This window comes from Tachypleus tridentatus, chromosome 1 (assembly GCF_004210375.1).
Source record: "Tachypleus tridentatus isolate NWPU-2018 chromosome 1, ASM421037v1, whole genome shotgun sequence".
Classification (NCBI taxonomy): domain Eukaryota; kingdom Metazoa; phylum Arthropoda; class Merostomata; order Xiphosura; family Limulidae; genus Tachypleus; species Tachypleus tridentatus.
The window spans coordinates 17,730,748-17,802,836 of NC_134825.1; the positions used below are offsets into that span (position 1 = coordinate 17,730,748).

The following is a 72,089-nucleotide window of genomic DNA, read 5'->3' on the forward strand; positions in this document are numbered from 1 at the left end:
CATCCTTTAGTCGTGGACTGGAAGAACTCAGAAACATCCTTTAGTCGTGGACTGGAAGAACGTAGAAACATCCTTTAGTCGTGGACTGGAAGAACTTAGAAACATCCTTTAGTCATGGACTGGAAGAACGTAGAAACATCCTTTAGTCGTGGACTGGAAGAACTTAGAAACATCCTTTAGTCATGGACTGGAAGAACGTAGAAACATCCTTTAGTCATGGACTGGAAGAACGTAGAAACATCCTTTAGTCGTGGACTGGAAGAACGTAGAAACAACCTTTAGTCATGGACTGGAAGAACGTAGAAACATCCTTTAGTCATAGACTGGAAGAACTTAGAAACATCCTTTAGTCATGGACTGGAAGAACTCAGAAACATCCTTTAGTCATGGACTGGAAGAACGTAGAAACATCCTTTAGTCATGGACTGGAAGAACGTAGAAACATCCTTTAGTCGTGGACTGGAAGAACGTAAAAACATCCTTTAGTCATGGACTGGAAGAACGTAGAAACATCCTTTAGTCATAGACTGGAAGAACTTAGAAACATCCTTTAGTCATGGACTGGAAGAACTCAGAAACATCCTTTAGTCAAGGACTGGAAGAACTTAGAAACATCCTTTAGTCGTGGACCGGAAGAACTTAGAAACATCCTTTAGTCATGGACTGGAAGAACTTAGAAACATCCTTTAGTCATGGACTGGAAGAACTTAGAAACATCCTTTAGTCATGGACTGGAAGAACTCAGAAACATCCTTTAGTCATGGACTGATAGAACGTAGAAACATCCTTTATTCGTGGACTGGAAGAACGTAGAAACATCCTTTAGTCGTGGACTAGAAGAACGTAGAAACATCCTTTAGTCATGGACTGGAAGAACTCAGAAACATCCTTTAGTCGTGGACTGGAAGAACATAGAAACATCCTTTAGTCATGGACTGGAAGAACGTAGAAACATCCTTTAGTCATAGACTGGAAGAACTTAGAAACATCCTTTAGTTATGGACTGGAAGAACTCAGAAACATCCTTTAGTCATGGACTGGAAGAACGTAGAAACATCCTTTAGTCATGGACTGGAAGAACGTAGAAACATCCTTTAGTCGTGGACTGGAAGAACGTAGAAACATCCTTTAGTCGTGGACTGGAAGAACTTACAAAAAATCCTTTAGTCGTGGACTGAATGAACGTAGAAACATCCTTTAGACATAGACTGGAAGAACGTAGAAACATCCTTTAGTCGTGGACTGGAAGAACTTAGAAACATCCTTTAGTCATGGACTGGAAGAACGTAGAAACATCCTTTAGTCGTGGACTGGAAGAACTTAGAAACATCCTTTAGTCATGGACTGGAAGAACTTAGAAACATCCTTTAGTCATGGACTGGAAGAACTCAGAAACATCCTTTAGTCATGGACTGGAAGAACTCAGAAACATCCTTTAGTCATGGACTGGAAGAACGTAGAAACATCCTTTAGACATAGACTGGAATAACGTAGAAACATCCTTTAGTCATGGACTGGAAGAACTCAGAAACATCCTTTAGTCGTGGACTGGAAGAACGTAGAAACATCCTTTAGACATAGACTGGAAGAACGTAGAAACATCCTTTAGTCGTGGACTGGAAGAACTTAGAAACATCCTTTAGTCATGGACTGGAAGAACGTAGAAACATCCTTTAGACATAGACTGGAAGAACTCAGAAACATCCTTTAGTCGTGGACTGGAAGAACGTAGAAACATCCTTTAGACATAGACTGGAAGAACGTAGAAACGTCCTTTAGTCGTGGACTGGAAGAACTTAGAAACATCCTTTAGTCATGGACTGGAAGAACGTAGAAACATCCTTTAGTCGTGGACTGGAAGAACTTAGAAACATCCTTTAGTCATGGATTGGACAAAGTAACAAACGACACTTTGTCCTAGTCTGAAACAAATACGAAACTAGTTGTGCATCACAAGAAGTACGATACCACATTTTGTGAATGTCTAAACTCTAATGATAAACATAACGCCATCTTACTACTGTCTGTGAGAAAGGTAAAACGTCATTCTATTACATCATGAAAAAAGAACAATGTGTTATTTATCGCTGACTGAAAGAAATTAAAACGTAATTAGACATTGATAGAAAGTCATAACACCATCTCATGACAGCCGAAAGAAAGGCAAAACATTTTGAATATAATTCAGGTTTGAAATGTCAGAAACTGTTGCTATCTCAAAAAAATTTTTTACCAAGGTAGTAACAGAAACAAAAATCTACAGACAGCTTTCCATGAGTAAATCTCGTGTATTGGAACATATTTAACGACTAATTTGTTTTCAAATAAGTTAAAAATGAAATAAATGCTACCTGACATTTTTTACGCTAATCATTCTTTCAACATCTGAGGTGGTAAATAATAGGACTGGTTTACATTCCATGTGCACAATATATCAATTGAACAACATGTACGATGTGCAGCCTTATCTCTTTTAATAAAGTACCACATTGCTACCTTACTAAAAGAGTTAACTTACTTTAGTATAAGTTTTAGTAACTGTTATATGTTTAACGGTATGGTGTAATTCAGGTTGTATATATTAGTAACTGTTAACACAAAAAACGGACACTCTTTGAAAATATAAACAGTTACATTAAGAAATTATATATATTTTATTATAATTTCATTCTCTGTGTGTGTCGCTTGTGAGGTCACGTACATACAAGGCTAAAATTCAGGGTTTGAGTTCTAGCGGTGGACACAGCAGATAACCCAATATAAACTTTCTCTAGAAATCAGAAATGAACAACAATAAAAAAAACCTAATTTTTCACTTGTATTTTAAAATTTCCCGGTAGGACAGCGTTTACTTTATGGACTTACAACTCTGAGATCTTTGGTTTGATTTTCTTTGGATACAATAGATAGCTCAATGTGGCTTTTCGCTCAAACAAACAAACGGATAGTTTCATATTGAACAAAGATAAACGTCAATTTAAAGTGTTTGTACAGACAAGTTACTCGAGTCAAGAATGTTTCATGGGCTATCACAACATTACTTCTGATAGTTTTATGTATTTATTTAGTTTTTTGAACGTTATGAAAAAATATTAGTCTTTGTGTTTTAAATAATAACATATTCCATTTTTCATGAAGTTAATTTTATCAATAATATTAGACTAAAATAATGTTGAATATTACTAATTATTGCTTGCTAATATAAGACAACTTTTACACTAAAAATGGCTAGCTTACAATGTAACTTTAGTATACGGATTTAATTAGGTTTGTGAGATATTACTGGGATTAGCGCCTATCCTGTGAAAGTGGGTTTTCTCGGGGCGCTTCCGTTTCCCCCCACATCCAAATCTCAGGCATTGGATCTTTAGATCCCAGCCAAGGCAACATTATTACCCTGTTCTGAAACGGGTCGTATCGAGTTCATATTTGCTTTGACATCTGTTTTCCGACTCTGGCCTAGCTGGCCTCTCCGGTGCCGCCTTTGTCTTGCTCACCAGTATTATGACCAACCCACTTCTTCACCTTAAAAAATCAAAATAAAATAAAGGCAAACCCCATGGAAATTTCAATAATTTTTCACGTGAGGGGACGAAGAGGAACCACAACGTTCCTGACCATCCTAGTTGGAGAGAGAATTCTTCAGACTTCTCTCTCTCTAAACTAAACCCCTGCCACGTTCATTTGCATTTTATTGGGAAAAAAGCTGAAAATGTTGCTAGAAACAAGAATATTTAACTCATACGTTAATGCATTAGAATCATATTAGGGTTTTGTTTTTATCACATTGAATTTCCTGTTAGTTCATGGGAATTTGGCATCGATAATTTATAAGTTATTTTTTTATTACCTCTCTATGGTTAAATTGTATTTCATCACAAATTATTAATAATACTTCAGAGAGAAACATTTAAAGACATGAAATATATATTATACAACATGTCGGAATATTGTTTTGTTAATTTTGATACGTATCTTTTAAAAAACTGCGCCAACCATAGTATTAATACTCTACGTCTTTTAGAACAATGACTAATAGTTTCTACATGGATATTTTTATAACATTGGGTCCAGCAGTTTCTATTGCACATTTATTATAAAATAAGCTTTGAGCTTCCAGTATTTTCTAAATGGATTTTTTGAGCATTGCTTCTTCCACTATCCAGATTTATTAATTAAAACATTGCCTCTAACTAATATAAGCTAACAATAATGAATGATCGTCACTAATTTCAACAGGATTCATGCACTAACAATAATGAATGATAGTTACTAATTTCAACAGGATTCATGCACTAACAATAATGAATGATAGTTACTAATTTCAACAGGATTCATGCACTAACAATAATGAATGATAGTTACTAATTTCAACAGGATTCAAGTACTAATTAATCTACGTTAACAATAATGAACAATGGTAATATTTTCAACAGGGTTCAGCACTAACTAATCTAATTTAACAATATGAATAATTGGAATAGGTTTCAAATGTTAAGTATTCTGAGTTAACAGTATAATATATCGGCTAGATTCCTACCCAACAGGGTGACAGTACAGGTACTCTAAGTGTCTATAAACAAATGAAATTCTCACACAAAACCATACAAATAAACATTCCTATCATTGGTCTCTGAGGAATAACAGATCCATTTGTTCAACGTATTTATCGTTACAACGAACAGTGCTATCTTACGTATCTTACGTATGTGGTTTCGTTGGTCGTCCTTTCCCACTCCAGAGTTTAATGAGACTTAAAAGCCTCCCACACTGCATTACAGCGAACAATATGGTAAAATAAACATCTCTATTGTAAGACAAGATATAACTTAAATGAAAATCTTTACAATTCCATATATAGCGTGTTGAAAATATCAAACTTATGTAAACAATCAGTATCAGAGGTAATGTCATACAATATGCAACCAGAACGTATCAAATACAGTGCTGTAAAAGATACACCTAGACAATGGCATAGACATTGTCCGAATAAACGTATCTAAGTAGCAGCATAGACATTGTCCTAATATATTAAACTAGACAGTTAGAGAAGCAATGTTCTAATAAACCAGTCTAAAACAGTACGGGAAGCAGTATACTAATATAGTCATTCAGACGGTGCCACAACCAGTGCTCTAACATATTCTGTTGGGCAGTGCCACAAGCAGTGTTCTGATATATTCTTAAAAACAGTGTCAGAAGTAATGTTTTAATAAACCAGAGAAGATAGTGCCAGAAGAGATTTCCTATAAACTCATCCAGACAATGCCAGAAGCTATCCTCTGATAACTCCACGTACAGAATGTCACAGTGTATGAAAACAGGAGACAATGTTTTAATGAATACATCTGGACAGTGGAAGAAGCAATGCTCAAAAAATCCACTTAGAAAATACTGGAAGCTCAAAGCTTATTTTATAATAAATGTGCAATAGAAACTGCTGGACCCAATGTTATAAAAATATCCATGTAGAAACTATTAGTCATTGTTCTAAAAGACAGAATATTAAGACTATGGTTGGCGCAGTTTTTTAAAAGATACGTATCGAAATTAACAAAGCAATATTCCACCATGTTGTATAATATATGTTTCATGTCTTAAAATGTTTCTGTCTCCAGTATTATTAACAATTTCTGACAAAATTTAACCTAACCATAGAGTGAAAATAGAAAAGTAACTTATATGTTGTCGACGCCAAATTCCCATGAACTGAGAGGAAGTTCAATGTCATAAATTGACACACGAAAAAACAAATTTCTACTGTGATTTTAATGCATTAATATATCAGTTGAATATTCTTGTTTCTAGCAATATTAAATTGATGTTTATCTTTGTTCGATATGAAACTCAGTTTGTTTAAATGAAAAGCCACATTGAGCTATCTGCCGTGTCCAACGAAAATCAAACCAAGGATCATAGAGCTGTAAGTCCCTAAAGTAACCGCTATTCTACCGAGAAATTTTAAAATACAAGTGAAAAACACTATTCAAAATTTGTTCTTTTTTGTTGTTGTTTATTTTTGTTTTACAGAGAGAGTTTATATTGGGTTATCTGCTGTGTCCACCGCTAGAACTCAAACCTTGGATTTTAGCCTTGCAAGTACGTGACCTCACAACCGACACACAGAAAGATCGAAATTTTAATAAAATATATATAATTTCTTAATGTAAGTGTTTATATTTTCAAAGAGTGTCCGTTTTCTGTGTTAACAGTTACTAATATATACAACCTGAATTACACCATACCGTTAAACATATAACAGTTACTAAAACTTATACTAAAGTAAGTTAACTCTTTTAGTAAGGTAGCAATGTGGTACTTTATTAAAAGAGATAAGGCTGCACATCGTACATGTTGTTCAATTGATATATTGTGCACATGGAATGTAAACCAGTCCTATTATTTACCACCTCAGATGTTGAAAGAATGATCAGCGTAAAAAAATGTCAGGTAGCATTTATTTCATTTTTAACTTATTTGAAAACAAATTAGTCGTTAAATATGTTCCAATATACGAGATTTACTCATGGAAAGCTGTCTGTAGATTTTTGTTTCTGTTACTACCTTGGTAAAAATTTTTTTTGAGATAGCAACAGTTTCTGATATTTCAAACCTGAATTATATTCAAAATGTTTTGCCTTTCTTTCGGCTGTCATGAGATGGTGTTATGACTTTCTATCAATGTCTAATTACGTTTTAATTTTTTTCAGTCAGCGATAAATAACACTTTGTTCTTTTTTCATGATGTAATAGAATGACGTTTTACCTTTCTCACAGACAGTAGTTAGATGGCGTTATGTGTATCATTAGAGTTTAGACATTCACAAAATGTGGTATCGTACTTCTTGTGATGCACAACTAGTTTCGTATTTGTTTCAGACTAGGACAAAGTGTCGTTTGTTACTTTGTCTAATCCATGACTAAAGGATGTTTCTAAGTTCTTCCAGTCCATGTCTAAAGGATGTTTCTAAGTTCTTCCAATCCATGACTAAAGGATGTTTCTAAGTTCTTCCAATCCATGACTAAAGGATATTTTTTACTTATTTCAGTCTGTGGCAAAGCGTTTTTTTCGTTTTTCTTTCACACTATGATATTATTGTAAAACATACAACTAAAAGTATGTCATGGATGGACGTATAGTATTAAATTGTTATATAAGTTCTTCCTTCTATTATGTATTATAGTAAAACATACAACTAAAAGTATTTCATGGATGGACGTATAGTATTAAACTGTTATACAAGTTCTTCCTTCTATCACTGCAGATGAACCAAGCTGATGGTAACCTTAGAAGTACACATCGTTACTAGCCTCAACTTCTAGAAAACTCATCAAGAGACATATGTCCAGCTGCCTCTATTGTTCGTTGACAGAATCTCAGAACAGTATCTTAGACCATTTATATTGCAGTAGACACAGGGGGTATTACATTAAATGGTGTTCACAAAACTCAGCACACAACAGACGCTTCAGATCATGTAAAAACTACATTATTTTAGGTTACGTATTTCAAACTCGACGATCTAAAAGGCTTAGCCGAATCCTCTTTTAGCAAGGTGACAGCCGATATTCATATAACAATGGTTAACATATTTTAGTGTTTGCTTTACTTCGGAAAAAAAAAACATGAACTTTATTGTCTCTACCAACCTGGGCCTAAAAATCTAATCGATAGTTTTTTTTTATCTCGTCTAGATTCCCAGATATGAAGTATTTAGTTGAGCTCTTGTGATTTTATTGAAATAAAATTACAAACAAAGAACTATTTTCACAAACATTTTATTGTAATAGTAAACAAAGCAAATTGATGACTGCATTTGGTAAGAGCGAGTTCAGTAAATATAACGAATTAAAAACTAGAACATTTGAGTACTCTATATATACATATAAGACGATTCGCTGTTTCACAAATGTTACCAGTTTGTTATTATACGTGAATTACTCATTCATTTTTCTTCAGCTTCTCAAAAACCAAAACAATGGTGTCGACCAATTTCACTGATTTCAAACAGAATATCCGCTTTTATAAGTATTATTAATAACTAGTAGTAAATAATAAAAACCATAAAAATAAATACATTTTCTTCAAAGTCTTCCTATAATTTAAACAGTTTCACTTTTACTTCTTAACCAGTTTAATAATAAAACTAATAAGGCTCTAAATGAATGTGATATTGTATAGATTAATGACTGAAATTACCTTAAGCAGCTTTATTAGGGCTAGTAACACGAATCAAAGTAATTCAGTGAACATTATTGAATAAATATACCCCTATTATTGTCATTTAATTATTGTAATTTTTAATCAGACAACAAGGTTGTTGTTTTTTTTCTGCAATTAATATTAAGATAAACAACACTTAAAGTAAATTATTTTGAGAAAGATCAAAATGGAACAAGAAAAAAAAACAAATAATGATAAGATAAGTCCACTTGGTTTGATGAATGTTTCCACTTATGGAACAACGGTACGTTTACTGACTTACATCTCTACAATCCGATGTTCGATTCTCAGCAGTGGACACAGTAGATAGCTCAATGTGGCTTTGTTGTAAAAAACAAACAACTTTACTCTTTCCCTAACTCTATTTTCAGTTTTCAATTGACCACTCACAGTAGAGATATTTAACTTCTTTTTTAATGATGTAACTTGGAATGACTGTTGTGGTTGAAAACTGTGTTGGTCCTGCATGGCCAGGTGGTTAAGGCACTCGACTCCTAATCTGAGGGTCGCGGGTTCGAATCCTAGTCACACCAAACATGCTCGCTTTTTCAGCCGTGAGGGTGTCATAATGTCACGGTCAATCCCACTATTCGTTGTAAAAGAGTAGCTCAAGAGTTGGCGGTGGGTGGCAATGACTGGCTGCCTTCCCTCTAGTCTTACACTGCTAAATTAGGGATAGCTAGCGCAGACAGCCCTCGTGTAGCTTTGCGCGAAATTCAAAAAACAAACAAACTGAAAAGCGTTGTCACTTCTTGAGTTTTATATCTAAATATTTAATAATTAAGTAGAAGCTTCACTAGTTTTCTACTTTATTCTATTTTCATTTTTCACATGAGTGTTGTATTTTGTTATTTGTTAATCTGCTTGAAAGAAGAAAATTATCATAAAATCTAGAAAGAACTGTAGGGTTAACTGAAACTGCTGTGGAAACATTCATCAACAGTTGCAATATACTCCGCAAGGTGGCTATGGTAGTGTATAAATAGGAGTGGTTAAGAAACGTCGAGAGAGTACTGATAAACGTGTCTCGCGTTTCGTTGTCGTTCAGTGGAGGCAGTGCAACACAACCGTATGATTGATAACATTTTGAGTTTCCATACTAAACTTGCATAATTCAGAGTTTAAAGTATAAAATTGATATAAAGGCTACGCGAGCTGAGAGTTTATGGCTCGTACGTTTAAGTAACTAACTCTGCTAGAGCTGTATTAGGGCTATTCGTAAACTGTTGATGACGACTCAAATTGGAACAGACAGTGTGTCTACCCCACTAACTACCTTTGTGTGAAACAGCAGGTGTCCTATTTTGTCAGTTTCATCTTGAATAATCGAACGGCACGGGACTTTCCATAAATGCGGAAAGCAGAACAACACGTGACACCGTTCGTGACTAACTCCTCATGACCTTTAACTGGTGGTTTGAGAACTTTTAATTTAACAACTGGCCGAGCTAGAGAACGAGCGAGATTGGTCCAAAGCAAGACTGTTCGTGTTTCTTGATTGGAGAATTTATTGAAACTCGACTGATAACAGACCAATCGAACAGGTCTGTGGTGTTTTCTGACTTACTAGGCTTTCCTGATAATTTACCATATTCACTCTTAACAACAGATGTTACATCAAAACGTGAACCACACGTTCAAAATAGTTGATTTTAAAAACTGCCTCTAATACAAAGTGTAAAGACATTTTTGTAGTTGATTCTCACAAATACATACAGTTAAAAATGTTATAAGAAACTTGTCGTTTTTTCGTGTATTTATATTAACCGGACATTAGATTACGTTCCATTTATGAGTTTAAGCTAATATGTAAATACAAGTAATCAGCCTGTTTACTTACTGTATAAGATGACATATGCTTCGGTATACATAACAGTCTTATTTTAATCTGTTTACAGGAGCGAATTGATTTGAAAACCAAATAGAAACTGTCGTACTTCCTACGCTTGCTTGAGATTAGAGAATCCCTACGAATATTCATCCTATTAAACAGCGACAATACAGGTATGCATGTTTTTATGGTATTAGTAATGTGGTAGATGTAATTACTACTGATGTAAACTTGAGTATGAAAATACAAACTAATAAAATTATACAAGATATTATGTTGTGTTGTAAAACCGAAACTAACAAGGGTGATTGTTACTTACGTTCCCTCAAAGACAAATCCTTGCTGTATTTCCCAATTCTGTAGAACATTTGAGTGATGCTATACCAAAGTGTAAAATGTAATACACATGTTCACTTATTGTGTGAACATTTACTAATACATTTTTTACATTAAATGCACTCATATTAATTCAGTTTAGTTATAAATTATCTTGTTTTAAATACGATATGTTTTCAAGTGTCAATTAAATATTTTCGTTATAATGTGATATTTATTCTTGGAGAGAGAAGCTCCACAATAACAGGAGGAATGCGAATTTATTTGGCAGGTTAAGTACAGGTTGAAATGCAAGAAGACTGACGTCAGTATAGTCGGCAAAATTAGAATCAAGGACTCGTAGATAAAATCGCCAAAATTACATTTAAATAATGTACCTATAAGCATTAGCTGTCTGAGTTCTCCTCTTACGAGCAGACAAAATATATTATAAATTGAAACATAGGCTAAAAATCAAGTTAATAAAATTACAAGAAGATAGTAAGTTCATTCTCTTGGTTAATGACATGCTTCAAATTGTCAGTCATGAGACTCCTTGGATCCATGAGTTTTTCACTGTAATAAAATTGTGAGTTTCGTGTACATCACATTTCTGCATGTTTGAATAGTTCATGATGCATTTCCGAGTACCGTTCCTGTGCGTCCTTTCACTATAAGGGATAGTCAGCCACCTAGTGATGAAACATAGTACTTGTGGCCCAGTAGCTCAGCGTTAATTTTTCAGGCTTACTGCTCTAAAAGTCGGATTTCCATACCCATGATGAACAGAGCAAAAATTGTCGAATGTGTAGCTTTGTGCCTTCCAATAATCAAAGCAAACCTAATTATTATTATACCCTAATTAATTTTTTTACCTTTTGATAACACAAAAAAAGAATAAAGTAAACCATTAATATTTCTTTCATTCCTTTTTTTTCTTGAAACAGAAAATGGAAAATGAAGGATAAGTATTAAAATGTTCATCAGTAACGTTAGCACAAAATTTATTTAGGACCACAACCTTTTTAAAATGTTCATCAGTAACGTTAGCACAAAATTCATTTAGGACCACAACCTTCTTAAAATGTTCATCAGTAACGTTAGCACAAAATTCATTTAGGACCACAACCTTCTTAAAATGTTCATCAGTAACGTTAGCACAAAATTCATTTAGGACCACAACCTTCTTAAAATGTTCATCAGTAACGTTAGCACAAAATTCATTTAGGACCACAACCTTCTTAAAATGTTCATCATTAACGTTAGCACAAAATTCATTTAGGACCACAACCTTCTTAAAATGTTCATCAGTAACGTTAGCACAAAATTCATTTAGGACCACAACCTTCTTAAAATGTTCATCAGTAACGTTAGCACAAAATTCATTTAGGACCACAACCTTCTTAAAATGTTCATCATTAACGTTAGCACAAAATTCATTTAGGACCACAACCTTCTTAAAATGTTCATCAGTAACGTTAGCACAAAATTCATTTAGGACCACAACCTTCTTAAAATGTTCATCAGTAACGTTAGCACAAAATTCATTTAGGACCACAACCTTCTTAAAATGTTCATCAGTAACGTTAGCACAAAATTCAGTTAGGACCACAACCTTCTTACTCGTCGTAGTTTCAGCATGTAATAAAATATAAATGTGTATAAGCTTAAGGCTATCACCAAATTAGTCTTAAAAACAAAACTATTAAAATCCTCATTCAGTCCAATAAATCTTAGTTTATGATAAACACCCACCTCTATTAACGTCACCTACTCTACAACTGAGATTCCAGACTTTTCCAAACATGCCAATAGGAATCTAAAGACACTCGTCAGTTGGTTGTAACTACGAGGTATCCTAATTCCCAGGGCACTGGTTCAAAGTAACTCGCAGTGAATTTCATTGTTAGATTAATACTCAATCATGATAAGTAGTCCTAATTATTAATTAGTTATGAACACATACTTATATATCTACAGACTTACAAAACTAGAAACAGGGTTTCGATACAGAGCACAAATAGCCCATTATGTAGCTTTGTGCTTAATTACGAAAAAAGAATACCACGTTTCAGCAAGTAATCTCTTGTAATTTTTAAGAAAGTCCTAAAAAGAACTTATTATGCAAATAATTGTTAATTAGAGCTTACGTGATCAGATAAGTTAGTAGCTATAACAACATGATCGCCTCATACATTTAACAGTGAACTTCTGCAGACAACCAAAGTTGACAAAAACAAATGAGTTTTGGAATCTTATGGACAAAATTATAATGATTAGGTTTTGTTTTCAGAGTTCTAAATTTCAAGACCTTAAAGATGAATAAGTTTGATATTCATAGTGCCTAAATGGTAGTAACATATGATCAGAGTAAGCTAAGTATTTAAATTGAAATTAACGGTTATTTGACTTATTACGTATAGTTTTCTTGCGTTTATATTTGTGAAATTAGCACACATTGTTCCATCAGTTAGGTCTGTTTTTTGAATATCGCACAAAGCTACAGGAGGGTTATCTGCGCTAGCCGTTCCTAATTTGGGAGTGTACGACTAGAGCAGTGCTTCCCAACCAGGGATGCTCCCACCCCTTGGGGTTGCGAGATAACATTTGTTTTGGCCACCTTCACCTTTATTCTCAAATAAATAATTACTGTAAGGGGTGCGAGAACACATTAAATTTTTTTTAGGGGTGCGGGGCATAAAAGAGGTTGGGAACCACTGGACTAGAGGGAAGACAGCTAGTCATCACTATCCACTCTTGGGCTACTCTTTAATCAACCGTCACATTATAACACTCCACGACTGAAAGGGCAATCATATTTGGAGGGACGGGGCTTAAAGCCTGCAACCTGTAGATTACGAGTCGAGTGCCCTAACCACCTGACCATCAGTTAAGTACCCTCGCTCTTAACGATATTTTAGGCCGTAATCCCAACAATATTTCAAAAGCCTCGGCAAGTTTATGACAGCATAATCTTTAATGCAACTTCTAAGCTAACAAGTTTGTTTTTTTGTTTGTTTTTGGAATTTCGCACAAAGCTACTCGAGGGCTATCTGTGCTAGCCGTCCCTAATTTAGCAGTGTAAGACTAGAGGGAAGGCAGCTAGTCATCACCACCCACCGCCAACTCTTGGGCTACTCTTTTACCAACGAATAGTGGGATTGACCGTCACATTATAACGCCCCCACGGCTGGGAGGGCGAGCATGTTTAGCGCGACGCGGGCGCGAACCCGCGACCCTCGGATCAGGAGTCGGACGCCTTTCGCGCTCGGCCATGCCAGGCCTCTAAGCTAACAAAGTAAAACAATCTTCACAATAAAAAAGTGTAATACTGGATGACATGAAAATAAAAAAGTAATGACATTCGACATATTAACTGCCATAACCAATATTATTAATGAAAGCAGTTATAAATAAACAAAATAACGTATCTTATTTAGGTAACTCATAAACATTAGTTCCTGCATGAACCACAGTTGTATATGTATATTTCTTTAGAAACTAGCTTTCTTTAATCCTGCACGCTATAATGTGTTTATTTGTGATACTTTCCATATATGTTTTTAATGTTTTGTTACTCAAAGGTTTTAATGTATTCACAAATTACTTTAGTTATTTGAAAAAAACTATTATATAAGACTTTTTAGGTGCTTTACCAGCGTGAATGATGACCTATCTTCTATCTAAATAAAACAAATTATTAATAACATTTTTCTTACCCATGGCTCTTTCATTTTTGAAGATCGCGGGTTCGAATCCTCGTCACACCAAACATTCTTGCCCTTTCAGCTTTGGGGTCGTTATAATGTTACGATCAATCCCACTATTCGTTGGTAAAAGAGTAGCCCAAGAGTTGGCGGTAGGTGGTGATGACTAGCTGCCTTCCCTCTAGTCTTACACTGCTAAATTAGGGACGGCTAGCACAGATAGCCCTCGAGTAGCTTTGCGCGAAATTCTAAAAACAAAAAAAAACAACAAACTTTCATCATTGCTACGAATAAATATTGCATTTCATTAAGTGTGTTTATAGATTATATCTTTAACTACATTTATCATTTTTGTAGTTCGTCTTTTTAATACTTTATTTATGGAAAACTTTACTGAGTAATATGGTAATTACTTTTCTCTGCGCTTCTAATTAATGTTTGGACATTGCCGAAAGTTTGGATTTCTTCACATCAGTAGTCGTAAATCTTCTTTAGTCAAAATATCAAGGCTACCAGCGAGCATATAATCTATAACAGAAGAGTTGTAAGCAAGTGAGTTATAGTACTATTTATATGATAAAATGTAGTCTAACTCTTTAGCTGTTATATTATCCAATACTGTATTATAATCAAAGATGTCAATGATAATTCTACTTAGAAGAATAGGTAATAGCTGGATATTTGATTCTGAAAGTTTTAAGTAATAAAATTTGTATAGAAGTGCTTCTGATTGTCTGTTATAATGTAATAAGTGAAACAAGAAGTTAAGCCTTATGTTTACATTTGTTAGCCGTTGTTGTTTTAGGTTCAACTGATTGCAAGTAGCAACTAATAGCTTGTAGCGTTGGTTGTTTAGTGTTAATGCCCATGTTTGTATTTCATGGTCACGAAAGGGTATTTTATGAGACCTTGATAAACTTACAGTAAGGCAAAGGAAGCATTGGTTGAGGTGGAAAAGTGATATAGTAATGTGTGACATAGACGAGGAGAAACCCTATTTACAGTCTAGAGCGTTTATTTGTGTCCTTTTATCTTTTCTTTGGGAAAAGAGAAATTGAAATACACCTATTGGAGCCATCAGCTACTGTAGGAACTCAATTTGTGCCAGGTACCCTATAGGGTAACAAAGATGTATAATGGTGGATACCAATTCTAAATGGAGTGGTCTCTGTAGACAAGTAGCCATTCAGTGACTAGTTTAGACATTGTAAAACAATGAACAAAATAGCACATTATCAAGGAAAGAGAGAGAGGTGTGATATATAGAGTGAACGAAGTCCATCAGGAAGAGCTGTGACTACATCAGGTTGACTAGCATCCGTTATATTCCTCTGAATCCGTAGAGAAGTCAAAAGCTTACCAGAAGCTGGCAAGTCACATTATCAACAATCTGAAACCCCATTTGGTGGTGACATGATGCAATGATGAAATGTGTTTTATATAAGATAGAATTCTTCTGCTGAACGCACCAAAGAACACCATGTATCTCAAGATGCAGATAACTTTGGATAGAGAAAAGTAAGAATTGGTAGTGTCTCATCTGCCTAGAAATGAGGATGTTTACAATAGTTGTTAAGTGAAGTCGGTTACGTGAACAGTGTTTAGACCATTCTAGTCCAGTGAGCAGTGTTTAGACTAGCTTGATCCAGTGAAGTGAATCAAGTTAAATAAACATTGTTTAGAACAGTTTGGTCCAGTGAGTAGTTTTTAGACTTGTCTGATCCAGTGAAGTTAAGCAGGTTAAATAAACAGTGTTTATACCAGTCTGGTCCAGTGAAGTGAAGCAAGTTAAATAAACAGTGTTTAGATCAGTCTGGTCCAATGAGTAGTTTTTAAGACTAGTCTGATCCAATGAAGTGAAGAAGGTTAAATAAACAGTGCTTAAGTCGGTCTGGTCCAGTGAATTGAAGCAAGTTAAATAAACAGTGTTTAGACCAGTGTGGTCCAGTGAGCACTGTTTAAACCAGTATGGTTCAGTGAAGCAAAGCAAGTTAAATGAACAGTGTTTAGACTAGTCTGATCCAATGAGGATCTTTCTGTTGCCAAATGCACACTTTGATGTTAAATTTCATCGTTTCAGTAAAAACATAAGAACTCTAGCTTTATTTCCACATTTTGGATCACATATGGACGTATTATAATTAATATTTTGTTATTAGTAACCATTACTCGGTGTAATTAGTAAAGTAAAAATAAAATCTTCAGAAATTTTCCAAAAAAAACTATCAAACCCTGGAATATATCATGATGATTAATGGCTTGTTTTTCACGTCATTTTCTTAAAATGTTAATAGTTTACTGATAGATCCCTTTGTTGCCACCGTCACAGCATTTAGTCTCGTACCAATGAAACAGAGCTTTAAGAATAACAGAACCAATGGTTAAAAGATAGAATCATACTATAATGGAACTCTTGCTTGAATGATACCGGAAAATCTTTTTTATTATGCGACATGAGACCCCCCACTTCGCGCAGTATTTATCCTGTGTGCATGTAGAGTTGCAATAATGATTACGATTTTCCCGTTTCGTCCCCGTTTCCCGTCACTAAGAACTTTATTTTTCTCCATTCTCAAGGTGCATACATGACGTCATCAATACGTCACACGCGGATATGATGCACTGGCGCAAAGGTAATTAAAATATTCTTTCTACTTGCGAAATAGTAAAAGTGAATTCCAAAAAAAACTTTCAGACTAAATAGCTAAATCTAGAAACATCATCACAATTACTTGAAACTCGCGTGACATAGAATCAAACCAAAACAAACATTATTTGCTTTTATTACGTAAGGAGATACACGTGAACTTTCTCATATATTATATATATATATATAGTAGTACTCTCTGTTTTATGTCCATGTAACTAGTAAAGGACGTAGACTGATCTTCACCAACTTTGCCATTAAGGTTTTTTTGGATCCGTGTGGAGGTACAAACAGATTTTCGGTTTCACATTTTGTTCTTTGCACTTTCATGGGCGTTTTTTACTATCATATGTGAGGACAGCAATTGTTCATGCGCTTTCATTGGTCGTGAAGTTACATAACTTTCATGTAAAGGATGGTTACTACAGCCGATATATTATAATTTATCCACGTAAATTTAGAATAAATCAACTGTTTTATGCAACAGTTTGCGGTATTTAAAATCGGCTACCCAGAGCTCTTGTTTGGGTGAACAAAGGGTTCTAATAAGAAGCTTACAACAGTTAAGAACAAATCAAAGATTTGGGATTATTTTACAGCTTTTGTGGATATTATTATTTCTTACATAGTATTTATGTATTAAATTATATCTGTTTGAAAGCTGCGGCAACTTTTCCCTATAAGGAAATAAGCTTAGTCAGATTTAGCGAGAACAGCAGCTAAAAGTAAAATATTCCAGTTCTTCAAATTCCTGTTTATGACCGACTTATGACTTACTGAAAAAACAACTATTTATTAAACATAAATTGATCTCCAAAAGAGAAAATTTTTGAAGCACAAAGCAACACAAATTTCTATCTGTGATGTACCTACTACAGGTAACGAAACCAAATAGCCTTGATACCGCTGAGCCACTTGAGATTAAAGAGAAATTTTATAAAAGAAACCTTATTACAAAAAAAATCACAGTATTCAGCCCGACACACAGAACAATAAACTGTTTTGAGAAATGAGATTCTAAGTAACTGATCAATAACTGCCAGTTTTGTCACTTTTTATGATTTATAACCATAAATGTGTAGCACTTTAACACGTTAATATGTTAATGAACGTCATTTAACTTGAATATACGAGATATTTATAATGGAAATTTGTGATCAAGGACTTTTAGAAGACTCACGTCAGAACTGGAAGAGGATGAATCATTCAAAGTAAACCTGCTATTGTCTGGTTAGATATTTTCGGCGCAATTTTCTTTACATTAATTATTTTTTACTTCGAGAACAGCAGTTTTCAGTTTGCTCATTTCTGATGCCTGATATGTACTGTGTATGATGAGATATTTCAAGCAGTAGTTAGGCAGGAAGAAAAACGAACACAAAACAGAAATATTGTAGATATAAAGACCGATCATTAGCTAAAAGGATAACGTATCTGATTTTGATTTTAAGAGCGTTATTATTAATGTTCGTGGCTATATACTTATATTATACTAGTAATTTTATTTTCGGACTATTTGAAAGAAATATGACAATTGACGACTTTTAGCACTTATACGAATGTTATAAAAACAGATATAATGATATGTTTAGAATCACGAATTATGCTTATTGTGTGTGTAGGTGTTTAAAAATGCACAACAAATTTAAAGAAAACCAATTTTAAAAGACAAATTTAATCAAAATTTGAAAAATATGTCGTCTTACCGTATCATAGTTTTCTTTACCCTCCATGAGATACACGTTCGATTTATCGTTAGAGGAACGTGTACCTGTCACAGAAAGTGTTTTTCCTCCATTTTAAATGTACAAGATTTTATTTTGCTCTTTTAGAGCTAAACCACATTAGGCTATCTCATGTGCCTACCACGGGGATCGAGCCCCAGGTTTAACATTGTAATTCCGTACATTTCCCTCTATCCCACCGGAGAAACACGGGAACTTTGCAGTTATTGCATAGTTACTTACTCAACTAGCATAAGAAATAAGTTCTGAGTTTCCACTAACCTGTGAGTGACGTTTTCCAACTTTCCTGATGATGGATGAATTTCCTAAAAGAAGCGAAACTGAACAGCTTGTGAAAAACTCGAGTGTATGGGTTTTGTTTTTACAACTTTATCTGAGATTAGGAAACTAATCAGTAGATTTTGCGTGTTCTCCAACTTATTACTACAGAATTGTGATAATGTGTTACTTTCAGTTTGCATATAGAAAACATATTCACGCGTTTGAAAAGATTAGTTTTACTGATCAACCACAGTTAATAAAGATGGATATTTTAGAAAAAACAATAAGGTGCCAGAAATCAGGGATTAATTCCACCTTTTCAGTTAGAACACTGAAAAATTAGTCTGGTTGAAATTCCTTTTAAACAATATCTCTTATGAGCTGAGGCATCAAAGAATACGTGTGGTGTTAATGTAGCCTTCCTACCTCACGTAATCATAGGGGATTTGGGTGAAATATGTTTGTAAATCGATGCAGTAGTCCCCTTTGGCAGTAGAAACTTACTGATTAGTGTACTAGGTATTCTGGTTTTGTCGCCTGTAGGAACAAAGCTTTGCGCGTGATATTGTTGCCATGACAACAGTCGGTGTTTGACAGCGGCGCTTTCAGAAGAAAGTCGGAACTTGAGGATGTCATTAAATCCAAAATTTACAGGGAACGTATGGAATTAAAGACATTTGAAAGCTGTACTTTCAGACCGTCTGTCAAATTTAATTTGAAATGGTTTGTCATATCATTGCCTGAGATGAAACACCCTGCGATTGGAAGTAATAACAAAATTAAAATATTTCCACGAATACGTGTGTGCGTTAAATACTCTAAGTTCATAACGTCTAAGACTGGCTTTGATACGACACACTTGCACACTTACAAGCAAATATGTAGAATGTAAATAATCAGAGCAAATACTGAAAACCTCCCGTTTGAAGTCACAAAATAGCAGACCAAAGAAAACCACCTAAAAATAACATAATTTATCACTTTTATTGAAATAATAAAGCAACAGAATATTGAATGATAACTGAATAATTAGTTATCACCAGTATCTGAGCCAATTAGCTACGGGTCAGCGAACAAAAAATATATAAACGTTGGTCTTGAATTTGTAAACGTGTTTTAGCGTTGAACTACAACAAACCTTAATAATGAATAGTTTACACCTTGACTGTTTCGTTCAGTTTTAAAACGATGTTCGTGACGCGTGGTTTATCTAAGAGTGCTCATTCTGAAGTTGAGAGTTGACGGCGTAAAACGATTTATTCAAAGTGTATCGTTTGTGTTCTTTTATTGCATCGTTATGTTTTTAATGTGCAGAACCAAAGTTTACACTTTATGTTCTTTCATTGTGTATTTGTTTTTAATGTACTGAGCCATGGTTTATACTTTGTGTTGTTGTTTTGTTGTTTTGAATTAAGCACAAAGCTACACAATGGGCTATCTGTGCTCTGCCCACCACGGGTATCGAAACCCGGATTTTAGCGTGTAAGTCCGCAGACATACCGCTGAGCCACTGGGGTGCATATACTTTGTGTTCTTTCGTTTTATGGCCCGGCATGGCCAGGTGGTTAAGGCTCTCGACTCGTAACCTGAGGGTCGCGAATTCGAAACCCCCCTCACACCAAAAATGCTCGCCCTTTTAGCCGTGGGGGCATTATTATGTGAGGGTCAATCCCACTATTCGTTGGTAAAAGAGTAGCCCAAGAGTTGGCGGTGGCTGATGATGACTAGCTGCCTTCCGTCTAGTCTTATACTGCTAAATTAGGGACGGCTAGCGTAGATAGCCCTCTTGTAACTTTGCGCAAAATTCAAAACAAACCAATCAAAAACAAACAGTTTTTCGTTGTTTACAGTTGAGTTTTTTAATGTAAGGAATTGAGGTTTACATTTTAACTTTCTTCATTCTGTGGACAGTTTAAAACTATCTAAGTTCTCAGAGCTGTATAACTTCCACTCTCTTCGATGTTGAAATTTTTCACCAAAACGACTTTTTAATCATGATGTTTTAGGCTAAACGATTTTTGCAAACCCTGTAGAACCGTCGGTTAAACCTAAAATTCGCAGAACCTGACGCGTCGAAAATTTTACGATAATCCACTTTATTCAGTAGTTTGCCTTTTTTATCAAATAAACGGAAGACAACCAATTACTTGGTCTATAGTGCGGGTATTTTCTCTCTCTTAGGAACACAAACTATTGCTTCTTATCACAGCTCTGAAACCCAACGTAATAAAAGCCTTTATATGACAGAAAAACACGCTTAAATTAATCAAGACTTGTACGCTCCAAGTAACCCATCGAGTAAGTTTATCAGTAGGGGAAGATTTCTCAAGGCTTGAATGAAAATGTTCATGAATGACATGAAGCGTGTGCTTAGTTCTTCCCTTACTCAACCAGCCGCACAATTACACAGTAATGTGTTGTCTGTCTGTCAGTCAGTAGACACTACAATGACTTCACATAAGGGACGTTTAACGATGCAATATTGTACTGTTGTGACGTCAGTAAAACGTGCGCGTGCCATGATCACGAAATCAGTTATCCTTTCTGTAATTCACATGTTCAGCATGATCTTTTCTGTAATACAGTTCAGAACTTGAAAAGCAAGAATTAAAAATATTTGTTGTTCTTACTTTTAAATTTATTTACTTTTGAAACAGGATACTCTCGGTGACCCTGTGGAATTGCGTTTACTCTAATTTTATTCCTCATGAAACATTAGCTGAGGTGCTGATAATATAATTTATGGGACCACTATGTAATTATTTTCTATGTCTTAGTCCAGTGATTTTGATGTAATATCTGTTCTTTCTGATACCTTTTCATGTATATTTTATTGTAGAGCTATAATTTGAATAACTTAGAAGGTCCAAGAGTTTCAGTTTAAATCACAGAAATTCAGATCAGTAAACATTGTAAAAACGAAATGTTAATAAAACAAGTACTGCAAATAATTTTAAAATCTGGTGACTTCGTTTCAGTTGTTTACAAACGTGTTTACTGAGTAATTTATCTCTGTTACTTAGTTTGATGTTATGAATCATTACACATATGTCATATAAAAGAGTAAAATTAAAAATAGCTTGGTCATAATTTAATACAGCGACACCTGGTAGTATTATTTCAAATAATTTAGTTTCAATAATAAAATTATCTATATGACTATAATGACAGTAATAATAGTTTTCTTAATGTAATCAAAACTTAAATGGATTATCGTACTATGCATTTATGGCATAGCTATTGAGGCTAATGCTGCTGTCCCTAATTTTGAACTACCAACGTGGGGAAAAGCGGCTAGACAACAGTATGATATCAACCCCCCCTTACATTATAAATTATTTACTGTCACTCTTATAAAGCACTCACAACTTAAAATACCGGGAATATTTTATGGTATTTGTCGGTTTCGTATCTCTCTCTCTTGCTCCAAAATCCAGACCTCTCTTAGATGGCAAACCCGCGCCCTTAAAATGACTATAAAATCATATTACAAGTATTGTTAGTACAAAAGAACAACCTATAAACCGTTGTGAATTGTTTGTTTGTTTGTTTGTTTTTGAATTTCGCACAAAGCTACTCGAGAGCTATCTGTGCTAGCCGTCCCTAATTTAGCAGTATAAGACTAGAGGGAAGGCAGCTAATCATCACCACCCACCGCCAACTCTTGGGCTACTCTTTTACCAACGAAGAGTGGGATTGACCGTCACATTATAACACCCCCACGGCTGAAAGGGCAAGCATGTTTAGCGCGACGGGGCGCGAACCCGCGACCCTCGGATTACGAGTCGCACGCCTTACGCGCTTGGCCATGCCAGGCCGTTGTTCTTTGCAATCCAAACTCGTAATCCTAAAATTACCGACGAGCCCATCGCAATTTTTAAAACTTTTTTTTGTAAACTACTTTGCACTCTAAGTTGCCTATGGATTCACTTTTTATTTTACTAGATCCATAATAATATCAAAAGATGCAAACAAAAATATCACATTTTATCCTAGTAATTACTAGGATATCTTGCATATAAAATAAATGAGATTTTGTTCTCTTCATATCACTGACAGTTGTTACGGGGAGAAAAAACAGAAAAATTACTCAATATGGTGAAATATTTGCCCCTAGTGGTAGCTAACGGTATTAAAACACCTTACACCCTTGTGCAAATTGATTGAAACAAATGGTCATTTCACAATATTTTCAGCATGGCGGCCGGTGTAGGCTCCCTGGACCCGCTGATTTCCTTTAAGAAAGACTTCGGCGAAAAGACTGTCCTACGAAAGATAAGCTAATTGAGGCCATAATTGAGTTGTGGTACCGCGATCCAAAAAAATTAGTAAAGATTGCAGTCAACTCGTGGACTCGTGATGCCAAAGCGGATTAATGATCTTCTGAAAAATAAAGGCAGTCATATCATGTATTAATTTACGAGTAAATTTTGGATTCTCAGAAATAAAACGCAAAAAAAAAAAAAAAAAAATCGTAATTTTCCGTCTTGTTTCAATGAACTTGCACAAGGGTGCAGTAATATGAGAATTAATTGGTAAAGAATTTTTAACGTCAGCTCATCAGTATTCACAGATTATGTGATATGTATTTCCCTGTTACCTCCAAGTAAAGCGCGTTTGTAAAAAATACGTACATTTATATACATACATTGAAACCATAAAAATAAACTATTTTAACATCGGTTTTGTGTTTAATCAATAAAAAAAACACAACAAATTTTAATCGTTTTTCCAATAACTTTAGCTACTAAGTAAGTGTCAGTGTAACTCGGAAACCAAGAGCTTAATCTAATTGATATATAACGTAACGTTTCATTTCATTCACTTTCAGCCCATAAAAATGTTAATACAAAGAGAGAGTGTAAAACAGTAGAATCTCCTTTGGGAAGCTTAAAATTTGCTTTTCAAACAAGTTCAATAAATTATTTTAGAAGGAGTTACACCCGTAGATGTTGTGGAAGCATACACACAGGGGGACAAGAGTTATGAGTAATAACTGAAAAGGAAGTCCTGGAGATAACACATCCCAGCTACAACTCTAACTCGAGCTAAGCTGTAAATGGATTTGTCTGGTTTGATGGGCTGTTTCAATCTTCAACGTGCGATGTAGTTTTATGGTGTTATATTTCAAGTTTCATCTTTCCAGGTTCGTACGTGAGTTTCAGTAAAATAGTGAAACTGTACAGCCATTGGCTCTTTGATACAAAAAGGTAACTGAGTACATCGTCACTGAAAGTGGTGTTTGAAATTATCATGATAAAGATATTTATTAAAACAAAAACCGGTATGGTTGAATTACATTCAATTGTCCTTGTTTGTTTGTTTATTGTTGTTGTTTTAAAGTTTGTCACCGTTTCGCTTTCCACTTGGAAGTTTTCCATTTGTGGATTGTCTCACGAGCTCACGTTATTGTTTTTTTACATATTTTTTTTTCAGTTTAGATTTGTTTATGTTTCTTTACTTTAAATTTTTTTGTAATTATTATGTTTGTGATCTACTGGATTGTCCTCCGTTGACTTAAAGGTAAACTTGAGAACTTATGATGCTAAACTAAAATTCATGGTTTAACACCAGCGATGGCCATAGCAGAGACAGCACATTGTATAGCTCTGAGCTCAAAAGCAAACTAGAAAACTAAGAAACGGCTCAAGAATTTTACGAGTTGTATTAATATTGTTTTATTTAGTATAAAATTACACTTACTGTGACAGGAAATTTATATTTCAATGTGTTTTGTTTTTCACCAGAACAACTTAGTTCAACCTCATATTATTTCAATATTTTATTTAGTTAATGACAAACTAACTACAGCACACAGTGAGCTATTCTTTGAAAATGAAATGAAATGATTATGGACAGTAGATTTTATACGTGTAGAATTCATTCATTAAAATCGTCTATTAAATGGGAACTGTCACTCACAAAATTTATTAAAGTTCTATCAATGATTACACTCTTCACAAAACTTTAGTATTAGGCCTATTATATCATTAAATACATTCTTTGTCTAGTCTCTTACATATTTTCAATAATTAGAAAAGTATATACTAATAGTATTCCAACCGCACCATATTCGCCATCTGCAATGCTGACGACGCGTTTCGCTTAATACAGAGCTCTAGAGGCCAGCCGGGATAAAAGGATTTGTTTGTTTGTTGTTGAATTTCGCACAAAGCTACTCGAGGACTATCTGTGCTAGCCGACCCTAATTTAGCAGTGTAAGACTAGAGGGAAGGCAGCTAGTCATCACCACCCACCGCCAACTCTTGGGCTACTCTTTCACCAACGAATAGTGGGATTGACCGTACCGTTATAACGCCCCCACGGCTGAAAAGGCGAGCATGTTTGGCTCGACCGGGATGCGAACCCGTGACCCTCAGATTACGAGTCGCACGCCTTAACACGCTTAGCCATGCCGGGCCTATCCCAAAAGGACTGAGTAAAGAATGTAGTGTTGAAAAATATAATAACGATAATTAATTATTTGTTATATTAAAAATATAATAACGATAATTAATTATTTTTTATTAAAAATATAATAACGATAATTACTTATTTGCTATATTAAAAATATAATAACGATAATTAATTATTTGTTACATTAAAAATATAATAACGATAATTATTTATTTGTTACATTAAAAATATAATAACGATAATTAATTATTTGTTTTATTAAAAATATAATAACGATAATTAATTATTTGTTATATTAAAATATAATAACGATAATTAATTATTTGTTTTATTAAAAATATAATAATGATAATTAATTATTTGTTTTATTAAAAATATAATAACGATAATTAATTATTTGCTATATTAAAAATTAATAACAATAATTAATTATTTGTTATATTAAAATATAATAACGATAATTAATTATTTGTTATATTAAAAATATAATAACGATAATTAATTATTTGTTTTATTAAAAATATAATAACGATAATTAATTATTTGTTTTATTAAAAATATAATAGCGATAATTTATTGAATAAGATGTTAAAGATACGCATAACTATTCTATTATTTGTTTCTTTTGAATTTCGTGGAAAGCTACATGAAGGCTATTTACGCTAGCCGTCCCTAATTTAGCAGTGTAAGACTAGTGGGAAGGCAACTAGTCATCACTACCCACCGCCAACTCTCGGTCTACTCTTTTACCAACGAATAGTGGGATTGACTATCATTTTATAACACTGCCACGGCTGAAAGTGCGGGCATGTTTGATGTGACAGGGATTCGAACCTGCAACCATGGTATTATGAGTCGATTGTCTTAACCACATGGCCATGCCAGGCCAACTATTCTATATGATAAATATAAGAACTTACCTCTTTACATAAATATTGTATTTTTTATTATCGGTAATTCACATATTACAATCCTTCCTAACATTATTCGCATTTTTTTGTACATCGATAAATGTTTTATTAAAGTGTTTATCACTAAAGTTATGTTTTATACACATGTATATCGATAAATAGCTGATAAAGTTATTCTGTTAAGCTGTTTCTTAAAACACAGTGATTTAGCGGTAAGTTTCTGAACTTACGACGTTAAAAAAACGCATTTCGATACCAGTGATGGACATTGCACAAATTGTCCATTGTGTAGCTTTGTGTTTAACAGAAACAAAAGTGAACGTAACATTATAATGCCCCAATTGCTGAAAGGGCGAGCATGTCTGGTGCGACGTGGATTCGAACCCGCGACCCTCAGATTACGAGTCGAACGCCTTAACTCACCTGGCCATGCCGGGCCTAAACCAAATATTGTCTAAAGATTTGTGTCTTGCATTGTGCTACCACCAAAACAAATCGCTATCCACACTTAGAGATCGTGGGTGCATTGTAAAAGTGATAGTCAAATCCAACTTTTCAGTCTGGCAAGAAAAGCCCAACAATTTCTGGTGCACGGCATAGCTGCTTTCTTTCTAGACCAGTGGTTCTTAACCTGGGTTCAATCGAACCCCAGGAGTTCGATGAGTCAATCTCAGGAGTGCGACGGAGGTGTGTGTGTGTCCGTTCCGTTCACCTCACTCGTATGATTCGTGACGTCATGCTTCACTTGGCTATCATTGGCTGCGGCTGATCACGTCATATCACTTGGCCTTAATATCTGTGCTGCAGGGAACTTCGTGCGCTTAGCAGTCCCCTTGTGACATTCAATCCCTTTATACTAACTATGCCGTGCAAAAACAGAAAGTGGTCGGATGAATACGTACAATATGGATTCACGTGTATTATGGAACATGATGGGAGTCAGCGTCCTCAATGCATGATTTGCAATGCCTAGCACCGGCAAAACTGAAAGACCACTCCCTAAAGCTGCATAGAGATGGGAAATACAAGAGCACAACACTTGCTGAATTAAAGTGAAGAGAGCCAGGTTCGATGAAAAAGCTACTTCGTCTGTTCTCGGCTTTGTACCCATCGACAAACCGATCCTCACAGCATCATTCAAAGTTGCGTACTTGATCGCAAAGCAGGGCAAACTACACATCATTGGTGAAGCACTCGTAAAACCAGCTGCGTTGAAGATGGCGAATATCATGCTGGGAAAATCTGCTGAAAATAAGTTATCTTAAATTCCTCTTTCAAATGACACCATCAGCAGCAGAATAGATGACATGAGCGATGACATCTTGGCTCAAGTAGTTGCAGATCTGATTTCAAGCCCAGCAAATTTCAGCCTTCAACTCGACGAGACCACCGACGTTTCCAATCTAAGCCAGCTTGTTGTATTCGTGCGCTATGCGAAGAATGACGAGATAAAAGAAGATTTTTTTATTTTGTAAGCATCTTACAACAACAACTAAGGCAGCCAACGTGAAGAAACTTGTGGAAGACTTTTTCACAGATAACGATCTTTCGTGGGATATGGTTTCTGCAGTTTGTTCGGACGGAGCTCCAGTCATGCTGGTAGCCGATGCACCACACATCATTGTAACGCTCTGTGTTCTGCACAGGCATGCGTTGGCAACAAAAACCTTGCCTTCAAAACTGGCTGAAGTATTAAAAATTGTAGTGGAATGTGTGAACTTTGTGCGAAATAGTGCCCAGAAGCATCCCATCTTCAAGAGCTGTATAATGAAATGGGTTCTGAAATCAAGGTACTTCTGTACTATTCTAACGTTCGGTGGTTTCCCGGTGAAAGGTGCTGAATCATGTTTTTGCCATGCGTGTGGAATTAGCCCTGTTTTTGCGAGAGCACCAACATTGTCATGCAGATTGCTTCGAAAAATCTGAGTTTATTTTCATTTTGGCGTACATGACCGATATCTTCAATGCTCTCAATCAACAGATGCAGGGCAATGGAGTCAACATCATCGAAGCGGAAGAAAACCTGAAGGCTTTTCAAAAATAGCTACCATTATGGAAACGATGAACAGAGAATAATAACTTCGCAAACTTCCCCTGCTGGAAGACTATGTAAGTAAGATCGAAGATGTGTCTGAAATCGGACACATTTCTGTACCCGGGGAACTAAAGGAAGCAATTGCCATGCACTTAGATGAGCTCTCAAAGTCTCTCGACAGATACTACCCATCAGAGACTCATATCCAGCATGGGTGAGACAGCCATTCACGTTTAGTGTTGCGACAGCAGATGTCAATGATGAATACCTCGACGAAATCATTGAACTTCAGCAGAGCCAGGTTCAACAGCAACTTTTCAGAACAACAACGCTCTCAACGTTTTGGTGTCACCAAATCGTAACGTACCCTCTTATTGCTAAGAAAGCCCTTGAGATACTCATACCGTTTGTTACAACGTATCTTTGCGAGCAATCCTTTTCGAGGATGGTAGACATAAAAACGAAGAAAAGGAACAGACTTTGTTGCAAAAATGATATAAGAGTGGCACTTGCCAAGGTGAAGCCGTGCATTTCTGAACTTGTCTCTGAAAGGCAACACCAAAAGTCCCATTGATTTGCAGTAAATATTCATTGTGTTATGTTTTGGTTTTTGTGTAAAATTTATGTTTTGTTGGATTTGTTCTTTGAACACAGTGATATTGTGTGCAACTGATGCATGGTTCATTATGTGCACTTTTGAATTTGAAAAAAATCATTTAATTTTTGCAATAACGAAAGATGGCTACATGCACACAGCCCTTGTTACAAAATTCCGAGACGTAAAAACTTTAAAGATAGCTGTATCAGATAGCCTTTGTTTCAAGATTTTGAAACCAAAACAAATAAGTTGAAAATTAGGGATGGATAGTTGAAAACTGCCCTTTGTTTCGATTTGCTGAAACAAACCTTCGTAACTTGTAATTGGACAGGTTCTTGCAGCTGTAAGTTATATTTTCAACCACTCTGTATATGCAAATCTCATTTTGCTAACAATGTTCAAAAATTGCACACACAGATACAATATAAGAAATGATATAATTCGCTGCCTTTATCTAACATAATGATTTTACTAAAATATCAGTATTTCGTTTGAACGCTCACGAAATAAGCTAGAAACAAAACTTTACAAATTAACAACTGTTGTCTTACGCATGAGCGAGGAAATATATACATGTGCACTAAATGACCAGATAAGATCCCCTAAAGTTCAGGTATGACTTTTCCTAATTTTAAACTACTGGTAATATAAAAAGTAACAAGCAAATAACATCTACTATCATAAGGACTTTATCTCTCTTCTTAAACCAAATAAAAGGATCGAATGTCACTTTTACAAATGCCTTCTAACGGCACAGCTGTATGTCAGCAGACTTTCAACGCTATAAACCTGATTTCGATAACCGTGGTGGCCAGAGTACAGATAGCCCATTGTATGGCTTTGTGCTTAACTTCAAACAAACAAATCAGCAGTAGGTACGAAACGTGCAGTGACATCACTTATGGACAAGGTTTATCATTTTATTTTTCTTGTATAGTCTGATTTGGAGTCTGAATCGGCCTTAGGTAATCGAAATCACATACAAGTGAGTTCAGTAATAATACTAAAACACAAGACACGTGAGTCAATTCAATAATCATCAGTAACGTATAATTTAAGTTTTCTGAGTTTCAAATATATTGCAGTTTTCGAAAACAATTTTCCAAAATTTTAAGATATTTCTATCTGAATGACATTTGTAATTTTCTTAATGTCCTTAAGTCGCAGACTTCACTGTTACTTTCTTCACATGAAAGAATAAAGGCAGATAACTTTGTTGGGAATAAAAACATTATAATCATTATAATTTATAATTATAATAAAAACATTATAACGCCCCCACGGCTGGAAGGGCGAGCATGTTTGGCGCGACGGGGATGCCAACCCGCGACCCTCAGATTACGAGTCGCACGCCTTAAGATGCTTGGCCATGCCGGGCCATATCTTATTTAACTAGGATATTTAGGTTGAACTGTTAAGTTTTCAAGTACCCAATTTCTGATTTAACTAAAATGTTTGTGTTAAACTATTGAGTTTTCATCTATACTGATCCATCAGTCATTGACAATTCCGAATATTATTGATGCGTTTGATAATATGAAGATACTCTTATTACTAATAAAATATTTTACTGTATAGATACGATGGTTAAGTTAAGATTTATTTTTGTTAATTCACCCACAAAACAAGATTAAGGCATCTAATATACAGTATGTGCCCGGCATAGCCGAGCGCGTTAGGCGTGCGACTCGTAATCCGCGGGTTCGCATCCAAGTCGTGCTAAACATGCTCGCCCTTTCAGCCGTGGGGGCGTTATAACATGACGGTCAATCCCACTATTCGTTGGTAAAAGAGTAGCCCAAGAGTTGGCGGTGCATGGTGATGACTAACTGCCTTCCTTCTAGTCTTACACTGCAAAATTAGGGACGGCTGAGGTTTCTCCTCCTGGTTGGGGGTTGTGCGGTAGGCTAACAATCTGCTCACTTAAAAAACCAGCCTGTTAATAAATCCGCAAGCGATTGCGGCCCTATGTTCCTTCATGGAATCGAGAGGCATAATAATAATATACAGTATATTATTTCTTTAAATTTACTTTAATTAGCATTATTGTTTATAATATTTAACATGTCTAGTCTTATTATTTTAATTTCTTATAGTTATACTCTTGATATAAAAAGTGTTTTGTATTGTTAGCAGAGTAAATATATGTAAAATATAGTTATAGTCTTGATATAAACAGTACTTTGTATTGTTAGCACAGTAAATATATGTAAAATATAGTTATAGTCTTGATATAAACAGTGTTTTGTATTGTTAGCACAGTACATATATGTAAAATATAGTTATACTCTTGATATAAACAGTGTTTTGTATTGTTAGCACAGTACATATATGTAAAATATAGTTATACTCTTGATATAAACAGTGTTTTGTATTGTTAGCAGAGTAAATATATGTAAAATATAGTTATAGTCTTGATATAAACAGTTTTGTATTGTTAGCACAGTAAATATATGTAAAATATAGTTATACTCTTGATATAAAAAGTGTTTTGTATTGTTAGCACAGTAAATATATGTAAAATATAGTCATAGTCTTGATATAAACAGTGTTTTGTATTGTTAGCACAGTAAATATATGTAAAATATAGTTATAGTCTTGATATAAACAGTGTTTTGTATTGTTAGCACAGTAAATATATGTAAAATATAGTTATAGTCTTGATATAAAAAGTATTTTGTATTGTTAGCACAGTAAATATATGTAAAATATAGTTATAGTCTTGATATAAACAGTGTTTTGTATTGTTAGCTCAGTAAATATATGTAAAATATAGTTATAGTCTTGATATAAACAGTGTTTTGTATTGTTAGCACAGTAAATATATGTAAAATATAATTATACTCTTGATATAAACAGTGTTTTGTATTGTTAGCACAGTAAATATATGTAAAATATAGTTATAGTCTTGATATAAACAGTGTTTTGTATTGTTAGCACAGTAAATATATGTAAAATATAGTTATAGTCTTGATATAAACAGTGTTTTGTATTGTTAGCACAGTAAATATATGTAAAATATAGTTATAGTCTTGATATAAACAGTGTTTTGTATTGTTAGCACAGTAAATATATGTAAAATATAGTTATACTCTTGATATAAACAGTGTTTTGTATTGTTAGCAGTGTTTTGTATTGTTAGCACAGTAAATATATGTAAAATATAGTTATAGTTTTGATATAAACAGTGTTTTGTATTGTTAGCACAGTAAATATATGTAAAATATAGTCATAGTCTTGATATAAACAGTGTTTTGTATTGTTAGCACAGTAAATATATGTAAAATATAGTCATAGTCTTGATATAAACAGTGTTTTGTATTGTTAGCATAGTAAATATATGTAAACTTTATACTCTTGATATAAACAGTGTTTTGTATTGTTAGCACAGTAAATATATGTAAAATATAGTTATAGTCTTGATATAAACAGTGTTTTGTATTGTTAGCATAGTAAATATATGTAAACTACAGTTATACTCTTGATATAAACAGTGTTTTGTATTGTTAGCACAGTAAATATATGTAAAATATAGTCATAGTCTTGATATAAACAGTGTTTTGTATTGTTAGCTCAGTAAATATATGTAAAATATAGTTATAGTCTTGATATAAACAGTGTTTTGTATTGTTAGCACAGTAAATATATGTAAAATATAATTATACTCTTGATATAAACAGTGTTTTGTATTGTTAGCACAGTAAATATATGTAAAATATAGTTATAGTCTTGATATAAACAGTGTTTTGTATTGTTAGCACAGTAAATATATGTAAAATATAGTTATAGTCTTGATATAAACAGTGTTTTGTATTGTTAGCACAGTAAATATATGTAAAATATAGTTATAGTCTTGATATAAACAGTGTTTTGTATTGTTAGCACAGTAAATATATGTAAAATATAGTTATAGTCTTGATATAAACAGTGTTTTGTATTGTTAGCACAGTAAATATATGTAAAATATAGTTATACTCTTATAATTATATTCTTGATATAAACAGTGTTTTGTAATGTTAGCCCAGTAAATATATGTAAAATATAGTTATACTCTTGATATAAACAGTGTTTTGTATTGTTAGCACAGTAAATATATGTAAAATATAGTTATAGTCTTGATATAAACAGTGTTTTGTATTGTTAGCACAGTAAATATATGTAAAATATAGTCATAGTCTTGATATAAACAGTGTTTTGTATTGTTAGCATAGTAAATATATGTAAACTACAGTTATACTCTTGATATAAACAGTGTTTTGTATTGTTAGCACAGTAAATATATGTAAAATATAGTCATAGTCTTGATATAAACAGTGTTTTGTATTGTTAGCACAGTAAATATATGTAAAATATAGTCATAGTCTTGATATAAACAGTGTTTTGTATTGTTAGCATAGTAAATATATGTAAACTACAGTTATACTCTTGATATAAACAGTGTTTTGTATTGTTAGCACAGTAAATATATGTAAAATATAGTTATAGTCTTGATATAAACAGTGTTTTGTATTGTTAGCATAGTAAATATATGTAAACTACAGTTATACTCTTGATATAAACAGTGTTTTGTATTGTTAGCACAGTAAATATATGTAAAATATAGTTATAGTCTTGATATAAACAGTGTTTTGTATTGTTAGCATAGTAAATATATGTAAAATATAGTTATAGTCTTGATATAAACAGTGTTTTGTATTGTTAGCACAGTAAATATATGTAAAATATAGTTATAGTCTTGATATAAACAGTGTTTTGTGTTGTTAGCACAGTAAATATATGTAAAATATAGTTATAGTCTTGATATAAACAGTGTTTTGTATTGTTAGCACAGTAAATATATGTAAAATATAGTTATAGTCTTGATATAAACAGTGTTTTGTATTGTTAGCACAGTAAATATATGTAAAATATAATTATACACTTGATATAAACAGTGTTTTGTATTGTTAGTATAGTATATATATGTAAAATATAGTTATACTCTTGATATAAACAGTGTTTTGTATTGTTAGCACAGTACATATATGTAAAATATAGTTATAGTCTTGATATAAACAGTGTTTTGTATTGTTAGCACAGTAAATATATGTAAAATATAGTTATAGTCTTGATATAAACAGTGTTTTGTATTGTTAGCACAGTACATATATGTAAAATATAGTTATACTCTTGATATAAACAGTGTTTTGTATTGTTAGCACAGTACATATATGTAAAATATAGTTATAGTCTTGATATAAACAGTGTTTTGTATTGTTAGCACAGTAAATATATGTAAAATGATTTTCTGATCTCTTAAGCTCTCTGACCTTCGTGAGATGTTACTGGATTTACGACTGAAAATATTGTTCACATCAAGGATCCCCAACTGACGAAACAATGCATTACAATTTTTTAAGAACGTCAATACTGTACATTTAATTAGTTATACTCATCACGAAGTTCATCTTTAGTTCTGCTCCAAGTCAGCAGCTTGCTTGGATCGCACTTCCTTTTTGTTTATTTATTAAATTTTGCTCAAGAATACTCGAGAGGCAGCTGACATAACCGTCTCTAATTTGGAGCTAGAGACTAGTGAAAGCAACTAGTCAGCGCAACCCACGCTATTTGTGAGCAGGCAGATAGTAACTCCACTTTAGATAGATAGGTAGAATAACTGTGTTGAGTAAACTTTCCATTCCGTTTGGCACTTTAGTATATTAAAAACATAATAATTATATGAAGTTGAAGAATGTTGAGGGATAGCGAAACAAGTTCTGTTACATCACACAATTCATTCGTCTTTTAATGGTTTTACTACAATCTCAAATCTCCAAATTTCATATTGTGGTCCTTTACCTTTTGTTGTTGTTTTTAGACCAAAACGTTGTACAAAAATTTAAATCATGTTACAAAACTTGCACGAGTACCGGCAAAAACCATGGTCAAAAGTCCAGTTTCAACAAAATGTGTTTCTCAAAACTCAGTCACTTTCTGTGAGAATAATGAAATCAATGGTGACTGATGAGATCTTTCCTTGGTTTTCTGTAACTCAGAAGTAACCAATCTAAGCAATCAAGTTTGTTTATCCTGGTTTTCAATGGCAGCGAATATTCGGATAATATTAATGGTCTTTAGAGATGGCAACCTTTAGTAAGACCAATCTGTAAGGAGCTAAATTTTACCGCAATAAAAAAAATACCAATAGGAATCCTTTAACATTAATCATATATATAATGTTCTTTCTCTCATAACCAGTTTATGATTTACTAGTCTTGGTTTGTTTGTTTTTGAATTTCGCGTAAAACTACACGAGGACTATCTACAGCGGAAAGGGTGAACATTGTGATGCGACGGAGATTCGAACCCGCAACCTTCAGATTACGAGTCGAGGGTTTAACCATCTGGGGATGCCGGGCCACTAGTTATGGAACAAAACTTAGTTCTTTACAAACTTGTTCACGTATGGACTAATTGTTGGTAAAACAGCAAACACGCTTTTATTATAAGAAACAAACGAAGTTTTACAACGCAAAAATCTTAGTCTTTTATACCATGGTACCGGAATTGTTAAAAACGTCATGACGTAATATATTAACCAGGTATTTAAAACAGTAGCAGTTAGCCTGTAGATTCTATAAGGTTTTACAATAAAATTGTGTTTTCTATTCAGTATCTGAATGCCAACTAAACATTTTTTTCAGCAAAACAAAGATAAGTCTGATAAACCTATCGAAAACAGCCGAACTGTTCAATTGTGGCTACAAACACTGATATGTCCTTTCACTTCGTATCTTGTTGTACGTAACTAAAAACTCTCAATACACATTATAAATATCTATTATTATATTCCACTAAATGTATATATATCATTCAGCTTCTTTATAGAAAGGCCAAATAATAAACGGAAACTGATGAAGTCCCATTCACAAGTTATTGAATAAGCAAGAAACAGATGAACTGTTCATAAAAGAACACGACTTTACCCATGATATAAAATAATTTCATGTAACAAGTAGAGATATTCGTATTAAGTAGTTAAGATATTATCGTTGTATTACTAAGGATTCCTAGTCCTAGCCATATTTGAAGGATTGTGGGATATACTTGAAAATTACACGAATGTTGTTAATATCCGTGGCAGAAGGGAAGATTTTACTTCATAAGAATGGAGTGACGTAAAATTAATGTATCATTAGTTAGTTTAACGTGAAACTCAATTACACATATACTCACTGGGTTAAAGCTTTTACAAGATAACAGCAACTTACAGTTTCATGATGAGTACTTCTTCAGATGTGATGAGTTCCTGTTCTGTACTTTATAATTACTGGGAAGACATCGGCTTGCTTGTTAACTCATAAATATTTTGTAACCTATGCACAAAATCATAGAATTTGGTTAACTTGGCAACATGTTTGGTAAACAATGTATCCAAACCATGGAATTTGGTTAGCAACTCATATAAATATTTGGTAATATATCTTTATCTTTCCTTTGGTTTGAAATTAAGCACAAAGCTACACAATGGGCTATTTATGTAACTCTCACCACGGATATCGAAAGTCAGTTTCTAGCGTTGTAAGTCCGCTGACATATCGCTATGCCACTGTGGGATATAAATCTATATACCAAACCATGGAATTTGGTTAATGACTCATATAAGTATGTAGTGATCTATGTACCAAAACAATGTAAATTGGTTAGTAAATTATTTAAATATTTGAAAATCCTTGTACCAGCACATGGAACTTGGTTAGTATCTTATATGATATTTGGGAAACTTAGTATTAAAACACAGAACTCATTTCGAATTTAGATAAAGACTTGATAAAAAAATTAGTTGAATGAGTTATTACATCTTTAAAATGGTTCATTGTTTTTATTATAAAATTCCATCTCGTTTGCTTCGCGGTAAACTTGAGGGTTTACAAATGCTAATATTCTGAGATCGATAATAATAATAATAATTAATAATAATTAAATAATTATAATAATTAAAACCAAAAAAGATTATCGTGCAATGTGAGGTAGAACACAATACTTTGCCCACTGATTTTATGATAGGTTTGTGTTCATAGCTCACCCCTTTTTTTACTTGTAAAACAGTTATGTATACTCGAGTGCAAACTCAAACAACGTATTTGAGAAACTGTTTAAATGTCCGCGTTCAGTCTAATCGATTACAGTGTTATAAATGAAACAAAGATGCTTTACCTGTTTTATTAAATATTTATCCAAAAACTCTCGAAATATTAAAATTATTTCGCTAAATTTTGTTGTTGTTTTGAATTAAACACAAAGCTACTCAATGGGCGATCTGTGCTCTGCCCATCACGGGTATCGAAATCCGGAGTTTAGCGTTGTAAGTCCGCAGACATACCGCTGAGCCATTGGAGAGCAGCTAATTTTTACCTTAATCGTAAGATGTCTTCTTGATAAGATATAGGTATAAATATTTAGATATAGCGCCAATTACATTGCTTTAGATAAGGTTTGATTCTTTACATAAACTACGTAAGAAATATCGTCAGAATTGGAGAGCATCAAATCTTTCCCTAAATTATAAAGTGTAGTCAAAATGGTGTTACAGAGTAAATATAAACCACTATACTGATATTTTCACGAGTAACATTCTAACAGCCGGGCTAAAGATATTCATGAATTATTGATAATTAATGCATGTTTAAGTTTAAGTACAATTCGATGATAGATTAATAAAATACAATAAAACTACTGAGTTTAAGTCAAAGAAGTGCATTAACAACAAACAGTGGGATTGACCATACATTACAACACCCTCACTGCTGAGAAAACGAACTTGTTATGTGTGACGGGCATACTAATGCTTACTAATTATTCATGTTTATATCTTCCTTAGTTTGTGTATTCTTCCTTAGACACCTAGCAAGGAAATGTGTTTTTACGTAAAATATAATGCAACATAAAAAACCTAATAGCAGATACAAAAGAACATAATGCTACAGCAAGAAAAATAGTCCATCAGCTCAAAATTAGGTTGAGTTATGCTCACACAGCAATCATGTATTTTTGCGCAATTTTCTGAATGTATCAAATAATTTTCCTACAGTCATTAGTTTACTGTATTGCAATGTAATAGATGTCACTTTTAGGTTATTGTAGATGATTTGTGTTACACGTGCACATTCAACAGAGTTTACTGAAGTATGAATAATTCAGTACTCTCGGACCAGATCTGTCCATCAGCTTAAACGGTAATGGAAAAAGCCAACTTTCTACACCAATGTATTATTCAATATTTCGCGATATATCTCTACATGGAATATTTATACTCTTTGCAATGGAATTATTTTACATGTAATTAATAGATATGTCTCAAGGCATATTTCATATATTAGGACCATTTCATAAATATTACTTCATATTAAAAACATAGTTTCGTACATTATTAAATGCTTAACGATCCCTTCCACAGGTTCGTTTGTGATTAAATCTTCAGTTAATTCATTCATACCTAGAGGGTATTTGGTTTCAGAAAGATCCTTCTAAAATTAAGCCTACAGGAGCAGCGAAGGAGCGTGTGATACATCTGTGGTGATTTGAAAATTTCGGAAATATTAGTTATACATACGTTTTCAAGTCAAAGTGCTAAACGAATCAGAGTATGAGTTTTAAAATACACAGAAAATTATTTAGAAATAAAATTTAGGTTTATTCTAATAAAAAGCAAATTGCATGAAACAAGGAAGTTCTTGTTCTTTGAAACGTATCCTCTCTAGCCTAACTATACAATATTACGCGGGGAAAAACTTCCAACATCCTTCCAAAAAGACTTTTTTTTTCACATAACACAGCTTTGAATATTAATAACAATACAGACCGGTAGCTGATCACGTTTGAAGGCGGTTGTGTAACTGAGTATAGGAATGTAGAGGGCAAACGCGAAATTAAAGAAGCCCTACTTATACAACAACTCAAGGCCAAAATAAACCAAAACAAAGGAACACCTTTATACCAATATTAATAAATATAATCAAACATCTAAGCACGCCCTCTACATTCCTACGCCTAATAATAATACCGTTTGATTGGGATAAGGCTTACAAATTAAAATTTTTACATTCCACGCCATCTACAGAAGTTAGGAAAAATGTCTTAGTTATTTTGTTTCTGCAGATGATAGAACCATAAGTTTTAGTGCTGTAAGCCCATAAATTTATCGTTGATCCATTCTTTAAGCAGTTAAACAAAGATTTAATTCAATAAGTCATGAATACTAAAACTTATCTCACGTTCTTCAAAGTTGGGCGACCTGAAAAACACGTTATCTACCGATATTAACTTTGGTCAGTGGCTTAACGTCTGTTAAGTTTAATTTTTGTCATTAATGATACTTGTTGATTATACTTTAAGTTAAATGCACCAAGCATGACGAATAAATAGTATCTTCGTTGTATTTTGCCTGGCCCGGCATGGCTAAGCGTGTTAAGGCGTGCGACTCGTAATCTGAGGGTCGCGGGTTCGCATCCCCGTCGCACCAAACATGCTCGCCCTTTCAGCCGTGGAGGCGTTATAATGTGACGGTCAATCCCACTATTCGTTGGTAAAAAAGTAGCCCAAGAATTAGCGGTGGGTGGTGATGACTAGCTGCCTTCCCTCTAGTCTTACACTGCTAAATTAGGGACGGCTAGCACAGATAGCCCTCGAGTAGCTTTGTGCGAAATTCAAAACAAACAAAGTATTTGCCTGACTGTCGGCGGAATGCTTCTCGAACGCATGTACAGTTCCAGCCCGAAGGTAAATTATACAGAACATTATTACAACTCGTGGAGAGAATCATTGAAAACGAGATAGGCTAATGATACTGCGTAAACAAGTTACATTACAATGGTAAGCAGGCCCGGTAAACAATGCGAATGTTTTGAGATGAACAACATATTTATGGCCTGGCATGGCTGAGCGCGTAAGGCGTGCGACTCGTAATCCGAGGGTCGCGGGTTCGCGCCCGCATCGCGCTAAATATGCTCGCCCTCCCAGCCGTGGGAGCGTTATATTCGTTGGTACAAGAGTAGCCTAAGAGTTGGCGGTAGATGGTGATGACTAGCTGCTTTCCCTCTAGTCTTACACTGCTAAATTAGGGACGGCTAGCACAGATAGCCCTCGAGTAGCTTTGTGCGAAATTCCAAAACAAACAAACAAACAACAACATATTTTATTTCCTGGAAGTGTTACAAATATCTCAGATACGGGGCCCGGTATGGCCAAGCGTGTTAAGGCGTTCGATCCGTAATGCGAGGGTTGCGGGTTCGAATCCTGGTCGCACCAAACATGCTTGCCATTTCAGCCGTGGAGGAGTTGTAACGTGACGGTCAATCCCACTATTCGTTGGTAAAAGAGTAGCCCAAGAGTTGGCGGTGAGTGGTGATGACTAGCTGCCTTCCCTCTAGTCTTACACTACTAAATTAGGGACGGCTAGCGCAGATAGCCCTTGAATAGTTTTAGGCGAAATTCAAAACAAACAAAAAATCTCAGATACGTTCCACCAGGAGGAGTTACTATGGTAACTCCACTGTTCGTAGGGCCTCGGGATCTGCATGTAGTTTACACAACTCTTCTTCAGGGACAGAAGATATCAACTGATGGTGGTTATTCACATTTAGGTCTGATGTTGAGTTATTGTACATTGAAAATCCTTTGACGAAGCTATCGAGTTGTGTAACGACCTGGTTTCCTTCTTCATGGGTCGAACGGGTTTAACAGTTAGTGTTCTGGGTTGCAGATGGTTCAAGGTAGGAGACCATTGCATGCCGCTGAACTTGCTGAACTTAGGGAATTTTTATATTTTATAATTTCCGCTATTCGGTTAAAGGTAACAACAATGGATGTTGCTGACTGACTGCTCTCTCTCTCTTTCGGGTTAGCGACTCAAATTAGAAATTACTAGGTTTGAGTCTTAAGGATGTAATCTAAACGTTTAGTCTGTGTGTCACACGGGATATAATAGGTGGAAAATACTTCTTCAAAAATAACGAACGTCTATCATAAATAAAGTTGTTATGTATTATGTTAAAGAACAAATTTTATGTTTAATGAAAGCCTTTGATTGTTAGATAGAGTTAGTATGTTATCTGAATTCAAACTAGTTACGCCTAATTTATTTGTTAGTTTGGTATAAGAGAGTACCCAGTGACTTTTAAACTACTCTATTGTGGATATCATGTGGACGATATATTTGTTATTTTTTCTCTCACAATCACCACGCCTAGATAAACGTCCATGTTACTTGAATAATAAATAACAACGTATTAAGTCCATTGTTGAGTGATGACGTCATTCAAAATTTGCTTTTTGTGTTCTAATGAAAAACAAACAAAGCTGTTTGAAATAGTGTTTGTCATGAAACTATATTTTCAGGTTTGTGCGTAAATTCTGAAAACTTTATGCCAATAATAATTTGAACTTAATTTCGTTAAAACTGTTTTAACCGTGAAAAAACGAATTGTGAATTATTATGCGTTGTTTGCCAAAGAAACTGCAAATATTTAGAAAGTTTTGAAATCGAATGAGCTGATTTTTAGAATAAAGGATGCAATGCTATTGTGGCTCCGCTAGTCTGTAGTTATCGCACATCTGAAGTCAGCCACTATTCGATGTTCTTGTTTGTCCTTGTGCATTCACCTAGAGACAGGGGATTTACAGGTCAGTCACATCTTCCAACCTGTATGTGTGGGCATATATATATATATTTAAAACTATTTATGTAAAGAGAAATGATTAAAAGAGTTTATTTGGACAATTTTATATTTTATGTAAGTGGACTCGCGTTGTTACACCACATCCCTATTTAAAACCCAGCTACTCATTGGATGTTTTCAGAGCCATGGAAGTGTGTGGGAAGTAAGCTATACTACAAATAATGGTTAGGCTTGATATAACAGTACCACAACATCTTGATATTTATGTTCAAACATCATACTGAGAGCTGGAATGTCAACTTTATAGACAGTTCTGCTGTCTCCCACGGTCTGGCATGGCCAGGTGGTTAGGGCGCTTGGCTCGCAGTCTAAGGATCGCGGGTTAGAATCCCTGTTCCGCCAAACCTGCTCGCCCTTTCAGTTGTGGGGCGTTATAATATGACGGTCAATCCCACTATTCCTAGGTAAAAGAGCAGCCCAAGAATTGGCGGTGGATGGTGATGACTAGCTGCTTTCCCTCTGGTCTTATACTGTTGAATTAGGGACGACTAGCGCAGATAATCCTCGTGTAGCTTTGCGCGAAACTCAAACGAACAAACAAGTTCATTTGCCTTAGGACGGAAACAAGCGCTATATTTTACGAAATTACCTCATGAAACGTATGAGGAACGTATCTTTAACGCTAAAATTAATTTTGGGCAGGATGCGTTATCTTTAAATCTTATTATAAAGTTGTTATTAATTTGGCAAAATATATAAAGGATTATTCATTTTTTAACAACACTGGAGCTATCCAGTGTAAATATACAATCTTAAACATTAATTACCTGTTGACATTGTAAGAAAAAATAACTTTGTACACTTTCAAATGTTTAGTATTAATTAATACATAGCAAATCATAATGTTTTTGCAACTAAAAGATTTATCGTTTACTAGTATTTCATTTATATAAATCAGGCTTACGAGCTATATTATGGAACAGTATTAACCAAGTGTTTGAACTGTCTGACAGAACAATATAAAATGTTATTTTATATAATATGTTCTTTGACTGATGTTAAATCAATAATCTTAGAAAAAAATTGTTCCTGTTTACTACATCTAAATTAAACCATGCAGAAAGCTACAGTAGTTGAATGAATGTGACATTTGTTTAGTCTAGCCTAAAGTGTGGCGTTCTGCACGTTTGCTGAAAACTTTGTTTAGTGTTTACATGTATAAATTATTAAAATTTGGAAAATTATCCAATTGATATGCGTCCTAACAATGATTCCCCTATAACAAAACTTTTGAACAAAACACATCGTGAAAGAGATTTGACAGCAGGGTGAATATTTATTAGGGTTACGTTTTACTGATTAAAATTCGGAAGAATTATCCAGTTGATATGCGCCCTAACATTTGTTCCGCTATAACAGAATATTTGAACACAACGTGACAGAGCTTTGACAAAACGTTGAATATTCGTTAGGCTTAAGTTTTACTGGTAGTTTAATCATTCCTTAAAAAATAATAAAAATTTATGTAACTATCATATTTTGAAGAGAAACTTGATCGTCTGTGGATCTGCAAAGCAGATCTACGAGTGTTATAACCACATAATTTGACTTTGTTGCCACTACACTACCTACAAAAAATAATAATAAATAAACTACCTACTGCAACACATTTTGCAACTTGAACTCACAATTCTAGATCTAAAGTTCTAAAGCAGATATAAGTATGATTAAAGGTGAGTTAGTTCATTAAAAACATCAAAAATAAATGTTTTTAGTTGAAAATTTCAGATCAGTATAGGTGGAAAATAAATCTATATAAATATAATAAAACTGTTTGTTGTCTGTTGTATGTCCATGTAAATACTTCGCAGGGTGTGGATGGATCTTCACCCAAATTGGTATCTAGGTTCATTATGTCCATGGGGATGTACATATAAATTTTAAGTTTTATTAGTGTGTTTTTGGTGGGGTTTTTTTTATTCTTTCTGTTTTGGGTTTTTCACCACTCTTGCGCCCCCGTGGATGGACGTTCACCAAATACGGCATGAAGGTTTGTTGGACACATGGAAATTCGCAGTCATTCTGTGTTTTGCAGTTATTATGAGTATATTGCGTTTTGTCTTTTTTTTTTAATTATATATAAGAGAAGTAACTTTTCAGGTCCCAAGATAGCCTTTCACTAACCATGAATTTACATAAGTTCCATCCAAGGGACGAGTATTCCAGCTAGTAAATAATAAACTTATAGAAGACACAAAATATTTTGATATTTTGAAATCAAAGGTTACCGTGATTTCCAGACAGATTGTTTGTTTGTTTGTTTTTGAATTTCGCGCAAAGCTATACGAGGGCTATCTGTGCTAGCCGTTCCTAATTTAGCACTATAACACTAGAGGGAAGGCAGCTAGTCATCACCACCCACAGCCAATTCTTGAACTACTCTTTTACCAACGAATAGTGGGATTGACCGTAACATTATAATGTCCCCACGGCTGAAAGGGCGAACATGTTTGGTGTGACTGGGATTCGAACCCGCAATCCTCCAATTACGAGTCAAGCACCCTAATCATGTTGCCATGCCGGGCCATATATATGCATATAGAAAGGTTTTAAGGTTCTTCACACGTTTTCCCGTTTGAAATAAGAGTACTGATAATTTATTGTTGTTCAGTGTTGGTTCGTTCACAGTACAAGAACTCTGCAGCGTCTGTGTTGATTTGTCTTCAAAAGGCCTGGCATGGCCGAGCGCGTAATCCGAGGGTCGCGGGTTCGCGCCCGCGTCGTGCTAAACATGCTCGCCCTCCCAGCCGTGGGGGTGTATAATGTGACGGTCAATCCCACTTTTCGTTGGTAAAAGAGTAGCCCAAGAGTTGGCGGTGGGTGGTGATGACTAGCTGCCTTCCCTCTAGTCTTACACTGCTAAATTAGGGACGGCTAGCACAGATAGCCCTCGAGTAGCTTTGTGCGAAATTCCAAAACAAACAAACAAACAAACAAAATTTGTCTTCAATAATCACGTATGATAACCACCACTTTTTGTTCATCTTTAAAAATCAAAGTAGAAACTTGTATCACTTGATAATGCTAGTCTTTGTAGTTCGATTTTAAGAAAGGGCTAATAATTGTGTTTTTTTTTCCTGAGGCCAAAGTTTTATAATATTTATTGTGCCGTTAGAGTGGTGTTCTCTCCAACGTTAGGAGAGAACACGATCATTTTCTATATTGTTCGAGTGGTGAAAATTGTACAAGCTCCTATTTAACTATTGTGTCTACATCATGAATCACCTTTAAATCTGTAAGACGAAAAACTACCTCAAATCAGATTTGCCTAAGCCTTCACTTAATTGTCAAATAACCGGTTTATTTTCGTGTCTTTCACTGCCATGGGAGTTCCATATATTGCATCATACAGAGTAGTTTTATGTTTTTTATTGCGCCATGCTAAGTAGTTTTATATCTTTACTTGTTGCAATACCCCCCAGTTTAATTAATTTATGTTTTATGTAAAACGCATAAAAAAATTAAGTGGTTTCACAACGTAAGATTTATTACAATATTATTGGTTTGCTTTATTTGAATGTTTTTATGTAACTCACGTGCTGTTAAGGATCTAATAACCAAATAACGTGGTGGACCAATAAGCTACTGTAGCTTAAACAGCTTAGAAAGAAAAAAAAATTTAAAAATTGAGTGTATTGAAATCAATCAGTAAATCTATAATTGGATGATTTTTTTTATTTATATTGTTTGACAATGTTACCTACTGCAACTTCAAAATATTCTGTAGCGAGTGTAATTAACACTCCTACGAAAATTGGGGCCTAATAGGCCCCAGAGCAACTTGAAAGGTTATTAATATTAGGCTAATAATTTTGTATTTAAATGAAATTGCCATTTAAATCCATTAATGAATGGATTAACGAGATTCCCACTGTCCCTATCTGCTATCTAGCGAAACCACAGCCAGGGGAACGGGCTTGGAGAAATCAGGACTAGAAACGTCTTTTCGTAGGAGTGTTAACTATATGTATATATATCTTTACATATAATAACGTCTAAGACACATTTTCACATTTATGCATTTAAAATCGAAATTAGCGCTCAATAATCGTCCTTTGTTTTAACTTCAAGTTCTGAATATTCATTTGTCTCTGTAAATAAATATACTATTCTTGCACAGAGATTTCGGCTACTGGTGAAATATATTGGCAGTTCCTCTCAATTGTCTTTGTTTTTTTCCTGCAGGTTTATGATTCATGATTATTTGAGGAACACGAGGACCATGTGAACCATTGTGTGTGATATGTAGATCATCTGAAGTACTCTGAGAGCAGAAACGAATAATGATTCTTATTGCTTTCGTATGTAGTGGTATGTTAACTCATCCGAAAAACAAGGAACTTCTACCTACATGAAACATCTTTATTTTTATAGCGAATCATAAAAGAAATGGATATTTTCTGTTTGTTTAAGCATGAAGAACAAAGAATATTACTAATATGATCAAACAACAAGCGTTTGTCGAAATGCTTACAACGAGAAGATCAGTTGTATGGATAGTAACCATTCTTGTAGTACATGAAATAGGTAATGTTTGTAGTTATGATAATTCAAACGACTCTCAGCCACTAATTAACTATTCAATATACCAAGATGGTCGTCATTATGGTGATGTAGAAACTTACAGAGAAACAAGTGGAGACAGTAGTAACGATGTTACTACAAATAATCAGATTATTTCTACTGAATCGCCGCTTTCATTATTATCATCTTTATTGCAAAAATGGAGTGGTTCTGGACATCCTGATTCAGCACTGACCATGGATAAGTATACGATTAAGCCTAATGCTTCTACAGTTGTCCATCCGCCTGAAGTCAAATTAAACAATTCGAAATTCAACTCAAAATTGCCTAGAAAGATCCAGTATGCTTTAACACTTTCGTCAAATGAGCAATCACTCAGTGAAGAAACTGATGAAATAGTTACAAACAATAACGCAAGTGTAGTTCTTACAACCGAAGTACCTGTGTTTAACAATGATCACGTGGAAATATATCATACAAACACTTTCATATTATCGGACATCGCCAAGGGCAAAGAAACTGATATTAAGAACAGTATAAACTATTCCGCTGTTCATTCTAGACATAATTATTCACACCATAACGAACCTCATATCATAAAAGTTGATGAAAGTTCTTCTTCTTCCTCGATACATAAAAATTCCGTTCCATTTCGTTCTGAAACTTCCAGTAGAACAATAAGGAATGAAACGTTTTCAATTGCAGACAAGGTTTTTTCCACTGATAAAACAAAACAGAGTTTCAGCATTAAAATGCTACCACTTAGCGGGTTCTTAGCATCAAATGTTAGTGATTATGTAAGAAATATTACTGTTAATCCTGACATTTCGTTACTCTCACCAAGAAACAACTATACGAGTTATATGGGATCAGGTACTCTTGGGGTTACGTCCGAATCTGTACCCAAGGAAATGTACGTAAGTAATACTGGAAGAAATTTTAATAATACTTTCAGTAAACCTAAACAACAGCATAACTCCACCACTGGTCATCTGGGAGAACAGTTTTCTATTATTAGTGATGTGTTAGTGCTGCAACATAACTCTACGAATCACTTACGAGTAGATAGCTCCAACCTCACCATGAATCCTGGAAAGCTAAATCACTCGGTCAATCAACTAGGATACGATAACTTTAATGAAACTGTTTTATATAATGATACACAAACATCTGTACTGAGCTATAAATCTTCCGGTCACTTACAACCGACTGTTTCTAATATTTCAGGGAAACTTATCTATCTGTATAACTTCAAAAGTCATCCCAAAACTGGTGTTTTAAATTATACGCAGACGCCTATTCTAAATTATCGCTCTACTGATAATACTACTGAAAAAACCGAGTCCCGATATAATTTTAAAAGTCACTTTATAAAGAATGTATTCAGTGATCTCGAAAAAATCTTATTACAGTATAATCAAAGTTTTTTAAAGCTCTTATTACCGTCCAATGTATACTTGAAACGGCAGAAGATTTCAACTCCTCACCTACCTGAAATAAATGATACCTATACTTATGACTCCAAGTCCATTTTTCTTTTTGTTCCTCATAAGAATGGAACGAAACTAAATTCTACGGCGAACAATCAGCTAAGCCTACCTTTATCTCCTTATCGTAAAGAAAGTCAGACACACATAAAGAAATCGTTTTCTGGAATAAATGCAAGTGCACATCCTACAGATAAACCATTTAGCGACTCCATAAAAAACCTCTTTGATTCAGAAGTGAAGTTGACTGACGGGTCTATTCGAAAGAAACATCTGCCTACACTCTCTGTTAATCATACAGAGTTTTCTACGGAAAGTTTGCTAAAAGATAGATTAAGGACAGATGATGGATTTTCAAATATTTCTTCAAGTGAAGTGAAAATTCAACTCGATAACAATGACTCGATAAAATTAAACTTGCCACGCGAAAACTTCACAGATAAATTCATATTTCGGACGTCAAATTTATCATCAGAAACACAAAGAAATGTCGCTAAAGAAATCCTGCAGTTCGGGTCAGGAAAAAGCTCTGAAGAAGACACAGCATCCATTTTACAGAAAGAACAAGATGAATCTAGAAACATTTGGACGACGCAAGTGCTTGACCAACAATTTAGTGGTCCTAAGAGGATTGAAGAATCAAGCTCAAATCTCAAACTTGAGGTGCAACAAATGATCTTTACTTCGACTGAAATCATCAATACTAACCACACGACAGAGGATGAAGAACACGTTCTTTGGAACATAATAGAATGGAGAAAATTTCAAGAGTCATGGGGGATTGCATGGGAACTTCACGTTTATGTTATGGGCTCTTTATTTGGAGTTTTATCACTTTACGTGCTTCAAAATATGCTGAGACTAAGAAGATTTGAGAAACTTTTTAGTGGCGGTTATTTCATCAGTATTACTTTAATTGTTTTTGTGGTGGGGACTGTCAGAGCTCTGTACCTACTGTTCAATCCCTATAATACACGTGGTTTTTATCATCCAATACTGAATGAGATTATTCTGAACAGCGGCTTTCTCTTTATTACGTCAGCTTTTGCTGTTTTATTTTTAGCGTTGCTTCAAACCACAGAAGTCAAAGTGTTTCCACATTTTGTCCAAAATGTAGGTTTTGTATCAGGTATCTTAATATTTCAGTTTATATTTTCCATTGTGACAGATATCTTAAATGGATTGGCTTTAACAAACAGAATCTTGCTTTTGGCTCGACGAGTCACAGAATTTTTTTTGGCCACGATGATGGCCACAGGATATTTTTGTGTCTTCGAAAAGCTTCAAGAATCAGCAGTAACAAAACAAATCGAAATGATTCGTGTAGCTCTTACTAGACTCAGTATACAGGGTGATCAGTTGCCCAGAAAACTTCCAAAACCTAACCTCTGTCTTGCTGTTCGATTAACAACTATGATTGCAATACTTATTTTTCTGTCAGTAGCCTTACATGTTTTTGGAATAATATACGTTAATAAGATATTTCATACAGAAAGTCCTAAGCCTTGGGCTTGGTGGGGCTACCAGCTTGGTAATCGAATAATGGAACTTTTGATTTGTTTTTCTATTTCGTATGTGACAACGCTTCCAATGAGATATTTGGAGTCGAAGAAATCAAAATGTTGTAACGTTTTCTTTCAAAATATGTTTAATACTGTTGAATATTTTTGTTCTGAAAATGGAGAAGCAGAAGGTGAGATATTTCCCATCTGTTTCGCTAATTATCAAAGTCATCCTAACCCCAGCTTCCATACAGCGCCACTTGAAAGGCCAAGACGTTTGAGTCATACTAGCTCTCTTCCAACAATCCCAACTTTCCACGGGGAAATTGGAAACGGTCCAAACTGGAAGAAAATGTCAATTGCTGAAAGCCACGAAGAAGAACAAACAGATCCAAGAAGAACAACCTTTTTGCCCTCTGATATATCAAAACCTCCTACTAATCTGATGTTTACAACAGACAATAGACCACTGACCTCCCAGAGCAAGTTTGCCGACAGACAATCTGCCTCTATGTTGTACATAGATCAGGGCTGTGTCCGTTTTCGTACTTCTGCTGACTATGAAAAACCGTTACATCTTAGCGAAGACGAGCCGACAGAAGAAGAAAGTTACCACGATGAAAACGAATCCACCAGGGTTTATGGTGGCTCTAGCATGCATACACTGTGTGAAGATGATTTCGAACAAAGCTCCCCATCTCCATATTTTCAGATTGACGTTCACCATTCACGGTTTAAAAAAATGAGTCGATGGAGCTTAGATACAGCAGACAACAGCGTAGAGCTATCTCCGGAACAGTTCAGTAACGTTAACGAACTTTCAACTAGTATGGTAGAATTCACCCCACGAAAACAAGGCAGCACGTGCAGTTCTGAGAGTGCTGCTAATAGTTTTAACGTCGCTTTCTTCTTTAACCGTCCTGCCAGAGACCCATCCAATATTTCTCAAATTTTGTTCGGAGAAGTGGATGAGGAAAAGGCTTATAGCGTCGATATTCCTGGTTTGATGGCACGTAGCGTATCTCCAATAACAGCACGTGCACGAAGGAACCACGAATTCCAGTTAAATTTGAACTTGCCTTATTCCAAAAATGAGGGACAAGTAAATGTAGCTTGTGGTACTGAAGATATAACTCCAGACTCGGCCGTATATCTCGATCTTCAGCTTTCCCAAGAAAACTCTTGTTTAAAAAGTACAAATGCTCTTTTGGAAACTTCCAAGAGAAAATCTTCATTCAGCCAGTCTATGACCGATCTAAATAAATTGAGAACACTTGTCATGTCGCCAGATGAATGTACAAAGACAAAGCAACATTCTTGGGGGTTCTTTGACTGGTTGAGAAACTCCACGTTTTCTTTGAACGCCAATATGAATTCCTACGAACCTTTAAGGTCGGAGGATATCTCCCTAAAGGGATTTTGTTCGTTACATAGATCCCAAACAGAAGTAAAACTGGGAAGAGCAAGCAGTGTCAATGATCGGGCCCAAAATGAAAACTGTACGTCTTTTGCCTCACTTAGAAATGTGAAAAATGAAACTTCAACAAAGAGAGAACAACTGTATCAAGGTGATAGTGGAGTTCTAAAGGACTCACCAAATAATTTGATTAAAGTTGACCAGGCATGTCAAACAGACCCTATGATCATTCAAGAAAAGTGCTTTACGACACGAAATGAAACCAAAAAAGATCAGTGTGGACATTCTCTGTTTAATAACAAAGAGTTAACAGTGTAATAAATAAAGAACCAATCAGTATTATCCATGAGAAATATTGTGAAAGTGTTCAATAGTTTATTACCAAATATGTATATAAATACACAAAAAAATGTTCTGTAATGTTGTAACATCATTATTCTCGTGCCAGGTAAAGGTAAGTAATGCTGGAGAATAAATATTGTGTTGTTGGTAAGTTAACTAAACAAATCTTTCAAAGTTTCCTTTTTTCAAAATATGGTTATTTGTATATAAATAACGGCTTCTATCGATAGTGAGCGTTATTCTGTGTGAATAACTTGATTGAACGACAATATGTACGAATAACTAGCATGTGCACAAACCATCTTGAACAAAATAGAAACCCTCCGCTAGTACAGCGGTAAGTCTACGAATTTACAACGCTAAAATCAGGGGTTCGATTCTCCTAGATGGGCTCAGCAGATAGCCCGATGTGGCTTTGCTATAAGAAAAAACACACGCTCACAAAATAGAAATGATGTTAGAAATTTAACACAATACGACGAATCAGTAAGACGAAAGTCCTATTTATATGGTAATATTTTTCTTATTGTAAAACTGCTGAAACTTTCGACCATAAGCTTGTGCAAAATGTTTAATATTTGTATTGTGGTTCACATATCACTCCACCTGTTGAATTAATGGCATAGGTTTGAGACATACGTTCTACACTTAAGACTATAACATTTCGTGATCGAACTCGTGTGGTTTACGTATGTGTGTATGTAAGTACCGTGCCCTGTCTTAACTATATGTACTGTATAGAAGCTAACGGCAACATTTTGAACTTTGGGTACACAAACTTACATTATTAGCTATAGCTACAATCAAATTTATCTTACGAATCTTTTTGTTGACTATCTTCTGTGGACTATCAAAATAAAAACTTATGATTGTGTAATTTACACTAAACGTAATGTGCTGACGTGTAACTAGTGGTAAAGCTAATAATTTTCTGTAGACTATAACAATAAACTAAGAATATATTTCATGACCCTGACCTGTAACAATTTGTAAATCTATTAACATTCTGTGTACTATCACAGTAGACTAACAATATATTTCATGACCCTGTCTTATAACTACTGATAAATCTAGTAACCTTCTGTATACTATCACAGTAGACTGTCACGGTATAACTCATTAGCCTGTACTTTAAGTACCGATAAACTGTTACTGTTAATTGTAGTAGTATATCCCAAGAACTTCTCTTGTCATTATAGATGGATAGATGTCAAAACAATATAAACAGCTTCAATGTTATAGTGAAGTCAGACTTCAGACTGAAGAGTAACCACATCATAACGTTTAATAGAGGCTTGTCTTCTCCCAAAGTATTATATTTAAATTAAGACTCACATTCGGTAGATAAGTGCTATTTTATGGATTACACAACACACATTTTGTTACACTTTTGTGATAACTAACAAATATAAATACAGTTTTATTTTAAATGCAATTTTTTTAACTAGACCCTTAAAGGTGCGGAATCTAAGCTTTTGTTTATAGTTGGCACAGTTCAGAAACTGACACTCAAACAACGCCTCCAGTTCAGTTTGGAGAAAGATAGTGTACATACAGCCGGAACTATTCAGAAGTTCAATTTTATAAATTGTCTCCAGTTCATTTTGAAGAAAGTCGATGTGCTTAAAGCCGATAATGTTAAACAGTTAACATTTCGAACATTATCTCCGGTTCTATTTGGAAAAAGGTTTATATGATTAGAGCCGGTACTTTTCAGAAGTTCAGGTTTAAACAAATCACAAGATTGGTTTGAAAAAAATTAATTTATTCAAAGCCACCACTGTTCCGAATCTCATATTTAAACACTGTCCCCAGTTTACCCTAGGCAAACACGAGTTAATTTAGAAATGCATTAACAAATTGAAATATTAGGTTAATTTGAAATCTAATTTGTACATAAAAATGTCTTTATTTTGAGGTTTTAAATAATGAATAAAGTAAAAAATTTGTATTCTACTTTCAGAGGTGAAGATGAACAAAAATTCATTAAAAGACCATAAGTTATTGCCTTGTTTTTAGATACAGATGAAATGTAGAAATGACAGCTCAACCTCAAAATGTCAACCGAGCGTGTGTGGTTGTTTTTTTATTTTCAAAAGGTTAAAACTTAAAAAAACAGAAGCATTTTGTTACATATTGTATAAAAATATTTTTAAATGATCTATTTTACTCACTGTTTGTTCATTGTAAAAATTCCAACATAACTTTGTTGTGCGTATAGTTGTTGCTTCTTTGGAACTTTGTGTCTCCTTTAAGTAAGGTATTTCTATTAAAATGAAGAAAAGGAGAAACTATGTCGTGTTTTAACTTCTTTGCATAGTAATTACCAATCTGTAAATATAACTGTCATTATTTTTCAATGTGTCTGTATTGTATTATTGAGAATGTCCAGTGTAATATTTATAATAAATACCAAGTACATTTTGCGGTTTGCATTTTGTCTCGTTTATACGAAATAATACATCCTTACTTATTAGTAGTATCTTCAGCCTCCAGGTAACTTCAGGGCTTTAGCACTAAAAATAGAGTTTTGATCCCCGTGATGACCACGGCAAAGTTAACCCGTTTGTGTTTCTTTGCACTTAACGTCAAACCAATAAAATCAATTCTTCCATTTTACTATCTATGGCTGAACAACACGTTACAGTCAAAACTAAAAGATAGAAACTTAACATTGCAGAAATATGAGAGAAAAGATCAGTGAACAAAATATCTTTGGTAATTTTTTTTAGTTTTTTGAATTTCGCACAAAGCTACTCGAGGGCTATCTCTGCTAGCTGTCCCTAATTTAGCAGTGTAAGACTAAAGGGAAGGCAGCTAGTCATCACCACCCACCGCTAACTCTTGGGCTACTCTTTTACCAACGAATAGTGGGATTGACCGAAACATTATAACGCCCCCACTGCTGAAAGGGCGAGCATGTTTGGCGCGACGGGGATGCGAACCCGCGACCCTCAGATTACGAGTCGCACGCCTTAACACGCTTGGGCCCGTCTTTGGTAACAGTAAATTTATTGAAACCGGGTAGTTAGTAGTAACATTTATAAAATGGTCATTTTATTTATTTGTTTCTGAATGTGATGTATATCATTGCGGTCTCTGATTTTAAAATGATGATATACTACTGTCAACTTTAGGCTAGTTTTGTCTGACCGAATAAAGCACATTTCTGTGGCATTGGGGATGCGAACCTTAAAAATGTGTATCCATTGTCGGAGTTCGCTACCCATGAAGTCACGGTTGTATTAACAATAATATAATATTGTTCCGATACATAAAATATTGATGCAGAACTGTCAAAAAATAATAACTGTAATAAATACCAGCCATACTTCACACTTTTCTCAATAAAAATAATAACTGTAATTAGTACCAGCAACACTTCACACTGTTCTCAATAAAAATAATAACTGTAATGAGTACAAGCAACACTTCACACTGTTCTCAATAAAAATAATAACTGTAATTGGTACAAGCAACACTTCACACTGTTCTCAATAAAAATAATAACTGTAATGAGTACCAGCAACACTTCACACTTTTCTCAATAAAAATAATAACTGTAATGAGTACAAGCAACACTTCACACTGTTCTCAATAAAAATAATAACTGTAATGAGTACAAGCAACACTTCACACTGTTCTCAATAAAAATAATAACTGTAATTAGTACCAGCAACACTTCACACTGTTCTCAATAAAAATAATAACTGTAATGAGTACAAGCAACACTTCACACTGTTCTCAATAAAAATAATAACTGTAATGAGTACAAGCAACACTTCACACTGTTCTCAATAAAAATAATAACTGTAATTGGTACAAGCAACACTTCACACTGTTCTCAATAAAATAATAACTGTAATGAGTACCAGCAACACTTCACACTTTTCTCAATAAAAAATAATAACTGTAATGAGTACAAGCAACACTTCACACTGTTCTCAATAAAATAATAACTGTAATGAGTACAAGCAACACTTCACACTGTTCTCAATAAAATAATAACTGTAATGAGTACAAGCAACACTTCACACTGTTCTCAATAAAAAATAATAACTGTAATTAGTACCAGCAACACTTCACACTGTTCTCAATAAAAATAATAACTGTAATGAGTACAAGCAACACTTCACACTGTTCTCAATAAAAATAATAACTGTAATGAGTACCAGCAACACTTCACACTGTTCTCAATAAAAATAATAACTGTAATGAGTACCAGCAACACTTCACACTTTTCTCAATAAAAATAATAACTGTAATTAGTACCAGCAACACTTCACACTGTTCTCAATAAAAATAATAACTGTAATGAGTACAAGCAACACTTCACACTGTTCTCAATAAAAATAATAACTGTAATTAGTACCAGCAACACTTCACACTGTTCTCAATAAAAATAATAACTGTAATGAGTACCAGCAACACTTCACACTGTTCTCAATAAAAATAATAACTGTAATGAGTACCAGCAACACTTCACACTGTTCTCAATAAAAATAATAACTGTAATGAGTACAAGCAACACTTCACACTGTTCTCAATAAAAATAATAACTGTAATGAGTACAAGCAACACTTCACACTGTTCTCAATAAAAATAATAACTGTAATGAGTACCAGCAACACTTCACACTTTTCTCAATAAAAATAATAACTGTAATGAGTACCAGCAACACTTCACACTTTTCTCAATAAAAATAATAACTGTAATGAGTACCAGCAACACTTCACACTGTTCTCAATAAAAATAATAACTGTAATTAGTACCAGCAACACTTCACACTGTTCTCAATAAAAATAATAACTGTAATGAGTACAAGCAACACTTCACACTGTTCTCAATAAAAATAATAACTGTAATGAGTACAAGCAACACTTCACACTGTTCTCAATAAAAATAATAACTGTAATGAGTACAAGCAACACTTCACACTGTTCTCAATAAAAATAATAACTGTAATGAGTACAAGCAACACTTCACACTGTTCTCAATAAAAATAATAACTGTAATGAGTACAAGCAACACTTCACACTGTTCTCAATAAAAATAATAACTGTAATGAGTACCAGCAACACTTCACACTTTTCTCAATAAAAATAATAACTGTAATGAGTACCAGCAACACTTCACACTTTTCTCAATAAAAATAATAACTGTAATGAGTACCAGCAACACTTCACACTTTTCTCAATAAAAATAATAACTGTAATTAGTACCAGCAACACTTCACATTGTTCTCAATAAAAATAATAACTGTAATGAGTACCAGCAACACTTCTCACTGTTCTCAATAAAAATAATAACTGTAATTGGTACCAGCAACACTTCACACTGTTCTCAATAAAAATAATAACTGTAATTAGTACCAGCAACACTTCACACTGTTCTCAATAAAAATAATAACTGTAATGAGTACCAGCAACACTTCACACTTTTCTCAATAAAAAAATATCAAGAGAATATTTTAAATTATGTTTTATATTTTACACACAAGAGCACATTAAACACACGGGAAGGACACAGAATAAGCGAGGGCATAAACGTATTGCTAGCGCAAGAGCCGCCAATCCTATATTTTATCAGTTGATACAGATTAATAGAATATACAAGGAACCCATAGACGAAAAAAACTGCAAACAGACTCCACACAAGGATGGACACAAAAGATATTAACACAATGCATTTTTCAATATTTTACTTCACTTAACATTTACCACAGTTTTCTGCTCGGGTGCTAATACTGAGTAGTTTTAGAAACTCCACAACTGGAATAGTTCTGACATCAAACTCACACCTATCAAAATCCTAACGACGTTTTCAATCAAATCAAATAATTTTACCGCCACCTATATGTTTATATTAAAACTTATTTTTGACATTTCTTCGAGTCAATATTTTGCTTAATTTTTTTCATAATTGTCTACATTCTTTCTGAAGCTCAATAAATGTAAATTAAACATCCTTAAAGTACTGAAATATTACGTACAGAATATTTTGGAACACAACGCCAGAAGAAGACAAAGTATTTATTCAAAGTAAAGTGTATAAACCGTAAGTCGCCACCTTAGTGGTCAGCCATTGTTTCATTTTGTGACTATAAAATATAAAAATAAAATATTTCCAAATATGTCCACACGACAATATATATGAAAAAAGAAATCTGGAAATACACAGAAAATCCAACTTCTGATCAGATCAAAAGTCCTAGGGTGGTATCTTACAATTCTTAAGACCATTCTAAATAAACATATTAAAGGGGAATAAACACAAACTCATATTAACTCTACAAGTCTCTATAAAGTATATTACCTTGTTACAGAACGCCATGACACAGAAATAGGAACAAGTAAATGCAGGCCTACGAAATAAACATTGATTCATGTAATCTTCAGCTAAGCAGGACAAGAGTGCAAATTCGCGAGCTTTTCAAGCTTCACAAGGACGTAATTGCCTACTCGCAGAATACTCCATGAAAAATTAGAATAAAACATATGGATTTATTTAAAGTTATACTAGTTTCAAAGGGTTGAAATTAACAGTTATTTTTACTAAGAGTAATATTTTTCACCTGTGTGATTACTGATGTACATTGTTGTCCAACAAATAAGGAATAAAGTACCTGTCAAGCGCAGATTCTGTAAACGTTATGCAGTTACAAAGAGTTTGGATTGCTTTGTTTTGTTTGTTTTGAATTTCGCACAAAGCTACTCGAGGGCTATCTGTGCTAGCCGTCCCTAATTTAGCAATGTAAGACTAGAGGGAAGGCAACTAGTCATCACCACCCACCGCCAACTCTTGGGCTACTCTTTTACCAACGAATAGTGGGATTGACCGTAACATTATAACGCCCCCACAGCTGAAATGGCGAGCATATTTGGCGCGACGAGTTTGGATTGCAAAGAACAACGGCCTGGCATGGCCAAGCGCGTAAGGCGTGCGACTCGTAATCCGAGGGTCGCGGGTTCGCGCCCGCGTCGCGCTAAACATGCTCGCCCTCCCAGCCGTAGGGGTGTATAATGTGACGGTCAATCCCACTATTCGTTGGTAAAAGAGTAGCCCAAGAGTTGGCGGTGGGTGGTGATGACTAGCTGCCTTCCCTCTAGTCTTACACTGCTAAATTAGGGACGGCTAGCACAGATAGCCCTCGTGTAGCTTTGTGCGAAATTTCAAAACAAACAAAAGCAAAGAACAACAAGCCAGAACGACTGAAAAATAAAACAAACATTTATTAACAGTAACTGTTTATTATAGCTTATAGGCTAGAATTTTTTTTACTTAACTGACTACAGAACCTAGAGACAAAGTTTTCAAAAATATCTGAACATGATAAAGACAAAGCGAATAATATAATGCAATACCACATGTTCATCTCTCACCAGGGACCTAATGTAACATCCCACAATCCTTGGAGTACTTACCTCAACTATCAATCCAAAAACATATTTAAGGGAGATAAAGCCTCAACTCATATAATTTTGTGCAACATTTTGGAATGCCAGGGTATCTGATACACGTTTGCACGAGTTCTGTAAACAACTGTTGTGTTATGTAATCTTTACCTAATCAAACGTATTAATAGATGGTTACAACCTGTGCACCTTTGGCTTAAAAGGATGTCATAAGTACATGCATAACACCAGAAGAATGTGTACATTAAAGTAAAATTATTTTTGAATAAACAAATCAGTAAGTCTTATGACAATGTTGTCTTATGGAACGCATACATCAGAACTATATTTGACGTTGTCGTGTTATAGGTAGTGTAATATCACAGAAAATATATCGATTTTAGAGAGGATATTCAAAATATTCATACACTCAGATTATAAAGATGTATTCAGATCAAGGATTTCATTTTTCCAAGAGAGAGAGAGATCTATTGTACTTAGTGGCATTAGAAAACAACGGAATATTGATCAACTTGAGAGACTAAAACATTGAGAAAGAGACCTTCAATAAGTCACATCCCAGCCATCTTATACACACAACAGAAGAATAATTCATGAATAATAAGTCCAGTGATAAAAGTGGTCTCTATATCCCAGTCAGCAGTCAACAACATAATCAAGGAGATACATATGTAAAAGTGAAAGGTCACGTGTACACTATCTCTTCTACCACATAGTTGTTCAACCATTGCACATCAAGACGTATCAATCAAATTGCTAAACACAGCACCTACGAGCGATCGGCTGCAGCTAGGTAAACGACATCATTGTACACCATATGGTTTATGAAATGCACGTACGGAGGATGATTGTCGTACATTAGAAGAACGTTTTACGACTGAGACTTTTAGAACGGAAACTAAATTGAAGGGTTCTTGTCAAGATATGCAGTCGTCATATGAAGCATGAACTAATATGACGTCATGGACTGTAACAATAATAAAAGTAAAATATTATTTTAATGTAACATGCTTAGACCCTGTATCCTAAATTTGTTAAGAAAGGCTGAGATTAACAGCCGTTTGAACTACAGTAACTTCCCTCTTTATCTGAAGTCTTCTCACTTCCGAACATTGGAATTAAACATTAATAGCCGAAATATAGTAAGTCTTAATTTATAGTTATAATCTTCCTCAAGTGGAATGCAATATAGTATGACAACCACCTGGATACAACAAAGGGCTTCACAAAAAATATTATGAGCTAGTTAAAGTAGAATAATATATATACAAAAATTAAAAACAACAAAATCAAACGTACATTAAACTCAGATTAAAATGAAATCGAAACTTTAAATCAATAAAATGTAGTCGCCTTTATATACACAACACTAAATAAATAGTTAATAAAAACCTGTAAAATCAAATTTAATACAAACTTGAAGACCCCTGCTGATACAGCGGTTAGTCTACGGATTCACAACGCTAAAATCAGGGGTTTGATTGCCCTTGAGGATTTAGCTATAAACAAACACACAAACTTAACAAATTTGTAAAATTACTGTGGGAGCCTATTTCTACATCATACTACAGTATGAAAAGTATAAATATAATAGTAAGTTTAAAAATACAAAAAGTGTAAATGTTACAAGTTAGAATACAGAAATCAGTATAAAATACAAGATGCCACAAAGAAATTTCAAATGCATAAATACGTGACAAATAGATAAAAAAATACTAATAATTCAGGTCAGGGTCTACAACAAATTGTTTAATATACGTACTTCTAATTCGTGTTTATCAGTTGTTCTCTCTGCTGAAGGGAAACTTTAAAATGCCATAGCATCTTTTCCCATAAGTACAAATCCTGAATTTACTGTTATCCCTAATGACAACGGTGGACAAATTGCATAGCATCAGCAGTTGAGAAGACAGACAACTGAATGGCTCATTATTGGTTGTCACTCACAATGTTACTTGCATATTACTGATGCATTCATTACTTGATAAACTGAAGGTCTCCAGATCTATTGGACCATCCACTGTAGTCCTTTTGTGAGGACGGCCCGGCATGGCCTGGTGGGCTGAGGCGTTCGACTCGTCATCCGAGGGTCGAATCCCCGTCGCATCAAACATGCTCGCCCTTTCAGCTGTGGGGACGTTATAATGTGACAGTCAATCCCCCTATTCATTGGTAAAAGAGTAACCCAAGAGTTGGCAGTGGGTGTTGAAGACTAGCTGCCGTCCCTCTAGTCTTATAATGCTAAATTAGGGACGGCTAGCGCAGATAGCCCACGAGTAGCTTTGCGTGAAATTCAAAACAAACCAAACCAAAAACAAAACAGCCAAATTCAAACAGTTTACCACAAAGTTAATCTATTTAGTATTGCTTTATGTTTGTCTTCCAAACCCTGGATAATTTGAAACGTGCTTCAAACCATATCCTACCTGATCCATCTACGACAGACTTCGCTACATGCTAGCCAGTGGATAACTTTAACCCACTTTGTCAACCAATCAATATCAACCAAAACATATTAAATGTGGGAAGAGGACCAACTGTGTTTAAAATATTATTTCAAAATAAAAACAAACACTTATACAATAGATATTTCTCTCATGTGTCTCGATATTGTTTTTCAAGCTGCACGCAGAGGGTTAATTTCTACACTATCTCAATGTATTGGGAAAATTATAGCTCGAGTAACTACTTCTGCATGTTTACAATAGTGTGTAACATTCTTCTGCATATTTACAATAGTGTGTAACATTCTTCTGCATATTTACAATAGTGTGTAACATTCTTCTGCATATATACAATAGTGTGTAACATTCTTCTGCATATTTACAATAGTATGTAACATTCTGTTATTCTGACAGCTGTGTATTGTTCAAAGTATTAAGTATTTCTTGCCTGGAAACCATATCTTGGTGGTTCACAATGATATTTCTGCATTCATAGTTGTGTACGGCAGTACATGTTTGGTTGTTTACTTATTTGGAATTTTGTGAAAAGATACTGGAGGACTATCTATGCTAACTGTCCCTAATTTAGCAGTGATAGTCTAGAGGGAAGCCGGCTAGTCAACATCAACCACTGCCAGTTCTTGGACTTCTCTTTTATCAATGAAAAGTGAGATTGATCATCGCGTTATAACGCCCCCAAGGCTGAAAGGGTGAGCATTATATTTACCACTTTGTAACCCTATTGTTTGATTTTTCTACGTGGCTAAATGTGCCAAAGCTATTTCTGAATTTTTCACTGGCTCTTCCTGACGATCCTGACGTCTTGGTATCCACACAAATTTAAAATTCACACCACTCATAAAATTCGTTCTCACTTCTGCTTTTACTGCCACTGGATATGCAGAATATGAACACTGAACAAACTGACAGAGCTTCACACCCATATGTCCATACAAAGTATTATGTATGCCAACTTAAGTCGTTGCAGCTGTGGAGTTATTATGAAAATATTGGCCACAAACTTTTTTACAATACAATGCCAAACCCGACAATTAGCAGTCTTCTTGTTCATTAGGTTAGGATCAACCATAGACGACTACGCTCTGCTCTTATATAACCAAAATCTCCTCTTCCATGCACATGAATACACACTTTTCTAGTTTCAAATTTGTGTCCTTGATATACTGCGGTTCTAACAGCTGGTTCTCTAGAGCAAATTTCAATATGCGATCAATTAAGACCAAAGATTTATATGTCATAAGCATAAAAGATAGGTCTATCCCATCGCACTCCTCTGTACGTAAGTTCCAACAGCCTCTCGAAAGTGAAAGTTGAATCACACATGACATAATACAGAAATTCAGTTAGGTGTTTCCTGGAAGCAGCTTCATCAAGCAGCTAGATTTATCGTAGCCTCAAAACAGATCTAATGTATTGAACCAATGAGCACCTTCCACTGCATTCGGGCATTAATCTTTGTGTAGTAATGAAAATGCACTGATGGACGTTACCCGCATTTGCTCATCTAACTTTGATACAGAACCTCTGGAGATTTTGTTATCACATCTTTTAACATTTGCTTTGCATAAGTGCTGATAATATTCCTGGCAATCCAAGGGAAAACCTTCACTACCTTTCTCATCAGACACGTTTCCTGTATCTGTATGTCGTCCATACAGACTGGCCATGAAACTCCATGAGAACGTCAGTAGCCTTCCTGAATAATTCACTTATTTCGTGTTATGTTCAAACTGTTATCCCAATCATCACCTAGATGCTTCGGATGCTCTAGAAATTCCATGCTGCTCTCAGATGCAAACCATTGGTTGTGGCACTTGTGCTGATGACCATTCCAGCTGAAAGTATGGAATGTTTATAATCACAGATTAGAACTGGCACAACATTTGCAAAAAAAAAGATTATAGTTTTAGCTAACGCAACTTGCTTTTCAAACAGAAAAAATATGTGATTTTTGTATTGTTTCTATCAACACAGCAGAAACAACAACAACACTTGAATGCTTCCGTAGTACACCATAAAAACAACTCAAATATACAGCAATACCATTACCGTTTACTGACCACTACAGGAGTGGATTGGCCTAACAATACAACGGGAAAAACATCAGTGGTTGACTTGAATTCAAAATTTTGTTGAACTACTATTTCATGAATTTATGTAAACAAGTTTGAAATCAAGTTGTAGTGAGACCCTGTGAAAAAGAACGTAGTTTTGAGATTTTTACAACAAACTTATTGTCTCTTCCTAGCCTTTTTTTCCCGGTAAAATTTTGAAGTACAGTTCTCCCTGTTTAGAACATTGGAATAAAATTCGTACATTAATTTCTTCTTTACTTGTAAATTAGTTGTTTGTTAAGCAGTAAACTTATACGACGGATTATCTGTACTGTACTCACCACATTTATCGAAACCCGTTTTAGCATTACAAGTCTACCAGCCGAGCATCTAATTTTTAAAATCAAAACCTAACGCAAAGCAACATTGTAAAGTTCCATCATATGCATACAATAACGTAAACTTGTGCCACGGTAAGAAAGCGGTAAGTCCATAGACTTTTGACGCTAAAACCAGCGTTCGATTCTACACGGTGGCCACAGTACATAGACTAATGTGGCTTTGCTCTTAATAAATAAACTCACCATAAACCTTGAGTAGATATACGTAATTATTTCCTTTTTTATTTACTATTCTTGTATAAATTGATTAAAAATACAAGCCAATTACCCGTGGCATCAGTGCATCAGGTCCACGTGTGACGTATTAAGGACTTCATATCTGTACCCTAAGAATAGAGAAAAATAAAGTTCTTCATGACAGGAAAAGAGGCCCGGCATGGCCAGGTGGGTTAAGGCGTTCGATTCGTGATATGAGGGTCGCCGGTTCGAATCCTCGTCACACCAAACATGCTCGCTCTTTCAGCCGTGAGGGTGTTATAAAATTACGGTCAATCCCACTATTCGTAGGTAAAAGAGTAGCCCAAGATTTGGCTGTAAGTGGTGATGACTAGCTGCCTTCCTTCTAGTCTTACACTGCTAAATTAGGGACGGCTAGTGCAGATATCCCTCCAGTAGCTTTGCGCGAAATTCAAAACAAACAAACAAACAAACAGGAAACGGAGGTGAAACGGGAACATTGGGTAATAAAAAAGTTTTTCCAGTATCATTCATATAAGCAAGAGGTCCATTATAATATGACGTGTGACGCATTCATGACGTCATACCTGCACCATGAGAAAGGAGAAAAATAAAATTCTCCGTGACAGGAAAGAGAGACGAAATAGGATAATCGTGACTCCCACTGCAAATCTACACGCACAAAAGATAAAAATTTCGCGAAATTAGGAGTTTCACATTGCCTAATAAAAGAAGTTTTTCCAGTATCATATAAGTAAAAGTTCCATTATGGTATGCTTAAGATATTATCTCCGGTTTTGGCCATTGGTTATTTCTCCCTCTAATCCGATTCATAAAATAATAGTATTATTTAAACGAGCTGGTAACTATTTATTGTTGTAGCGTCATTTAATGACAATATTTGGTTAAATAAAGGGCTCCAAAATATTGTGCTATGGGCCATTGTACTATTATTGTTTGTTTAGTTTATCGATTTTCACGCAAACTGGTCAAGGATTATCTCCATTAGCTGTCCCTAAGTTAAAAGTACAAAAGAATTGAGAAATATCCATCCAAACCAGATTACCATATCCAAGCATGAAATACAGTGGAGCGCCATTAAACCGCGGACCAGTAAACCGCGAAATCGCTTAAGCCGCTGTAGCAAGTCTTGTGAGCGAGGATTATCACAGCTCACCGCTAATTTAAGAACGTGTAAAAACGCGGCTTACAAATTTAATCCCGGCTTTATAACTTCAAGGGGATATTTAAAAAGGATTTGCTTTAATTTGGGAAATAAATAAAATATATTACAATAGAAATCGACCGTTAATCTACCTTATCCGCTCTCTATGTCAGGGCCTGGCATGGCCAAGCGCGTAAGGCGTGCGACTCGTAATCCGAGGGTCGCGGGTTCGCGCCCGCGTCGCGCTAAATATGCTCGCTCTTTCAGCCGTAAGGGTGTTATAAAATTACGGTCAATCCCACTATTCGTTGGTAAAAGAGTAGCCCAAGAGTTGGCGGTGGGTGGTGATGAGTAGCTGCCTTCCCTCTAGTCTTACACTGCTAAATTAGGGACGGCTAGCACAGATAGCCCTCGAGTAGCTTTGTGCGAAATTCCAAAAAACAAACAAACAAAACAAACAAACTCTATGTCAGCTTTATGGAGGCCGCCATTGTTACCGAATCACACCTCTCCATACATTAAAGTTAATCCGCGGTAAATCCGTGAAAAAGTGATCAATAATTAAAGTATTATTTTTTAATTCGATAATCCGATATAATGATCACGCAATGGCCCGGATGAGGCTCCTCGGCGGAGCTGTTGGCGACTTCGGCTTTTCAGTCACAAAGGTTTAAGCCGCGGTTAAGCAGGTTGCCCCCCAAATACCGCGGCTTAATGGCGCTCCACTGTATCTAAGAGCATCTGTACAGGATGGAAGAAGAGATCTGTCTAGTATCTGACCTCCAAGGTCTTCAAGAGCTAAGTAGCAATGCGGAACTTTGATTGATTGATTGATTTACGTCGTCTGTGTCGAGACAGGAAAGGAACGCTTTAACACTTTCTATAACGTTAGAAGCGCAAGTGACTTTTTTGTTAAATAGCGTTAGGCAGTATGATCAAATTAAGAAACAAATGTGTTACTTTCATTATAGGTTAAAACAAGAGGCTGCCATTCATATCTATTATTATTTCCTATTTAAAGACAATGACTCGTTAAATAAATGAGAAAATAATGTGAAAGTTAGAAAAATAACACTATATTTTATGAGGGAATCTCCTTTACTTTCATCTGTGTTATACAATGACATTCATTCATTCACCATTAGATTCCATCAACGAACATAGGGCCACAATCGCTTGCGGATTCTTCAACAGGGATTTAAGTGAGTAGATTGTTAGCCCACTGCACCGAGCCGTCCCTAATTTAGTAGTGTAAGACTAGAGAGAAGGCAGCTAGTCTTCACCATCCACCGCCAACTCTTGGGCTACTATTTTACCAACGAATAGTGGGATTGACCGTAACATTATAACGCCCCCACTGCTGGGAGGGTGAGGATGTTTAGCGCGACGCGAGCGCGAACTCGCGACCCTCGGATTACGAGTCGCACGCCTTGCGCGCTTAGCCGTGCCAGGCCGCATACAATAACAGGTATAAACTTGTTATCATGAACCACGGTAGTAATTAATAATAAGGATCGCCTACTGTTCTTCTTTATTTTATTTAATAATGTTCCGTCAGCCTACAGCAAGAATGGCTGTAAGTATTCTAATAAAACCTGAGCAATATTACTAAACGCGTAATTACGCATTGTGTATGGTGATTTTTAAGTTTATTTTTAACAGCGGCTGTATGCCAGTTGAAATTTGATCATACTGCCTAACGCTATTTAATTATTTAAAGTGTGAGACATGGTGTTGACACCATTTCCGCAACCAACAACTCTCTATTTTAACTCCATGTCTAAAAGCTGTAATATTTAGGAGAGTTAAAATATGAATTTGTAGCGTGAAGAAATAATGTCAACACTGTGTCTTAAGATCCCCATTCCCCACGATTTTTTAAATTAACAATTTTTTATTAATATTATTGAAACTATGGCGGTACGTCTACTGATATACAACGTTAAAATTTAGGGTTTTATTTCCTGTCAGTGGCCCCAGCAGATATCCCAAGATGGCCTCACCATAAGAAAAACAAGCAAACATTAATAGTGCAAATCAATATTTTCTCGTTGTGCTATAACGTATCCATTTTAAAAACAACAACAACAACCAAAACACTTTTCATCCTATTCCACTCATTAGAAAATCAGATGGAAAAATATTTGTTGTGAATTTCCCTCTTTAATAGGTTTGTATTGTGCAAAAAATATTAACGCGAAATAATATTTAATAAGTTATAAATGGGTCGGTTACATAGAAATAACATTGTTCAGCTGGGAAACCGACAAAATCTATTTCACGATTTATTATATTACAGTAAATACGTTTAGGCTTCAGAACAAATATGACGTTTTGATCATTGGTGCGATCGTTACAAAGTACACAGGCGATTGAATTGTCGCACATGTTCTAAAAGCTAATCTTATTGTAAAAGCTGTACATGTTAATAAAAAATACTTTATCAATTAGTACCTTCAAAGGGAAGCTGTTAATATGATCATTTATTTCGACCGTTACCTCAAAGTAAGTGTATTAAATTGTAGAAATGAACCATTTGTACGTACATTAAGCAACAACGATAGCTTTTCATTGCCGCTTCAGAGCTGTTTTCGCATGCTTATTAGAATTTATATAACATTAGTTAAATCTGATTGAAATATGTGGAGACAGTGTGAGGTAATGAATTTATATAACATTAGTTAGATCCGATTGAAATATATGGAGACGGTGTGAGGTAATGAATTTATATAACATTAATTAGATCTGATTGAAGTATATGGAGACAGTGTGAGGTAATGAATGTATATAACATTAATTAGATCCGATTGAAGTATATGAAGACAGTGTGAGGTAATGAATGTATATAACGTTAATTAGATCTGATTGAAATATATGGAGACGGTGTGAGGTAATGAATTTATATAACATTAATTAGATCTGATTGAAGTATATGAAGACAGTGTGAGGTAATGAATGTATATAACATTAATTAAGATCCAATTGAAGTATATGGAGACAGTGTGAGGTAATGAATGTATATAACATTAATTAGATCCGATTGAAGTATATGGAGACAGTGTGAGGTAATGAATGTATATAACATTAATTAGATCCGATTGAAGTATATGGAGACAGTGTGAGGTAATGAATTTATATAACATTAATTAAGATCTGATTGAAATATATGAAGACAGTGTAAGGTATGTTGGTGGTAGTTCTTAAAATTATTCACTCGTAAAAGCTGATTATAGGTAAAACAATAGAATATGCTGCTTATTTTTTGAAGTGTTTAACATTCAGATTATCATCATGTTAAATTTTGTTGGACAGGTTCTTTTAGGTTTTTCGGTAAAATGAAAAATGCAAAGTTCAGATCCCTTACTGATAACGAAAGCATTTTGTTTCTTTAACTTCGATTTCTGAAATTTAGCTATTTTACTTTTTACTGATAGGTTTTAAATTTCGCGCAAAGATACACGGGAGCTATCTGCGCTAGCCGTCCCTAATTTAGCAGCGTAAGATTAAAGAGAAGACAGCTAGTCATCACCACCCACCGCCAACTCTTAGGCTACTCTCTTACCAACGAATAGTGGGACTGACCGTTACTATATAACGCCCTCACGGCTGAAATGGCAAGCATGTTTGGTGTGATGGGGATTCGAATCCGCGACACTCGGGTTACGAGTCGAGCGCCTTAACTATCTGGCTATGCCTGGCTATTTACTTATAGGTTCATGGTAAACGCTTACATAACAATTTCACTTACTTGCTGACCTATCTTGTGCGTGCAACACTTTACTCTATAGCTATTTCTTCATCTGAGCACAAACTCAATATCTACAAAACTGAATGAACTTTCCACTTATTCTACAGATAAACTGATGAACAACCTCACTAATCCATTGATCAATCATTATCTAGTGTAACCTAACTCGCGTTCTATACTAATCAAATCCTTTCATAGACTTTCAATACGTTCTTATTCACTGTGCCATGCCTATCACGCTACATCAAACCTATAGTACAAACGAGTGAAGTATGAAATACAGCCTAAAGCAGTATTTTATTGTTTTAGGTCTTAAATTTTAAAATCGTTCTTGACATATAACGAAAAAAAAAAAAACACTAAACTTAGCGCTAAGTCTTCTTTAGTCCCAACGTTTCACCTACGTGATGATGGCCCAGAAAATAGGGGAACACATATAGTTAAAAAGCTGACAAGTCCTGTATCAATTGCAAGGATTTCCCTAAGTTCACTGTTTTCACATGGCACTTCCTTATCTTCTTTAAAGGAAGTTTCAACACTTCATGCGACATAAAACTACCCCAGAGAAGTAGGCATGGTAATGATGTACAGATGTATATATATTTCAACACTTTTTATGGAGTAATTCGCTAAGTTTCGGGTAACTAGTTTAACAAAGGTTCTAAAACCTTCGCTCACAATACTGTAACAAGAGGTATCATTTTAGGATGATTATATACTTGATGTTCCCCTGAAACAAAAACAGGCCCACCAAGGTGGGGAGCAAAGGGGAGCCGGACAAACGAAACTCAATTTTACCGTGAAGCACGTATTTACGCTTATACTGTGAGCTAAAAACCAAGATCCTAAGATATGACAGCAACGAGCTCATAAACCGGACCTGAGCAAAAGATGTAAATGTATTTCATTCTTAATCGATATATATATTTAGCTTAAGATATATCACTTGATTTTACATTAAGTGTTACACGTAACAAACACATTTTGTGAAATATTACCTTTTTTTATGTATTTAGCATATAATGCCTCCTTTTTAGACCAAGGTAACCTTTAACTGTAGTAAAAGTGTGTCGTTAAATTGTTGAGCCAATCACTGGGTTTCAAATATTTAAATGTTCCTGTTTACTGTTATAAAGGGCGGTCATTTTTCATGCAACATACATTTTCGAAGTTTTGTTATTTTAGGTAGGCCCGGCATGGCCAAGCGTGTTAAGGCGTGCGACTCGTAATCTGCGGGTCGCGAGTTCGCATTCCCGTCGCGTCAAACATGCTCGCTCTTTCAGCGGTGGGGGCGTTATAATGTGACGGTCAATCCCACTATTCGTTGGTAAAAGAGTAGCCCAAGAGTTGGCGATGGGTGGTGATGACTAGCTGCCTTCCCTCTAGTCTTACACTGCTAACTCAGGGACGGCTGGCACAGATAGCTCTCGAGTAGCTTTGTGCGAAATTCAAAAAACAAACAAACATTTACAAAACGGTCGAGTATACATGCTCTTTCAAGGATACGAAATACTAGCTAAAAGCTTCATTTCGCGCAAGGATAAGTCTTGAAGATAACTTCATGATGTCAGAAAAACAAGAAGTCTTAATACAAAATGATAAATACTCTACAACCTGAACGGTTTCGAACGGTTAACCCTTTCTTATTGAGGGACAACCTTGACTACTACTTGCATATAAGCTTGTAAGGGCCCGGTGCCCATACCAGCCGTTCTGAGATACATTTTTATTTCAAGTGTGTTTCTTGTCACCAAGAAACCAGTGATTGAAAGAAGTCATAGTTGACGAGTCCAGATAGCAGCGTGATAACGTGACGTGGCTAAACAATTCAACGTTACGTTTGAAACGTACCCTCGTAACGGTAAGAACTGCCAAAGATTCAGTTTACATTTTGATAATTCGAATATTGTTCATTTTAACCAACTATAGATATTTAACAGAAATAGCCTATTTGTTATCTTATTACAAAAAGTTGCAACCGAGCTTACACCGGACACAACCCATCATGTTAAAGTTAAACCATATTTACATATTCCATTCTACGATACAGGAAGAGAAAACAACTAAGGAAACTGAAGACATTTTCAAGTGGCAAAACAACAAATTATCTCTAGTTTTCGGTAGTTCATGATATGAACAAAATAGAACTTTCTAACAGATTTTATCACTGGAAGTTCTAATTTCTATACGGCAATTAAGGATGTTCGTTCTCTGGCGACGGTGGGATGGAAGGAATTTTGAGTTATAGAAGATGATAATGTGAAAGGTATTTAGGATTAGACTAGATTAATATAAAGTAAATAAATGCAGTTTTAAAGTAATTATAATGCTTCCTTTTATAGACTCCCCCAGTGGCTCAGCGGTACGTCTGCGGACTTACAACGCTAAAAACCGGGTTTCGATACCTGTGGTGGGCAGAGTACAGATAGCCCATTGTACAGATAGTACAGTTTTGTAGGTTAAAAACTAAGACTCTCGAATGTCGTATCCGGATAAATCACACAGAAATCACATATTAATTCTTAGTTAATTTTGAAACACTGCTGACAGGAATCATGAAAATTATAGATCTTTAAGATTAAAATTGCAGTTTACGTCTGTTGTTAATTTAAAACAAGTATATGAATCAGCTCGGTCAAATTACAGTTTTGCAGACACTATTCCACGGAAACTAGTTAGGTTATATCGCATCATCCATCCATTGTCATGAACCTTGGTGATTAGAGTCTCCTAGTCTAATGTGAGTAAAAGGCCCAGCATGGCCACGTAGTTAGGACGCTCGAATGGTAATATGAGGAAATCAAGTCTTATGAAATCAAGTTCGGCCAACTAAAAGGCAGGAAAGTGCAATCGAGCCAGTGAAACTTCAGTAAATTTATTTGTGAGCCAATCAAAATTAAGATTATTCATAAAATGAAATAGCAAATTTCAAACCCTCCAAAACCATTGTGCAAGGCAGGTACCGGTGTAGATTGGTGTATGAAAAATGATGTTTTCTAACAAAATATGGCTAGATGGCATCCACCCTCTTCTTTTCGTGGACCTAACCAAGGGATTGACACTGGTGCGTAGTCAGCTTCGTTTGTTTGTTTGTTTGTTTTAAAATTCGCACAAAGCTACTCGAGGGCTATCTGTACTAGCCGTCCCTAATTTAGTAGTGTAAGACTAGAGGGAAGGCAGCTAGTCATCACCACACACCGCCAACTCTTGGGCTACTCTTTTACCAACGAAAAGTGGGATTGACCGTCACAATATAACGCCCCCACGGCTGGGAGAGCGAGCATGTTTAGCGCGACTCGGATGCGAACCCGCGACCCTCAGATTCCGAGCGCATGCCTTATCGCGCTCGGCCATGCCAGGCCGCGTAGTCAGCACTGCAGAATAGTGGGAGGGGTGTTTTTGTTGTAAGTAAAACTTTTTTCTACATAAAGAATTTAAGTGAGTTTCATTAAAATCAAATGAATATTTGTTTGGAAAAAGGTCAGAAGACAGTGGACCTTTTAGACATTAGAATATTGAAGTGGCTGCCCTACCTTCTGGGTGGAACGGGGTGAACCCCGTTCGCCTACTATTTTTCGGATACGTCATTTTTTGTACTCCTATCAGAACAGTAATTCAAGAAGATCTAAATTTTACTAATTTATTTCTTGTTGGATAACTTCATACTTCTTAGAGTACTATAAAGTATATTTTATGTTACAATAAAAATATTTATAAAAAATTAAACTATTTCAAGTTGTCAGTTTAATTTTAAAGATGTCGTCAACATACCCGACCATTGTGTCTGGCTTGTTTGTTTTGTTTTTTTGTTTTTGGAATTTCGCACAAAGCAACTCGAGGGCTATCTGTGCTAGCCGTCCCTAATTTAGCAGTGTAAGACTAGAGGGAAGGCAGCTAGTCATCACCACCCACCGCCAACTCTTGGGCTACTCTTTTACCAACGAATAGTGGGATTGACCGTCACATTATAACGCCCCCACAGCTG

At 34.9% G+C, this 72,089-nt stretch overlaps 1 protein-coding gene across 2 annotated transcripts; it reads left to right on the forward strand.

Annotated features, from left to right (window-relative positions):
* The first annotated feature begins 9,430 nt into the window (after positions 1-9,430).
* On the forward strand, positions 9,431-53,116 carry LOC143244054 (uncharacterized). Of its 2 annotated transcripts, none has more exons than XR_013024884.1 (3): positions 9,431-9,768; positions 10,123-10,228; positions 23,662-23,935. XR_013024884.1 is itself a non-coding variant. In XM_076488064.1 (3 exons), exon 3 carries the CDS (start codon positions 45,847-45,849, stop codon positions 50,653-50,655), a length of 4,809 nt encoding a protein of 1,602 aa, XP_076344179.1. In that variant the 5' UTR covers positions 9,431-9,768; positions 10,123-10,228; positions 45,593-45,846; the 3' UTR covers positions 50,656-53,116. The 2 variants fall into 2 exon arrangements, 1 of the variants encoding a protein (XP_076344179.1); XM_076488064.1 differs by lacking the exon at positions 23,662-23,935 and adding an exon at positions 45,593-53,116.
* The last annotated feature ends 18,973 nt before the right edge of the window (positions 53,117-72,089 follow it).

Coding starts and splice junctions, on each gene's coding strand:
- LOC143244054 (XM_076488064.1), top strand. CDS start 45,847: ATGATCAAACAACAAGCGTTTGTCGAAATGCTTACAACGAGAAGATCA.